This window comes from Pongo pygmaeus, chromosome 6 (assembly GCF_028885625.2).
Source record: "Pongo pygmaeus isolate AG05252 chromosome 6, NHGRI_mPonPyg2-v2.0_pri, whole genome shotgun sequence".
Lineage (NCBI taxonomy): Eukaryota > Metazoa > Chordata > Mammalia > Primates > Hominidae > Pongo > Pongo pygmaeus.
In genome coordinates, this window is record NC_072379.2 from 97,618,009 (window position 1) to 97,690,097 (window position 72,089).

Consider the following 72,089-nt stretch of genomic DNA (forward strand, 5'->3'; position numbering starts at 1 on the left):
CCAACTGGCCGTTCCCCTCTCTCTCCCTTTCCTTCGGCATTCCTAGTCCTTGACACAAAACAATATTAAAATTAGATCAATTAATAACCCTACAATGGCCTGTAGGTGTTCAAGTGAAAGGAAGAATCACATGCCTCTCACTTTAAATCAAAATCTGGAAATTATTAAGCTTAGCGAAGAAGGCAGGTCAAAAGATGAGATGATAAGCTGAAAGCTAGGCCTCTTGGAACAGTTAGCCAAGTTGTGAATATAAAGGAAAAGTTTTGAAATAAATTGAAAGTGCCACTCCAGTGAACACACAACTGATAAGAGAGTGAAACAGGCTTATTGCTGATATGGAGAAAGTTTGAGTGGCCATGGATAGAAGATCAAACCAAACACAACATTCCCTTAAGACAAAGCCTAATCCAGAGTAAGGCTCTAACTCTCTTCAATTCTATGAAGGCTGAAAAAGGTGAGGGAGCTGCAGAATAAAACTTGGAAGCTAGCAGAGGTTGGTTCATGAGATTTAAGTAATAAGCCGTTTCCAGAAGATAAAAGTGCAAAGCAAAACAGCAAGTGCTGATACAGAAACTGTGGCAAATTATCCAGAAGATCTAGCTAAGATCATTGATGAAGGTGGCTACACTAAATGCAGATTTTCAATGTCATTAAGTAGTCATATTACAAGAAGATGCTACCTAGGACTTTCAAAGCTAGAGAGGGAAGTTAATGGCTGCAGAGCTTCAAAGGACAGGCTGACACTCTTTTTAGGGGCTAATGCAGCTGGTGACTTTAAGTCGAAGCCAATGCTCATTTAACATTCCAAAAATCCTAGGGTCCTTAAAACTGATACTGCTCTGCCTGTGCTCTATAAATGGAAAAACAAAGCCTGGATGACAGCACATTTGTTTGTAGCCTGGTTTACTAGCTATTTTAAGCCCACTATTGAGACTTCTGCTCAAAATAAAAGATTCCTTTTGAAATATTGAAATTGACAAAGCACATGGTAACCCAGAGCTCTGATGAAGATGTACAAAAAGATTACTATTTATATACTACTATATAAACACTCCTAAGAAGTTATATAACAATGACAACAAAAAGTAGTAACTATTTTCTTGTTAGGCTTTATGTAAAAATCAAGTTTGTGTTGTTTTCCAAGTTATCGATATTCCTATACTTTAATTTTAAAAAGTATTGAAACCATGTTCAATGGCCGATGAAACTGCACCTCTTGATGTTTAATATATTGTGTTTATCTGTAAACATTTGTTAATATTTACAGTGATTTATAAAAGATTATAAATTGCTGAAGGCTCAGAGGATTGTTAGCATTTTTAGCAATTTTTTTGGTTAAGGTATGCACATTGCTTTTTTAGACATAGTGCTATTGCACAATTAATAGACTACAGTATAGTATAAACATAATTTTATATGCCCTGGGAAACTAAAACATTTGTGTGACTCACTTTACTGTGATATTCACTTTATTGCGGTGGTCTGGAACAGAATCTGCGGTATCCTTGATGTCTGCCTGTGATTGGGAAATATATTTGGACAGTTAGATAGTGCTAACTATATTATTGAGTACATGGTATACTCATGTACTCAGTAATAACATATGTTACAGGAGTAACACAGGAGGAAGTAGTAAATATAGAATCATTTGTTTTTTCCAGCCAGAAAGGAGTAATAATTAAACTTGCCTTTGAGGGAATTTAGCCTGGCACAATCAGACCAATTGGACTGGGATAGAGTGGAGCCTAGAGTAAGGAAACCTAAGTGAGAAGCTGTTGCAATAATCAGGGCTGAAATTGCTGAGAAATATGATTATGGGAGTTAGTAATAGAAATGTGTTAAAGAGCAATATTTTAAAAATCTTAAAAGAGACAGAATTTGAGACAGGAAAAGGCACCCTGGGAAACAGTTGTGACTCTTATCCAATAATCATATATAAAATTCTATCCTAATTCATAAAAAAATGTAGAAAGGTAGAAATCAACTCCAATGAATAAAAATACATATTTGTGTTACCTATTAGTACATAAGAGCTGTTTAATGTTGGCAATGTAAACTTGTTGCACCATCTGAATGTACTAACTTGAAAGAGTAAGGTTTGCTTTATTCCCTCAAGATCAAAAGATTGCTCTTAGGAAGCCCCAAAAGGCATGAACTCTCTGGAAGAAATACCAGGCTTGGAGCTCCCTGAAGTGTACATTTGAGTACCATTAGCAAAGGAGAGATGGTTTGCCTCAAGTTTCATGGGAATATACAAGGATAAAGGTCATTGCTAAGGCAGCCACAACTCAAACCACCTAGGGATAGGATGCCTGAAATCAACACCTCCTATAAGATTGGAAACAAAATAAAGAGTAACACCGATCACAGCCTGTTTTGGCAGTTTCCAGCATTAGTTGAGCCATTGAGACATCCCTAAGATGTAATAACCTCAAGTCATTGAAGTCAGCCACATGTAACATCCCCACAAGAAATTCAGCTTGATGACCATAGAAACGCAGGTGATGCTGGCAAAAGAGACATCTCCAAAAACATTTGAAATCTGGTTATTAAAAGCAGGTAGCAAATAATTGCATGTCACCTCAAACTATATGTTTAATCATCGATGTAAAATAGTGATTACTCAAACTTTTTAAAGGCTAATGTTGCTTTCTGAAGATTCCACAGAGATCCTAACCAAAAATAGCAAGAGAAAATTTATTTTCATTCTCCACGCTTGTGGTATTTCAGTGACTATTGGAGCTTAAGTGTGGTTCAATCTCTGTATTTGTCCTCAAATCAATTTTATTGTGATGCAATCAAGAAACAATATTCTTAAACGTCATTCTCAATGATTATTCTAAAAGACCACAGCACTCCAACACAATCTCTTGCTTTTTGTGTGTGTGCATGGGCTTGTGCATTCACGTTTTTGTGTGTGTCTGTGTGTGCAAGTGTGTGGACACAGGGCAACCATCTCTCCTAGCTGGAATAGGCATTAAGTTGGTGCAAAAGTAATTGCGGTTTTTGTAATTACTTTTAAAACGGCCAAAAGCACAATTACTTTTGCACTGACCTTACATACATGTGTGTATGTCTGTGTGTGTATATGTATGCATGTATAAAACTCTAACATGATGTTGGTGTTTTGGCTAGCTTCATGTTTCTTGTTTTCAAGAACAAACCAAATTTATGGTCACAGCATCTAATTTAGTTTTGTTTTTTTTTTTTCTGTTGTCATCTTCTATCAGTTTTCCCTTACTGTAGAACAAACACGGTTTAACAATTGAAAAGGAGGATGCTGCTATTACTTTTAAGACTGAGGAAACAAATGTGTGACTGTTGGACTAATAGCTACAATCGTATATACTGACACTACTTAAAACTAAAATTTGGCTTTTTGTTGATTTTTTTGAGTCACCTTAAAATTTTAGAAAAGAAATCCTAAGTATATTGTCACTAAGCACAAGAAAGAAAGGGCCTCCAGCCTCTATCAGTTTGTCAGCAAGAAATAATTTTGAACATTTACTATAACTAGTACCGTGCCATATACCTTGTAGACCATTCAAGCTAGTTAGATATTATCACCACGCTAGTGGAGTTTACTATTTTGATTTTCCTCATTTCTTTACATACAGAAAGCTATATGCCTAAGTGAAGCAATATGAACGAATAGCTGTATTAAGCCCAGCTCATTAATGATGCTGTGTCCCAGGCACCCAGGGGAGAAGGCTGAGAAATGAGTCTTGCTTTCCTCTCTAGCTCTCCTGCTCGCTCTCCCTCTCTGTAACACAGACATACCTAGAATTTTATGTCAAGAATATTTTAATCACTGATGAAAAAATAACATGATAATCTCATCAAGTTGATGAACATTACTGATTACAACAGAAAAGCGGAAGTTCATCGTTTTATACAGTGCAGAAAATGTATACTCCTACTCCTGAAAGAGTTGGTCAGTTTTAGTTAGTAATCCCATTAGGAAGCCTTAGTAAAACACGTATATTCTTAACAGCAGGGTACGCCTCTGCCAAAAAGCTATGAGGTATATTTATACTTGAATGCAAATTATATGATGTAGCCTGTCAGTTCGTTTCTGCCATAGAACATGCAAGAATTCTGTTTATTCAGGGTGCTATTATATTCAATTCTATATAAAAGCAATAGGCAAAAAGAGATTAAATGTGCTAAGTGTCGCTTTCAGAGTGGACTTTGTGTTCACAGGTGAGCATTAGGCCTTGCAAATCTCCTTCCTTTGGGACAGGCCCTTTGCATTGTAAAATCAATACCACATGATTTGCACAAATCCTTGCCTACCTACCACTGCGCATCTTTATACTATCATAATATGGCTTTGGAAGAATGGAACCCAGGAAGTTTTGACTATGTTTATGTATCTTCAGCCTAATATTTTTAATGTGGAAAAAGTAAACAAAGCAGGAATATGTATTTAATCTGGCAGCCTATTTTCTTGTTGCATGAATATGTAAAAACTCACCTGTTCAAACTTTGCACATGATCCCACAAGAAGAGCACCACTGACAGGTTGGTGGATTGACTGTATTCTAGCATTTTCTGGTTAAGCACATTCACAAATCCCAAAAAGCACACTGAAAGATGTGCCACAGGCAACCAACTCTGTTTATAAGGAAAATATTGATTGACTATCTACCAAGCACTTTATGCTTCATATAAATAAAAAATTGTGCAATATAATCTCTGCCCTCAATCCTGAAGATTTTCAAGAAGTACATGGTATCTGTTGGGGTAGTTGAAAGCTATGGAACATATTTAGGTGTAATTACTGTTTTTAGTTTGTAGGAAAAACCAAATTACCTGCTGTTTCAGAGGACATTGGTTTTTATTACCTTGGTGCCAAATCAATAAGAGTCCCTCCAGCACAGCAGCTGTTGCTTAATGGCCCTAAATAATTAATGCGCTGCCTAAATTGAACATAGTTCAGTGTCTACACCAAGTGGGCCCTCAATTAGTGTTGATGGATTGACTTTCTCACAGGTGGCAAAAACTCAATTTATAGAGATGGATCCTACCAGACTAAAATCAATAATTAAGGAAAACCGTGTTGAATTCTATATTTGTAGCAATACAATATGTACAAATATAAAAACTATATGTATTTGTATCCATTGTTAAAAAAAAAGATTTTTTTTTGTTCCCTAACAGATGCTAATAGATGCTCAATAGCTTTAAGTAATAATATAAGCATAGGCAGACCATATAACTTGGATAACTTACATGTATATATTCTGATTGTGATGTAGGAGTGATTATAAAGAAATTGAAGAGCCAAACATCTGAAGATAAGATGTAAGCATTGCTGATTAGTAATAATAACTTTTAATCACAGTAATAAAAATTGCCCAGTAGTGAGAAACGTTCTATTTGGATTGCTTATTGTAGATCATCTCTAGTATATAGATTTTGACAACTTTCTATATTATTTTATACTATTCTTTAAAGCAGATAAGCATGTTTTCGAAGATGTGCCCGAAGCAGTCATTTAATTTGAAAGCATAATGAACTTCCTCTCTAGCCTCCATCACGGTGGTATGGTTTTAACACCTGATCAGGTGACAGATGAGAAAGCATCTCCTTAGTCAAAGCAGAATCTTAGAGCATTAGGGAATGGACTGCTAGGTACTTCAGCAGAGCATTACTCTTGCATCCTATGTCCAGACCAGAGCTGTGCTCAACATTTGAAAAGTTTGAACATATAAACTGACAAGTATCCACCACCACAAGATGGGAAGTGGAATTAGTTCAGAGAGCAAGGAATCAGCCAAAAGGTCAAAAGAACTGGAGAAAAAGCTTCAGGAGGATGCTGAGCGAGATGCAAGAACTGTAAAGCTGCTACTATTAGGTAATTTCTTTTCCATTTTGCTTTCAAGAACCTGACTTTTTTTTCAATTGTGATACATTTACTTTTTTCCAACTTTAATTTCGAGTGTATTATCATATGGGAAATTTATTATAAAAATCTGTTTGGAAACTTAAGGAAAATTTATTTGTACTCTGTCAATATTTAATAATTTTTCTGTTTAGTATTTTATTACATGTTTTTGTTAAGCAAAGAGGCAAATATTTATCAGCTAATTTCTCTGTCAATAATATGATTTACTATTATTAAAATAAAAATCAGATACATTTATTATTTTATTGCACCCTAATCATTTTCTGAATGTCAGCTTTTTAATACTGAAAGCAATCCTTTAGTTACAAGTTATAAAGTTATATTATTTTGTTTAAACAGAAATGTTGAATTGTTTGATGTTGAAGTTAATGTTTGTTATTTACTTGTATAGTTAAAAATCAATTAGTCAAGTTAGAGAATAATGATAAGGTACTTTAAATTATATTAATAATATTACTTAGGCTCCTGAATACTGCCTGCAATATTGCCTGTGCACTTGAAAAACACTCTACTTAAATCCTTTTAGAGCACCTATATATTCATTCAAGTCAGGATTTATGTCTCTTTTATTTTTTTTTCCTTCTCTCAAAACTCAACAGTGTTTTACCTTGACTATAAATTCAATAAATATTCAATTAATTGAAAGAATAAAAATAATCTGTATGCATATTTTTTCTATAAAGCATAAAACATTTTACGTGAAGCATAAAACATTTTACATGCAGTTGTCACTGAAACAGAAATATGTTTTTGAAATAAAAATGATGACCTATATAAAGAATACAAAGCAAGCACTTACTTCTGATTCAATTATGAGTTGTACTTTCTCCTGATTTTGGTTATACACAAAAGGATTTCATTTTATTTCAGAATCGTGCATATTTCACATAACAAATTTCCTCATATTTTAAGTTTTTAAACACTTAAATACTTAATATTAAATGAATTAAATACTTAAACTTATTTAAGTATTCCTTCATTGTGTCTAATTTGCTCCCAGTGGCAAAAGTGTTTCAGAAGCCAACTGTGGGATTCCCAGCACTTGCTTCTTAAAGGAAAGGAAACATCCTTGCCCCTTACACACAGGTTCTGTGCCTGCACACAGGCCCACAGCACTTGTCAGTAACTACCCAGAGGCTGGTGACTTTGAAAGATGTGGGTTAAGTGCTAATGACACCAGGAAATATATGCTTCCTAACACACCATAGAATTCTGTTAGTTTCTGAGCAAGAGTGAAAGTAACATGGACACAAGAAAAGCAAATGAAAGGTAAAAGGGAAAGACAAGCATTCTTACAAATGCATTTTTATATTCCTTTTGTACTAAGATCAATGACATAAGAATGGAGATAAAACGTATTAAAAATCTCCATGTTTAAATAACATTTCAATAGATGTGTGTTTTCAATATACCAATTATCTATTTTTTTTACATATTCTCTTATTTTGTAAAAATACAAATGGAAAGCCAAAACAATGAAAGAGCTAATACCACAATTTAGACTAAGACAAAAACTATTAAACATGCCAAAAGCAATGACTCTTGAGATAAGCATACCAGAGCTGCCAGTCAACTAGAGATTCAGTTGTAATGGAAAAGAACAAGGTAGAAAGGTGGTTTCTAGGGGCTAGGGTGGTTGGGGGGAACAAGGGGAAAGGGAGTTGTTGGTCAAAGGACACAAAATTACAGTTAAATAAGAAGAATAAATTTCAAGAGATCTACTGTTCAGCAAGGTGACTATAGTTAATGATGATATATTGTATTCTTGAAAAATGTAAAGAGAGTAGGTGTTATGTGCACTTACCACAAAAATGATAACTGTGAAGTAATACATTTGTTAATTAGCTAGATTTAACCATTCTACAGTGTATTTTTACTTTAACATATTGTGTTGGACACAACACAAGCATGCAATGTTATTTGTCAATTTAATCAAATTAAAAATGTTCAAAAAGAATATGTATAGATGAATGAAAATACATCACTGAAAATTGAGTCAAAAAGGTTCAATGTAATGATGGACAAAATAAAGATTTTTTTTTTTAAATTTGGAACTGAAAATCAACAGACTACTGATATATACAGGGTTCCAGAATTAGTAAATTTTACAACTCCACAGAGCCATTGACTGGGACCCAACTTATTGTATGCAATGCTATCAAATGAAGAATAAGTCAGAACAATTATTTTTAGACTTAAGTGGTGGTTAGATCAAGAAGAAAGGGCAATATTTATACCAGAAGTACAAAAGAATCATTAGTGGGACTATTACATGTTTTACTCTCCCAAGGTCTTCACAATTTTATACATACAATTTCATCATTAGTAAGTAAAATACTTGGATTTATTTGGTTCCAACACTATGTGCACTAAACTCCTTTGTCACATTTTATTTATACAACATAAATGAAATTCTCTTAAGTTGTTCCTATTTCAATTATATTACAAACATCTGGCTGAGTTTCCCTTTTGGAGTCTATCTGAATTCTACATATGATGATATAATTATCAAATTCATAACAGTCTTATAACAGCTCTACTTCATTCTCATGTTTGGATTGAATTCAAATTCTCGAAACTATAATTTTTGTATTCAATTTGACCTCATTAAGACATTATAAAAGTGCTTAGTTGAACTAAAACAAAACTTTCCACTCTCCCACCTTCAAATCTCCTCACCAGTGAAATCTATTTAATTTTTCCCATCATTGAAACGATGTTCTCATTCATCAGTGTGGTCTGAACGACACTTTTAAGTTTATCAGTGAGTACATGTCACATGGAACTAATCAGTTTAACCTTAGTAGTGACCAGATCCTGAATCAATACCTACATTTACAAAAATAAGAAATCTAAAAAACACTTTTGACAGATTTTTTTTCAGTATGTTGATCTTCATCTAATGAATTTCTAGAAGCTTAAACTCATAACACCAACTTTCCACATTTACCATGTACTGCAAAGCAGATGTAACCATTTGGTATTATCGAACACAAGATTTCACTGAATCTGAAGAGCGGTCAAAGTGCGACTTTACAATTAAAGGATCATCTTGCAGACAGATGCCTTTTTTATTACACCTTTCAGACCTTCAGTAAAACTACAGAACAGATGCCAAATCTGTGTTTTATTTTAGCAAAAAGTAGGCTTTTAGGAAACACTGGAGATGACTCATACATTGCTGAGCACATATGATAACTGCAATCAAGAAAATAATGTCACATTCTTTAAAAAATTCACTTGCAAAGATATTCCAGAAAGAGCACATTTTAATAAGAAAAACAAATTCTAATGGATAAAATATTCTCATTTGTATCTAAGTATGTTTTAAAGTTTTATAAACATTTCATTCAATGGTATTTTTATTCAAACTAATACCTATTATTTAATTGTAAACAATATGGATCATGTTTCCATTTTTCCTTTCTCTTCTCTTTATGCTTATTATATCAAATTTCAGTTTTTTATTTTGCTGCATCAGTTTTGTTTGCTTTTTCTGCAAATTTCCATCACATGGGCTGGTTAGATTTGAAGCCCCATGAAAAGCACAGGAAAAAAAATAGCTTTCTTTTTTCTTCATATTCAAAACACCCTCTGCTACATTTATATATATAATTAACATTTATTCTACAATTTTCACTTTTAGCTAATGTTTTCCAGCATTACCATGGGAAGTTCATCATAGATGTTCTTTTCTTTTAGTTCTAAAACCCTTTATTTTTATTTTTTCTTTGTGCTATATTGTAAGAGTCACACTATTATTATTTTAATGATGTAATCTGAGTTTTACTGTTTTAAACCATTATTCCACTTATCTGGCTTTTAGAAACATGAATAGGGATGGAGTCTAGAGATCAAAAACTACTTCGAAGGTAATATATTTATTGTATTTAACATTTTCAAACTTTTCAAATGGTTTCACTTATTCAACAAATGGATATTCTGGAAGGTATGTAGTAGCAGAATTATGATTTTTGATGCTATCTAAAGGCTTGTCACAAAATAATTAGTAAAATAAAACTTACACAGCAGAATTAGCTAAATAGGTTTAACCATGGAGCAGAATGAGGAGAATACAATTTAATACTAGAACAGAATGTATTTTTAAATTACCTGAGGTAGAAATGGATTTATTAATACCTTCATCAAGTGTAATTCGTTTTGTACTTCCCAGAGTGACCTTAGGCTAGCCACATAAACTCAGAGAAATAATGGATGTCAAAGTATTTTGTAACTTGTAAAGATCTAGACAAACGTGGTTTATTCTTTGGCATAATAGATTCCCAAATATGAAATAAATCAAATGTCAATAAATGTGTATCATTATTCTTCCTTTGTCTTTCTTTTACATGGAACTAAGAGAAGTGAGGACTCAAGACTCAGGTTAAATTAAAGTGATTATTTTTATTCTATGTGTGCTTTTTAATCAGTCTTAATTTTTTTTTAAATTATCCCTAGATATGAATGGGAGAGATTCCAGGAAACCAGAGTTGTTTCTGACTTACTGGTTAGATTACAAGTTCATCAACTCTAAGAAACACTATTTTGAAATTTTATTACACCAACATAGTCCATGCCTATCCATGGATAAGATCAGATAAACACACTCTTTGGAATAATTATATATTAGGATTAACCAATAAGTCCCCTTCTGATCACTGGTAATAAAAGAAGAATCTTCTTAACAACACGTAAAACAAATTCCCAATAATGTTTCCAACTTTTTGTTTTGCTTTATTTATCCAAATTAAAACCATTCTTTCCTTCCTCCAACAATAGTACCTTTTCATTTTAAACATATTTATAAATATTACAAAGTATTTTTATATAGCATAATGGCTACAGTTAATGACATCATATTGCATTCTTGAAAAATGTTGAGAGTGGATAAGTGTTCTCACCACAAAAATAACTACGCAAGGTAATGCATATTAATTAGCTAGATTTAACAATTTCACAATGTATATATATTTCAAAATGCCATGTTGTACACAACAAATACACACCATTTTCTCTGTCAATTTAAATAAACAAATTATTTATTTTATGTTTCTAGAGGTATCCAATCTTTGGGATGCATGAATATTCTTAATGCGGATGTTTAAAACTGCTTCTCAGTGAAGTGGAAAGAAAACTTTAGGCAGAAAAGACCTACTTCGAGAGTTTAAATTTTTCTCCAAAATGCAAGGGACTACAACAACCTGAAAGTTCCAGATATTTACAGTTTACAAAAAAGTTGCCAAATATTTACAATGTTGCATTTATCTATCAGAATGGCCCATGGCAGCATCAAATGGTTTCCAACAAGCAAAAGCACATAGACAAATAATTTGTGTATATTTGACTGATTGTTTTAGATGCATTTATCTCAATTGATCAGCACATCTTAAAAGCAGACTTGTAAGGCACTCACGTAAAAGATGCAAACCATTTAGTAAAACATTCCACGCTTAGCCAAATGATAATATTTGCTAAGGAGGTTGAAAATTCTGGCTTGCTGACAATGATTCTTGCTAATTACAGTTTAACAAGCTCTCTAGTAATATTACAGAACATATTTACATTCGCATATTTTCATTCAAGCATGAATTATTGACTCAAGACAAATATTTTACCTTTAAAAATATTTATGTAAGCAGCACGAGCAGTTAACAAGTTATTTACCTCTCCATACTGTTAGAAAGGAAAGGTAGCAAAACATTTCATAGTGTAAGGATTCCATGATCTGTTTTATATAAAATAAAATATACTTCCATTTAAGGTATTAGACTCAAGTTCAGAATCCATCCCCTATTTATTAGGTTCGTGCAAAAGTAATTGCGGTTTTTGCCATTGCTTTCAATAATTTTCCTCCAAATGCTGGTGTGCAAATACATCAATGTAGAATTTGAACCTAAAGTAGGATTAAAGGTGAAACTGAGTTTAAGAATCCATAAGATATGAAAAAATATCCATTCTGTTTATTACAAGATGGAGTGCTAATAAAAATGGGGAAGTCATGGGTTTGATTCCTGTCTCAGTATTTTATATTTCAATAGAATAAATTAACTACTTAAAATTGTTTTTTAAAGATATCTAGAAATATCACTCTTTGCCGGGCGCAGTGGCTCACGCCTGTAATCCCAGCACTTTGGGAGGCCAAGGCGGGTGGATCACGAGGTCAGGAGATCGAGACCATCCTGGCTAACACGGTGAAACCCTGTCTCTAGTAAAAATATAAAAAGTTAGCCGGGCGCCTGTAGTCCCAGCTACTCGGGAGGCTGAGGCAGGAGAATGGCGTGAACCCCGGAGGCGGAGCTTGCAGTGAGCCGAGATCTCTCCACTGCACTCCAGTCTGGGCACAGAGCGAGACTCCGTCTCAAAAAAAAAACAAAAAACAAAAAACAAACAAACAAACAAAAAACAAAAAACAACACTCTCTAACCAGAATTTTATATTCTATTATCTCTCATAGTTTTCCATATTTAGTGAATTAGTTGTCTGATTTAATCTACTTCCTTTTAAACAGGGCCGGTCATTTCAGCTGTGTTCCTCCTAAAATTCAGGAGTATTTCACCTCCGTAATCCTCTACCTTAATTGACATTCAAACCCTCAACCCTGGAAAATCCCTCAGAGTTCTCCATTTACCATTTTCCTAATACACTTCTCCCAACTGATTTTCTTGAAAGTAATGCTGTTTAACAGCTTTTTCAGCTCTTAGTGCTGATCTAACCCTGATCCCTCTGTAAATTCTTAATTTCCTTCATTCCCAGATGTTGTAGAATAAAACAATGTATCATTTTCAGTCTCCTGGCTGACACATATCATGTTTTAAATTTAGCTGGGCCAATAATTATTTTACTTATTCTTCATTTTCTTCTAAAATGTTCTAAAGGCAGCTGGTCGCACATTTCCAACATCTTTTCATCTTGAATCTCCCCCCAACCACACCCTAGATGATCACTAATATACAAAAAAAAATTATAAATGATCATCTCCAAATCTCACTAAACATTCATGTATTCTCCTATATTTTCACTAGTTTTAAAGAAGCAGTATTCCATTTTCATTTCAGATTAGTTTCAGCCTTTGTGCTATAAATTCTATCACCTTTCATATCTTAAAAATTTTGTTCCATTAATTATTTTTCATTTTGTCATCTTCAAAATTATCTATTGGCTTTTTCTTCATGGCAAATGCAGATGTTTCTCTTCTTTAGCCTAAGAAAATTTGACCTCAACACACCCTTGAATTCACCTTATATAGATATCTTTTACAATGTTTTTATATTGAAATACTTCTCAAAGACTGCTATGCTCACTGCTTCTATTTTCTTATCCTCTTTAGTCTTTCATTAATTGCAATGTAAGTTGTATATATGCTCTCTACTAAAAAATTATCCCTCACAGAGTGCAGATAATGGCCAATTCACAAAATTCACATCTCAATAATTTTTTCTTTCTCTTTTTTTTTTAAAGACAGGGTCTTGTCACCCAGGCTGGAGTGCAGTGGTGCAATCATGTCTCACTGCAGCCCCAACTTCCTGGGCTCAAGTGATCCTCCCACCTCAGCATCCACAGTAGCTGGGACTACAGGCGTGCACCACCACACCTGGCTAATTTTCCTATTTTTTGTAGAGACAGAGTTTCAGCATGTTGCCCAGGCTGATCTCAAACTTCTGGGCTCAAGCGATCTGCCTGTCTCGGCCTCCCAAAGTGCTGGAATTACAGGCATGAGCCTCCACCCCCAGCCATAACTTTTAAACTAAGTCTGAACTAAACAGTCCTCAATTTTATATCCCTGATTCCTCTCTTCATTGAAGCTTGCTTCTTCTTTCCATCTATAAGTGGATTCATCTACCATGGTTTGTTCTTAAACCTTGGTGGGTTTAATCTGTACTCTCTTATACTCTCTTTTGAGGACCTCATAACAGGCCTTAACTGATATGACTCTAAAATTCTTTCTTTTGCTCAATTTGTTGACCCATATTCACAAATTCCTTGTATCTGTCAGTGACCTGGTCACACTTTGGGAGATCTCAAAATAATTTCCCAAGTTTATTTTGCTGCCCGTGTATCTTTATGTTTTCCATGAGGTGCCTTGTTATGTCCTTTCCCGTTATATCCACTTGATATTTCAATCCTCCTTAGCTTTCTTTATGACTATTCCCTCTCCATTGTCCAAAGATCAATGCTGTCACAAGATTTACTTTTAGCTCCATCTCTATTGGCATAAATCTCACATTTTTCTCTTTACTGCTTCTGTTATTGCTTTAATCTATGAGAAAATCTTATGAAATAGATACTACTTTCATGATATAGATAAAGAAAATGACAACTTAAGAATATAGTTTGGTTTCCAAATATCAAATGTTTATTTACAGCCAAGCAAAGCCTTTTATTTGTATGTGTCAGTTTTAAGTGAATGTCTGCATTCTAATTTCTATAAGAACAAAGAACATGTCTGCTTTTGTTCTTTATTGAATTGTGGCACAGGAAAGGATGCATGTATGGTGAATGGAAGAATGACAGAATCAGAATCTAAAATATTCTTGTGATTTGTTCACGGTGGCTAGGACACAGGTATACCTTTGCATGTAGAAATGAGCTAGAAGAAAGTCATTTATATGTTATTGCATAGGAATTTTATTTTGTATCTGTAGTCAATAAGAAGATATTGATAGGTTTTATAACTATGTAACTAAAATGATAATACTTGGCTTTTTTAAAAAAAAAAAACAAAGACTACCCTGGCTATACTATGGCTCAAAGATTTAATGAGGAGGATAAAGGTATGTAGGACAATTAGGAAACTTACTACTGTGCAAATTCTTGATGCAATTCTGAATTAATGCAGAAATTTTAAGTTTGAAAATAAGATTTGAGGAATGTTAGGAGACAAAGTGACAGAACTTGGTGGCAGACTGCATGTGGATGGTAAATGAGAGGAGTGACTGGGGTGGAATTGGTTATGGTTGATTATGTTATTCATTGGTATGTGAAATGCAGGATAAATATGAGGCTGGGGAAAGGGAAAGGGGTAATAATTTAGGATAGTCAAACCTATTTTTTTTTTTTTTAGCAGGACCAAATGGAGATATCTATTAGATCAACATATGGGTCTGAAAATTAGGAGGGATAACTCTAGTAAGAACTACATGCTTGATAAATTCAATCCTCCATTTTCCTTATTTTATATTTGCCTTTGTCCAGATATCATGTGAGTATAGGCAAACCACGTGATTAACCAAGGCCTTTTTAAAAATCGTTGTTGCAATATGTATTTATACTAAAAAATAGCATACATGACTATTCCCACAATTAATGAACACTTAGACAAATATCTATCTACAACAGACTTGTGTGGGAAAAATCATGTAATTCTGTATTCTAGTGTTGTCATTTTTTAGCCTAAAAGGCATGTTAATAAGAAAAGAAAAATGAAATATCTGTTAAAATGCTTCTCAAAATCCAAGAAAGCTCATTTAACATTTTTAAACCACTTTATTTAGGTATGCTTGATATGCAAAAGCTATACATATTTAATGTATGCAACTTGATGAGCTTGGAGATAAGTATACGCCTGTGAAATTGTCCCCACAATCCACACAGCAGACTTCTCCTTCACCTATAGAAGTTGTTTCCTGTCCTCTTATTTATTGTTACTATTATTATAAGAACACTTAACATAAGATCTACCCTCTTAGTGAATTTTTAAGTATCCAGTACATTATTGGTAACTATAGGCACTATATTATCAGATATTTTAAAAATAAGTATAAAATGGAAAGTTGGAATATCTAAATAAAAGATAATTAAAAAGGAAAGATAGTACACAGCTACAATATTCCTTCTCATGAATGAAACATACTTAGTTTGGCTGATGAGGAATTCTACAGATTCATGATGCTTATTTTTTCTGTATCACAGAAATAGGTACTTATAGTCATATAAGTATATCTGACACCATATGTTTACTGATATGACAAACTGAAAATCCACAATATTATTTATATAGTATTCATCTAAAATATTTACATTGAATCTAATCATCAGAGAATACAGATAATTGAATATATTTAAAAAATTGCCTTAGACTTTAGAAAAATGCCAATGTCAACAAAACAAAATAACAAAAATATTACACGGAAAATGTTATAAATTAAAAGAGCTTAAAAAGCATAATGATAAAGTGTGAAACTTGATTGGATCATGAATACAAGAAACAAAAAAGGTATGGGAAACTTTTTTTGAAACAATCAGATAAATTTGAATATGGAGAATATAGTATTAGATAACATTTAGAATTAATATAAATTTTCTTAAGCATGGAAATAGTATTTTGGTTTTGTAGAAAAATTGTCTTATTCTTAGAAGATGCATTCAAAATATTTATGGGTAAAATGTCTAATAAAGATTCAGCAAAACAAAACATAAAACTATGTTCATATATGTATATGTAAATGTATACATGTATATGAGAAAGAAAGCAAACAGGACAAATAATTCAGAAAGGTGAAGGGTATAAAATGCGGGCTTCTATAACACTATATTCTTGAACTTCTGTAAGTTTTTAAATTAATTATCAAAATAAAAAGTTTGGGAAAAATAAACAATGTGTTATTTTTGGCAAAAGAAAATGTACAAATTTATCTGCAAATTTATTCATATTGCTTTATAAGGGAATTCTATCAAACAGTCCATGGGCAGAGCATTTCAAAATTACATACACATTTTTAGAAAATTCTTTTCAATTTATTATTTGACAACTTTGACAACAAAATTTGACAAAGACAATGGCAGGTCAATCATCCTCACAGACATAAATATAAAAACCAAAGCCAAATATTAGCCAACCGATGCCAGCAATACATAAAGTGCAAAAAGAGAAAAGGTTGGGGGGACTTTTGGGGGAAGATGGATTATCCCAACAATGCATGTTTAAAGTACTATTAGAAAATCAATTAACATTATTCACTACATTGTCAAATTAAAAGAGAAAAATCAAAAGAATGTCAGGAGATGCCAAAAAAATAATTAAATAAAACTGCTTATCAATTCCTGATTTAAAAAACACCAATTAAAGTAGAAATAGAAGAGAATTTCCCTAGTCACATAAACTGTAGGTAAAAAAACCTTCAGTAACTATCATACCTAACGGCCAACATTTAGCATTGTTCACTAGAGATAGTGAATAAGGACTTATGATTAATGGGTTTCCTGTTAACAGAACAGACGCTAGAGTATGACACAGTTTCCTGTGCTTGACCTTCTCTTCAATACTCCTATCAGGGATTTGGGTGAAGGTGGATAAAGCAGGCATTTCAAACCTGAGATTCAGTTTGGAAGGATATAGTGACAAAACCAAGTCAGACTTCCAAATAACCTCTACTAGCAGAAATGCTTGCCGCAAATAAGCAAAATGGAATTTAATAAATATCTTTATTGAGGTTCAAAATCAATTAGATACACGTGGTTTGTGGGAGAATCTGTTTGGTAAGAGATGTGAAAAAAAGTAGAAAAACGTTAATTACCACAAGCTCAATGTAGGCAAAAAAAAAAAAAGGGAGGCAAACTAATCACGGTCTTTATTAAGAAAATTACTTATTTATAAACAAGCCCACCAGGAGTGAGGCAGTTCTAGGTGGCAGAATGTCAGTGCTGTTCATAAATCTGGTATCTACAGCATAATTTTCAGTACTGCATTTCAGAAAGACATTGGCTCTCACTGGGGCATGGTTCAGAGGACAAATAATCTAAAAATCATGTCCCACAAGAAAGGAGTAAAGGAGTGGATCATATTATACTTGAAATATTTCTTTAAAACGATATGAGCACATTCTTCAAATAATAGAAAATACTTAGAGCTCACTATATATTAGTGTATGTTCTAGGTAATTTATATTTGTGATCTAATCCTCCCAAGTCTTAGCCCAATTTTATAATAGAGGAAACTGACTTTCAGAGAGACTGAATTTGATCAAGACACTTAGTCACAGTCAGAGATGAGTGCAAGCTCATATCTATTTAGTTCCAAAACATGATGAATCCAGCTATGTGAGGGGCTGTCATGTGGAAAGGGCAGAGAATCTTGATGTCACTCCATAAAAAGGAGAAATAATACATGGAACAAAATTAAGTTGGCTCAAAAGAGACTACCCTAAATATCTTTTATACCAACAGTCTACCTGTGAATGACAAGCTGACACAGCAATGCCAATATGTTTCTGAAAGTACACTGCTTTCAAGGCCAGGTGTAGGGGCTCATACTTGTAATTCCAGCAGTTTGTGAGACAGGCAGGAGGACCGCTTGAGCCCAGGAGGCCAAGGCTGCAGTGAGCCATGGTCATGCTACTGCACTCCAGCCTGGCAACAGAGCCAGATTCTTTCTCAAAACAAACAAATCAACAAAAAAAGTACACTGATCTCATACTAATTTATAAAAAACGCATTTAAAATAATTTCTAAAGTGTTGAAACCATTTTGGTACTTATCAGTGCCTACTTAAACAAGAAAGCGATATGACATAGCTTTAGTAAGAGTCAGAATACATAGTTTCTTTGTTTGAAGACAGATCTGAAACTTTGGATGATTATCATAATCTCTATTGGATTCATTTTTCTCCTGCATAGACTGAAGAGATGTGCATAGCTGGTTGATTTCTAAGGTTTCTTTCTACTACACAATTGTGTAATTTTTAAGACCACCTACAAAAAAAAAATCTTATGTGTGATTACAAGTCACAATGTTGTAATCTCATTTTGCCTGTTTGAACAAGTCATCCGAAATGAGCAATCAAGCCTTGTGTGTGTTCAATTGAAGTTCAGTTACATGTATAAATATTGGCTAGATTTAAAATTGTTTTTAATATTTTCAGATTTAAAAGTGTAGAACAGGATTCCTTACTTATTCTTATTAAAAATAAAATAATTTGTAAGTATGAATTAAGTATAAATTTAAATATTTAATTATTTGTAACATTATCTATTTCAAAGAAACAGATGCATGTCTTGTTAAAATTCTCTTGGTACCCCTTGACCCAGAAACTAATATTAGCGATGACCACAATTTGGAAGGAAGAGATTATTTCAGGACACCATTAGCGTATGTGAACATGCTGTTATAATGTCTATATTTGGCTCTGTAACATGATCTAATCTCACAAGACTGAAATGACTATTGTGAACTATGACCTAGAATCATTGTGAGAATGGGGCTCAATAATTTATTTTTGAAATAACTTTGCAATAGAGTTCCAAATAATAAATGAGATTTTAAGTAGATAGGCTTTTCTTTAGGAATTTTCCTCTTAATGCTGTAATTGACTATACTGGACCTTTACATAGAAGACTGAAGTCACTACATAAAGCAAGGATGGTACAGACACCTTTTTAAAGAGTTTCAAGGGAAAATATTAACTTTTAATATGTAGTTTCATTTAAAAGTACATGCCATTTTTTAAAAAGTGATTGATTATTCCGCTTACCTTAAACACAACATGAATTACCAGCTAAGTTACAAATAATTGTTATACAATAACATACCCTGTTAGCCTTAGAAATACTTTTGGAAATGCCACAACTTAGTGTTATCTGTATGATTACCAAATGGCCATATTTATGAAGCAAAGAAGACCATTCTGAATGTACATTAACTGACATAGTCTAAAAGTCACTGTTTTCACAAATTTATAGATTTTAAACTAGTCAATAATATACAGTGAATAAAATAAAATTCGGTTGTAATTTTTTAATCTGTCCAAAAGTGGTTCTTAATCAATAAAATATTTCTCTATAATACATATGCTGATACAATTCTGGAAAATCATTGACACACTTTTTCTCATTAGGCTCAATATCTCAAGATAGACAATTCATTTAAAAGAAAGTGTTCTAAATTATTTTCCCTTCATTGTAGAAATTATATCATCCTTTAAATAAATTTAACTGACATTCAGAAATGAGACTTTTTTCTCATTTCTAGTTGAATACTTTGGTTGAACAAAATACAACATTAAATATACCTGCATGAGCAAGTACTGCAATTCCTACTAAGCCCATTGACTTTTCTTCCACATCCCCACTGCTCTGTAATTTAAGACAGTGTGTGTGTGTATATATATATGTGTGTATACGTATATACATATATGTGTGTATACATATATACATATGTGTGCATACTTATATACGTGTGTACATATATACATATGTGTGTACGTATATACATATGTGTGTATATGTATATATATGTGGGTGTATATGTATATACATATGTGTGTATATGTATATACATATGTGTGTATATGTATACACGTGTGTATATATGTATATACGTGTGTATATATGTATATATGTATGTGTGTATATATGTATATACGTATGTGTGTATATATGTATATACGTATGTGTGTATATGTATATACGTATGTGTGTATATGTATATACGTATGTGTGTATATGTATATGTATATACGTATGTGTGTATATGTATATACGTATGTGTGTATATGTATATACGTATGTGTGCATATGTATATGTATATACGTATGTGTGTATATAGAGAGAGAGAAATAAGATATTCTGATATTCTGTCATTTGTACAGGATGATGCTAGAATTTCTAATACTCAGTTCTATTGTTAGAGATTTTAAAACAAAACCTATCAAGAACAGTTTTAAAATATTATTGGATGACTTTTTTTTCCCCAAAGTGATGCACTTCCTACAGCAAAATAGTGAATTATTTAAAGACAGCAAACCAGACTATTGTGCAAAGCTCATTCATTTTTGAATGAGTTGTCACTCTCACAAACAAATAATTCTCAGCCATGCAAAATGACCGGGTCAGTTGTCTTCGGAAAATGGGCAAGGTGATTTTATTTTATTCTCAACTGTTTCATTCTTGGGCATTACAGCCTCTAGTAAATGAGATGGTTATGCCCAATCTGTCAGTTTGTGTTTGATTATGTAAAGAAATTTTAGCAAGTTACTTTGATTTTTGCATCTATCAACTTTGTTGTCACATTTCACTACCAGTGGTGGAGAGCCAACTAGCATAAAATCACAGAGAGGTATGTTCTCGAGGTTTTCCCAAGGGAAAGAATCTATATATCATCACCAGAAAATGAAACATTATTTCCCACAGCTTTACCACTCTTATTTCCTCAGTATCACATAAGGTGGACAGCTGTTTCAGACAACTGCAGAAACTAGATATATTTACATATGGCTATAACCAAAAAAAAAAAAAAGTTGTCCTGAATAGAATTAAATTTAGATGTAGCTATATCTATTCATCGAGGCTTAAGAAAACATTATAAATCACGCAGAAACATTTCAGTGAGGAAAAAATGATGCACAGTACAAAGGACAAAATCTAATTTCTGAAGTATGAGTCAAGGAATTCATTTGTTTTATTGAGATTCTACTGAGTTAGGCACTGTTTTAGGTGCTTTGGCTAAATCAGTGAACGAAGCAGATAAAGATTCTTTGCAATGTGAAATTTACTTTGCAGTGATGAAAGGAACATTTTAAAATAATATATGAATTATTCCTAAGCATGTAGAAGAAGACAAGTGTTAGGAGAAAAGTGTTAGGAAAGAAGTGAAGGTAGAATAGAGAAATGAAGACTGAGTGGGTCAGAGTCAAATTAGAAATTTAAATAGGGTGGGTTGGGTGCAGTGGCTCATGCCTATAATCCCAGCACTTCGGGAGGCCGAGGCAGGCAGATCACTTGATGCCAAGAGTTCGAGACTAGCCTGACCAAAATGGTGAAACTCTGTCTCTACTAAAAATACAAAAATTAACTGGGCATGATGGCGCATGCCTGTAATCCCAGCTACTCAGGAGGCTGAGGCAGGAGAATCGCTTGAACCCAGGAGGCAAAAGTTGCAGTGAGCCGAGATCTTGCCACTGCACTCCAGCCTGGGTGACAGAGCGAGATTCCATCTCAAAAAGAAAGACTCTTCGGGATGTTGGCCTAGGCAAAGAATTTGTGACTAAGACTTCAAAAGCAAATGTAACAAAAACAAAAATAGGCCAATGGGACAAACGAAAACCTCTGCACAGAAAAAGAAATAATCAACACAGTAAACAGACACCTAAAGAATGGGATAAAACATTTGCAAGCTATGCATCAAACAAAGGACTAATACCCAGAATCTGCAAGGAATTCAAACAACTCAATGAGATAAAAGCAAATAGCCCCATCAAAAAGTGGGCAAAGGACATGACCAGACATTTTTCAAAGAAGACATACAAATGGCTAACAATCATGTAAGAAAATGTTCACTACAACTAATTGTCAGAGAAATGTAAATTAAAACTACAGTGAAGGCCGGGTGCAGTGGTTCACACCTGTAATCCTGCACTTTGGGAAGCTGAGGCGGGCAGATCACGAGATCAGCAGATCGAGACCATCCTGGCCAACATGGTGAAACCTGTCTCTACTAAAATACAAAACATTAACCAGGCATGGTGGCACGCGCCTGTAATCCCAGGTACTCGGGAGGCTAAGGCATGAGAATCGCTTGAACCCAGGAGGCGGAGGTCGCAGTGAGCTGAGATCACGCCACTGCACTCCAGCCTGGTGACAGAGTGGGACTGGATCTCAAAAAAAAAAAACAAAAACAAACAAACAAAACTACAGTGAGAGACCACCTTACACCAGGTCAAAATGGCTATTATTAAAAAGTCAAAAAACAACAGATACTGGCAGGGATGTGGAGAAAAGGGAACACTTATACAATGTTGGTGGCATGTATGGAAATAGTATGGATATTTCTCCTCTATGGAAATAGTATGGATATTTCTCCGAGTTAAAAATAGGACTACCATTTGATCCACCAATCCCACTACTGCATATGTACCCAAAGAAAAACATATTATTTTTAAAAGGCACTTGCACTTGTATGTTTACTGCAGCACTATTTAAAATAGCAAAGTCATGGAATCAACCTAAGTGTCCATCAATGGAAAATTGGACAGAGAAAATCTGATATATATAATTGAATACTACTCAACCATTAAAAAAAAAAAAGCAAAATCATGTCTTTGATGTCTTTGGCAGTGAATGGATGGAACTGGAGACCACTATCTTAAACAATTCAGAAACAGAAAGTCAAATACCACATGTTCTCACTTATAAGTGGGAGCTAAACAGTGCACACACACGGACATACAGAATAGAATAATAGACACTGGAGACTCGCAAAAGTGGGACTTGCAAGAAAGGGTGGTGAGGAATGAAAAAAATTACCTGTTGGGTACAATGTACACTATTCAGATGATGGGTCAACTAAAAGACCAGACTTCACCACTATGCAGTTTATCCATGTAACAAAACTGCACTTGTACCCCCTAAACCTATGAAAGAAAAATTAAGGATTATCCATGAAAAGTGATAATTAGTTTTTAATATTTATTCAAATTTGGTGTATCAGTTAATAATATTCCTCTTTTTATGTTGCAGGAGCAGGAGAATCTGGGAAAAGTACTATTGTTAAACAAATGAAGTAGGTATACATCTGTCTCAAGTGTTTAATATTTGATGTCTGTCCATGTATTTGACTATTCTTAAAATACATGCTTTTGTAAACGCTGATTGACAATCTTTTCTAAATCATAGATCATAGCAGAGTGGTCATAGTTCCTGTGCAAATATACCTTGTATCCTTTAGCAGAAAGTGTAGCAGATGAATAATATTATAATTTCCATTTTTTAAAATGTGCTTCTCAATAAGACAAATGCTTAAAGCATTATATTTTAGTTATATTCATCTGGGGATATCAAGGGCTTTATAATCTGATCATTAACGGTAAATATTTTAAAATATGTCAATCAATCATATATTTGATTTTTTGAGGAAACAATATTTTTAATCTCGTTGGCATTTTGCCTACCTGGGAATAAAATGCTTAATTACTATCATGAATTTTGATGTATTTTTGCATTTGTTTTCTCCACTTTTTCCTTTTTATAATGAAATAACTAGACCTGAATTCCTTAATAAGGAAATAATGAAAAAAGAATGCAGTGTCTACCTGAATAAAATGGTAATTGATAAGTAAAGGTAAATGGGTGAAACCTCATGACTTTGTTACTGCTAGAGAATTTTAAAGGATAATTGTAGCTAAAAAGAAGTAAAAGAAGAAGCAGAAGAAACAGAAGCAGCAGCAACAGCAGCAGGAAGAGAAGGAGGAGGAGGAAAGAGGAGGAGGAGGAAAGAGGAGGATGAAGAGGAGGACCATTTTTGAGCGTATTTTTAAATTATATGTTAAAGGATCTTGTTCTTTGGGACATATTTTATGAGGGAGTGATGCCTGCCAGTCAATAACGAAATTGACTTCAATATAAGCCACTGTTTTCCTTTTATGTGATAATGTCATGTAAGTTTTATATCAACCAATATTTAAGCTTCACTTATCTGCAACCAAACATCTGATCTTTCCTACTGTCTCTGAAGAACAGAGCTCCTTTATTCTGTTCCCTGGGATTGTATCATTTTTGAGTTTTTAGGACCATCCTTGCAACTAAGTCATCTGGCATTCATTTACAACATTTCCACAGTATCTGCCTGCTCTTGTCTCCCAGGCTATGATCATGCTTGAACCTCTCTTTTTTCATTTCTCCATTCTCTGTGAGCTTAAATAAAGAAAAAAAAAAGACCAATTATTTGGCTATGTAAAAATTAAAACTTTTAAATATAGTAAACCATAAATAAAATTAAACCAAAATTAGAGAACTAGAAAAAATTTATAATAAATATGATAAATAATTGGTGACTAGTATATAAAGGCCCATAGATTGCTAAGTAAAACAATAAGCTTCCCAATATACATAAATGGGGATAGGCTATGAATAGAGTATAGAAATGACAAAATTCAATAGATAATGTATTTTAGTGTAACCTTATTATAAAAGTTAAAAATCAGATCACTAATGAGGTAATTTTTCATTGTAGTAAATTGACATACAATAATAAAAAAAATTACCCACTAATAATGAGATTTTGAGAAATGGATATTTTTAATTGCTATTTGTAAAATTATATATTACAGAGAATTTATAAAAATAATATCTTTAATATACATAGTAAGCTGGGAAAATTATAATTATTGATCTAAATATGTTTCTGAGAATTGTCAAAAATAATAAAATATGCATAAGCATGAAAATAAAATAATTCAAAAATATAAAATATAAAAGCCTGTATTAAAGGCTTATATCACTATTTAAGATAATGAAATATGGGATAGAATAAAGTGCCAGAAATTAAAATAAAACGTAAGCAATTAGGCTGCAAAGTTACAGGACTATTCATTCTTCAATTGCAATATTATATAACTATTACAAATCATGTATTAATCTCATGTATATGAGAAGATTTTAATATGAGGAAATGCTATGTTTACTAAAAAAAGCAGGTTACAAAATTGCATTAACATTTTATTTTTTATTTTATTTATTTATTTATTTATTTGAGAAAGGGTCTCGCTCTGTCACCTAGGCTGGAGTGCAGTGGCACAATCTTGGCTCACTGCAACCTCCACCTCTCAGGTTCAAGCAATTCTCCTGCCTCAGCCTTCTGAGTAGCTGCGATTTTACAGGCACCTGCCACCATGCCCAGCTAATTTTTTTTTTTTTTGGTATTTTTAGTAGAGTTGGGGTTTCACCACATTGGCCAGGCTGGTCTCAAACTCCTGACCTCAAGTGATCCGCCTGCTTCGGCCTTCCAAAGTGCTGGGATTACAGGCATGAGCCACTGTGCCCAGTGCATGAACATTTTAATCTTAAGTATGATCAAATAGATAATTTTTTTTAAATGAAAGAGCATATACCAGTATTCAAATAAATTTTCTCTCAATAGTGGAATTTAAAGTTCAAAGCAACTTTGCTTTTTAATATTGTTAGGCTTTTCACATTTTCTACAATGAGCACTTCTTTTATTATTTAAAAAGAGCAAGTTTCCTTGTTCTGCTTTATCTTTCCTTTTCTCAGTAGAATTTCTGTAAAAAATAATCAAAATTAGCTCTCTTTACTTTCCACTTTCAGCCATTTTCATCACACTTTTGCCTCTGGTAAGTTGCAGAAGTTGCCCTTATGAAGATTATTTATTATGTCATCTTCGAATAGCCATTTTATTTGAAGTCTCCTTAAGTCCTTATATTAATTCCAGATGACATCACTTTTCCCACTTAAAACTTTTCTTCAGCTTCTAGAACTGTTTCCCAGTTCGTCTATCTCCTTTATTCTTCTAACTCTATCTCTGACTACATTTAAAATGTTAGTGTCTCTATTGTACCAGGAGACGCTGGCACTTCTCTACTTACTCTGCACCTTCATCAAATGAAAACTGCTAGAGTTCTATGACTTCCACCAGAATCTTCAAGCTGACTGTTTCAGAATATTTCTTTCAAACTCACACACTTTGTCTAAACTAGACAGCCAGATACATCTACTGCTATATTCTCTGGCTAGGTCCAAATCAGAATAAACATTAAACTTATCTCCCATCTGGCCTCTATCGCCCTAAAATTAATTACAACAACGCCAGCCTACAACGCAATAAATCTCAGCGTCATTATGCTAAGCCTTCACCCTTTTACCAAGTCATGCCACATCTACACAATTTGTCTCCAAACATGTAATTGATCTCCATTGGTCATCATTTCTGACCTAGATTAATTCAGTATCTTCCTAAGGAGCTTCTACCTCCCTTCTCTTCCCTTCATTGCATTATCCACACTGCCATGAACTGATCCGTTTAAAGCTGACTGTATCTCCTGAATTCAACTCTTCACCCTTGCTGTCAAGATCAATCTCCTTGCCATGGCACACAAGACACTGGAGCCCAGTTCTTGCCGATATCTTTATCCTCCTGTCCTATAATTTCTCCCCTCCTACTTCCTGTTTCACTAATGCTGACCTTTTATAAGTCTGTAGACTAACACACTATAGAAGGCTGAGCATCATGGCTAAGATCATGGACTGTACATCAGATTGTGTTTGTGGCCCAGCTGTATCACAAACTAACTGAATAAGTTGGGGGTATTTGCTTAATTTATCTATGCTGACATTTCTTACTTATAAAATGTAGATCATAATTGTATCTACTTTAAAGGGCTTATTGTAAGAAATAAGAAGGTAAGACAGATGAAGCGCTTACAACAGTGCTTGGCACATATTGAACACTTGAAAATTGTGAGCATCTATTTGCTCATACTGATCTTTCTTCCTACAATGATTCTCTCTCCTTTTGACCATCTAGGAATAACTATCCTTGAACAATCAGCTGATTATCACTGCTTCCGGGATGTCTTCTTTGATACTTTACACCCACTCCGAGTAGAGTTTATCACTTTTTCTTTTCTATAGCATCTTACTATATGCAGAGTTTGTTCCTATGCATTATCATAATGTTCAAAAATCTCTTTATATGCTCTGCCTTCTTACAACTCAGTACTCTTCAACAGAACTTTGTGTGATGATAGGAAAGTTCTCTATCTTGCCTTGAAATATGGCAGCTGCTAGCCACATGTGGCTTTAGTAGCCACTTGAATTGTTGATAGTGTGATTGAGAAACTAAATTTTTAATTTTATTTAGTTTTAATTAATCATCTAGTGACTAATGTATTATACAGAGGAGCTCCAGTTTATGGTTTTGGGAAGGAGAGACTTGTATAATGTATTTCTTTAACACATAACACAGTATGTCACAGAAAATGCACAGTAAAAGCTTATTAATTTCAACAGACCTCAGAACCAACTTTGCAGTTGGAGTGCTCTATCTCAAAGAAATTTATATATGCAGCTCCTGGAAAAATGATGTTGTTTAAAGTCCCACTTCAATTGGACATTTTAACATCTGTTTTTATCATTTTTCTTTGTGATAAATGTTTATTCATCTTCTCATAGTAATCAGAACTTGTTTCATGAAGATAACCTAAGTGCCTCATGTTTATTCACAGTTGCCATTTTAGTAAGTAAAATAATTTTCCAAGTTTAATTTGACAGAAAACTGGGATTTCTTTAATAAACTTATTCTTGATCTATCCATAAAGACATTTTACTGCATTTTTTCTACAGCCTTTGTCTATTTTATTTACTTATTTAAGTTATTTAATGGTTTAATGCAGCAAGACAAACATGACCATGTTTAAAATAGAAGTTCAGCAATGATTTGTAATCAAATATAAAAAACAACAAATAACAAATATACGCCCTGCCTTTACTCCTTTCAGTTCAGATTTCTTGTATATGAAGGTTCTAGTATCTTCAAAGACATTAAAGAGGCGTTTATGCTCTTTCCCCCCATGCTAAAGCCTTTATACGTGTAGACACAATATAAATCTTTAGTAATGTGACATCCAAAAAGACGCCTAATGAATACAAAGCACTTCAAGACAATAAGAAAAAATAATAGAATGGAACAAAAAAAATATACAATAAAGATGCAAAAATATGTAACTGGCACATCTAACGATTTTAGCTTTTGATACGTAAATCTATTTTAAGCTATTATTCCAAAACTACTAGTAAAATCTTGAGTTTGGCTGAATGAGTGGAAGGTAGAGAAGAGTTCAGCCAAATAAAATGTCAGGCATTTCAACTTTTATAACTCAGTGGCACATACACAGATGGAGAACTGACAAGAAATTTAACAAGGCAATTACCTGTACTAAAAAAGATGCCTTTGTTAATGCTGTAAATAGAAAGCAGGCACTCCTATTTTTCAGCATGATAGGAAAAGTCATGAATGTTCTGAATGACTTCACTTCCTCTAGACATCAGGTTGTAAACACAAGGCCAAGTTTCAAAACTCTGTATATATCTTTGTCCTGGGAATCTAGAAATTTTTCTCTTAAAAAAAATAGACTTTCTAAGTATAATGCTTATGATTTACCCATTTTAAAAAAGTATTTTTAAATAACAAATCCTAAGTCTTTTCATATTTATCATGGGTAGCCCAGAAAGAAAATACTGTATAAATGACAATGATAATAAAAGTCCGAAGGCATAAAATTGTTTAGAGTTAGCATATACATATGGTCAAAATTCCTTTTTAATGAATATATACTGTAATTTTATTCAAGCAACTTAGTTTTATGTGCTCTAGTGTTACAATCAATTATTCAACTCACAGAAACTTTTCATGTTTAAATTATAGGATCATCCATAAGAATGGTTACAGTGAGCAAGAATGCATGGAGTTCAAAGCAGTAATTTACAGTAATACATTGCAATCCATCCTAGCTATTGTGAAAGCCATGACTACCCTTGGAATTGATTATGTAAATCCCAGAAGTGCAGTAAGTATGCAAATAATGACAGCTGTATGTCCTGCAATAGAGTTTGAGCCATAAAATAAGAGCACTTAATAAGTTCATAGTATTAATCTATACCCAAAATTTAAAAATATGAAACATGAATTTTGAAACATTAATTCTGTTTTGTGTAAGATTTCTTATTTTCCTTGAAGTGAAACTTTTTTACTGTATACTATAATACTATTCAACATTAGTTGTTTTTCTGAGGATTAAACTTAATATCAAATAATACACCATAACAAATAAAAATATTGCTTATGATCGCTAAATACAAAAGAATTTATGGCATAAATACAATTTGCAATATCTCTACATTAATTTTTTTAGTTATGTCATTTCAAAGAGACTAAAAATGTTCAATAACATAACAATTATAATTAATGTTTGATGATGATTACAAGGTCTGTGTGGCTACAGGGAAATGATTACTTTATAATGCTAAGTTTTTTTAAAAAAAGAATTCGAATTGTAGGAGTAAGCAAATGTCTGTATATTAAGTATATTCAAGTAGTCATAGTTCCGTTTGTAAGGTAGCAACCAAATTATTTTCTCCCTACTTTATATTTTGCTATCTAAGTATTTTACATTAAATTATATTTGAAATCCACTTACTTTAAAAGTTTATAGGCAAACATATAAAATTATTTGGCAAATGAAACTTACAGTATTATCCAAAGAACCATAGTTGACCCCATCCAAAAAAAAGAGTAACTGAGTAGAATCCACAAGAAGAACTCACCCATTTCCATATGTCCCCTCCAGGAGCAGCTGGGCATCTGGTTACCTCCAGAGGATGCCAGTTGAATGCCTACCAACGTAATTCTTGGAAACCTTGCTATAGAAACAATAAAAATAGAGAGCAAAAGCATAGTAAGGATAAAGAAAGAGGAGTCATTTGAACTGCCTCACCCAGCTTAGTGGACCTTTTAAATAACCACTGGATCTTGTAAATGACCGCTAGAAATCATTACAATTAAAACAACAACAAAAAAGCCTTTTCTGTGCTCTTAATGTAAAGAAAGGGGAAAGCCCCCTTTTTCCTGTCACTTTTCTTCAAAGAACAAGGAAATGCTAAGTATGGCCTTCAGGCAGATAGTTTATAAAGCAAGGAGTCAGGTATTTTACTGATTCCCATTTCTAGCTTTCTCCACAGTTTGCTCCAATCTATCTCTCTGGCTACAGTTTCCCTCTCATGTGTAAAAGGGGAACTTGGAGGAGTCGAACTCCATGATCCTTTTATTCTTTATCTCTCTATGACTTAGTGATCATGTTCTTATGTAAGTATAGTTCAGTTATGGATCTGACCTTGGCTTTTCCTAAGAACATAGGATTTTAAATTGGCTCTTAAGAAACAACATAGTATACCCACCTTAATTTAAAAAAACAAGGCTCAAAGATTAGTTGGTTTACATTAAGTAGCTCGAGTTTATGGCAAAATCCACTTCTCCTTCATTCCATTATAGTGCTTTTTGCTATTAAAGGATTTAATTATTAGAAATATTTATTTTTTTCTCTTAGGCAATAATAGTTACAAAAATAGATGTACCCTCTGAATTCCTTTGAGAATGATTTAATGATGTTTAAATTTGTAGATGCAATACGGTATTCCATGCATTTGTGTCAGAGAAGTTGGAAATCACAATCTTGCCTATTGCTACTTATTTAAATAGACTGTTTCTTTCATACAACCCAGAGTTTGTGAAACAGTGATGCTCTGATCACTAAATACCTGATATTTGACCAGATGTGGTGTCTCATGCCTATAATCTCAACACCTTGGGAGGCTGAGGCAAGAGGATCGCTTAAGCCTGGGAGTTCCAGACCAGTCTGAACAATATAACAAGACCCTGTCTCTATAAAACAAAAAAAAGGAAAAGAAAAAGAAAAAGAAAAAAAAAATTAGCCAGGCATGGTGGCATGTACCTGTAGTCCCAGCTACTTGGGAGGCTGAGGTAGGAGGTTCACTTGAGCTTGGGAGGTCGAGGTTGCAGCAGCTGTGATGGTGCCACTGCACTCCAGCCTGGGCAACAGAGCAAGACCCTGTCTTGAAAAAAAAAAAAAGTGAGATGTGAGATTTATTAATAAAAGTCTTAATGATTTGACATATAGGGGAAGTGAAAATAATAAACTCTACACATTGCTGCCATCATGCTAATTAAAAAATAAAAGTACAGTTTATTCAAACTGTACATTGAATGGCATAAACAGATCAACTTAAGCAGCACTTAGCCATTGTCATAACTTCTCAAGAGTACCTATATTCTCAACTATCAGAACATCACAGTTGTCAGGCACAACATAGTTCATATTTTGATTTCAACTTCTATAAACTCTAGCAGTTTCAGCTACATTCTAGTACTTGATTTTGAGATTAATATACTCTTGACCTGTTTAAAATTGTTTGTTTAACAGATTGATTGCTAAACACTACCTACATGTGACTTTCAGAGTTCTGGTTAGCTCTCAATTATTTATTTATACAAGTGCATATACTTTTATATAACCATTTGCACATCATCACACAGATTGCCAAAGAGAGAAAGTTCTGATAGAAAATTTATGTGAGCTTTATTAGTCACTGGGTCTATAAGTTTGGACAAGTTAACCTCTCTAAATTTCAGTGTCCGCTTCCACAGAATGTTATGGCTTTCCTCCTTGAGTTACAATGACTATTAAAGAAGGAAGCAAAAACATAAGAAATCCACTATATACAGAGTATTATAGAATGTACATTTTCAATAAGTATTAGGCATTATTTTTCAATATTTATTTTGAATATAGGATCATTAAAATTCAGGTACTGAAATCTACATATCCAACATCATTTGAAAAAAATATTTTTTATTAAACTATTATTTATGTGGTAGACATTTAGTTGGATACCGGGGATGTAGTGAGGGCTCAGCAGTAACTGAGATGGAAATAATATTTGTCATCAGGAGAAGAGAGCTTGATGTTTAACAAATAACTACAAATATGCTATTTCAAAAAGGCTGTGCAGCTAAATATGGAGCTCAATCCTTGCTTAAAGAAGGAATTACTAAGAAGGGGAACGCTAACATTAAATGAGGGTGGAAAAGAACTAATTAGTTTGGTTTTGGAAATGAGTTTGTAAGTTCTATTTGATATCTACATATGTAAGCAATTACAAATGTGCATTTGAAACCCAAAATGGACACTTTGTCTAGAGATCTAAATCTAGGTGTTATTGGCATGCCATTATACTATGGCATATAATTCATACTAAGAAAGTAGGATGGAATAGGTGAAGCACTTAGATTAAGAAGGGAAGGGTATTAGGGATAACAGAGTCTAGGTAAGAGTGTTAAAAAATAAACACAATATTTTCTGCTTATTTATTAGGAAAAGAACACTTCAAGGGAGAGGATAGAAGAGTAAAAGGAAATCAGAAGTACGTGAAATCACAGAATTCAAGAGAACTGTTCCAAAGGGAATTATCCACATTGAAAGGTCTTGAGAGGTCAAGAAAGGAGACTATTAAATAGTATCTATTGGATTTAGAAATATGGAGCCATTGGGAATATAGTGAGAGAGGTTTCAGAAGAATGGTGGACTCCTATTCCTGTGGAGTATGTGGAGAAATGAGAATAGGCTATTGGAACAGTTAAGGACAATATTTCAGGACCTATAGCCAAGGAGTAGGACAGAGATGGGATATGTAGTTAGAGGGGAAGCAGCTAAATCGGGCTTGTTCTTATTGGTTGTGGTTTAGTATTTGATAGGCTTATAATTTCCTAAGCATAGAACTTGAAAAGAGGGTTAACAAACCCTTTTTGTTACCTATGTAACAAACCTTCATATCCCAAAGAAATAGGAAAGGAGAAATAATGAAGATATTTAGTAAATATCCACTTATCATTTTGAATATTATTATATCCTATTTTGGAGCATATAGAATCCACTCAACTGACATAAAAGAATGCTGAAAATTGTAAAACTTTTACTACATAATTTGAGTGCTGTTGTAATCATCTTGGACATAGAACCCTACAAAGTAAACTCTACAATATGAACCAAAAAGCACTGATTCCTCAAGATGTTCTACAATTGAAGGTCTGTGATTAGATTTGTTTGGTATATATTCGTCCAATAACTTGGAAATTTTCATCCAATATTACTACTCAAAGATTCTGAAAACCGAGTAGCAACAAAACATGGCATTTTTAACTCAGCATTTCTCACAATTACTAGGTAAACTATATAGTCTTCCTTTCTTTTGATGTTTTTTTCATGATCTTTGGAAATATGGCTCTAGGGTTCAGAATAAGTTCCACAAAGTTCTAAGACCACCTGGGATCCCTAATATTAATGATGAAGTTCTGAGTAATCTGTAGGGAAAACACATATTTTATTTTCTATACAATGTAGTCCCAAGGTTACACAATCTTAAGAGAATGAAGATGAGTTGATAGGTGCAGCAAACCACCATAGCACATGTATACCTATGTAACAAACCTTCATGTTCTGCACATGTATCCCAGAACTTAAAGTAAAATAAAAATGAATGAATAAATAAAATGAATATTCTTTAAAGAGAGAGAGAGAGAGAGAATGAACCATTCCAGGCCCACTGTAATTCCCAAGCTTTTCCAAATACCTCATAGGGAAATAAAACTTCTTTGGGATGCCACTCAAATCCACAGGGTGTTATTTGAAAAATGTGGCAGAAAGGATGATTAGAGAAGGCTTCATTGAGGAGGTGGTATTGGGAAGAGACTTGGGTGAAAAAGGAAGTGAACCACAGAAGGACATGGAGGCAACAACCATTGAAATGCGCTGAAATGAGGGCTTGGTGAGTTCAAGGAGCAACAAATTATTCAGTGCTTCTTGAGTCTTGGGGGCAGGGAGAGAAAGGGAGAAAGGAGGGAACGAGGGGGTCAAAATATGTAGAACGTTGTGAGTCACAGTAAGGGATAAGGGATTTGGGTTTTATGTTGAGTTTTGAGTTTGGTGAGAAATTACTAGAGTTTTTAAAATATAACAATAAAATAGGAGTTAAGTGTTCAATCAGTTTGGCCATTATGAAGAAGCTAAGTTTTCATAATACCTATACATTTTGGTGTTATATATTTTAAAAATTCACATTTGATGGGTAGACTCAATCCTTTAAAAGCTTTAAAGAATCTTAAATTTAAAGAATTGTAATTCTTTAAATTATACCAGCTTTTCAATAAGCACAGAAGAACATCAAGAATGGAAGTACACTATGTTCAATAAAGCGTTATTTATGGTTAAAAAAATAACAACTGTATATTGCCAGAAATTCTTAATGCAGTCAGAACAGTTGCGTTACCTTGAAGCTTTTAAAAACTACCTTTGCAGGGCCTGACATGCAGAGATTCTGATTCATTTTGTTTGGGTTGCAGTTCCGCTATCAGTACCTTTAAGGGTACACCATATGCTTGTAATGTGCAGCCTGGATTGAAAATCGTTACCATAGGCTCCACCTATGCATGCAAAAATTTAAAAAGTAAAAGGTCTGGAGACACAAAAACCAACCTGATAGGATAACTTGCCTTTGTGGGAGGTAGTGGGATTGAGGTTGTCAAGGGAGACTTTGTAATATTTAAGTGTTTAAACTAGAACTATATTCATGATATCTCTACAAATAAAGTATATTGAAATTAAAAATAGAATATTTTTTTAAAAAAGGAAGGCCAGGTATGGTGGCTCACACCTGTAATCCTAGCACTTTGGGAGGCCGAGGTGGGCAGATCATGAGGTCAAGAGATTGAGACCATCCTGGCTAACATGGTGAAACCTTGACCCTACTAAAAAAAAAAAAAAAAAAAAAAAAAAATTAGCTGGGTGTGGTGGTGTGCACCTGTAGTCTCAGCTACTTGGGAGGCTGAGGCAAGAGAATCGCTTGTGGTGGTGTGCACCTGTAGTCTCAGCTACTTGGGAGGCTGAGGCAAGAGAATCGCTTGAAAGTGGGAGGTGGAGGTTGAAGTCAGCCTAGGTTGTGTGACTGCACTCCAGCCTGGGTGACACAGCAAGACTCCATCTCAAAAAAAAAAAAAAAAAAAAAGAAAGAAAAAAAGAAAGAAAAGTAAGAAAGAAAAAAAGAAAGAAATGAAACAGTTTATCTGTTTGGTTTGTAAAGATACACTGACAAGATGTATAATTTTTTCTCCTTAGGGATAAAACTGTGTAGTGGTTGTTTTATCGCATCATTCGTCCTAAATAGCACTTTAATAGTGGAAGGAGCCAATAGCACGATGCTAGTGAAAGTGACCAGAGCATATTTCACTGAACTTGCAGTTCTCTTTCATATCCATTTAACAGAGAAATGGGGTTTTAAAAATCTATCCTATGTTGATGCAGGAAAATCAGGTTGAGACTTGATTTGGCCATTTGTTGACAAAAAAGCCAAACTCCGTAAAATACTTGAAGAGATTTATTTTGAGCCAAATGTGAGGGTCATGACCCATGACACAGCCTCAGGAGGTCCTGAGAACATATGCCCGAGGTAGTTAAGTTATAGCCTGATTTTATACATTCTATGGGGATTAAAGTTACAGGCAGATATCAGTCAATACATGCAAGGCCCAGAAAGGCAGGACAACTTGAAGCAGGATCTTCCAGTCATAGGTGGATTCAAACATTTGCTGATTGGTTGAAAAGAATTAAGTTATTTTCTGATTGGTTGAAAGAATTAAGTTATTGTCTAAAGCCCTGGAATGAATAGAAAGGAGTCTCTAGGTTAAGAGGCTGTGGAGACCAAGGTTCTTATTATGTAGATGAAGCCTCATAGGTGACACCCTTAAAGGCAATAGACGGCAAATATTTCCTGTGTAGACCTTTAAAAAGTGCTAGACTCTCAGCTAATCTCACCAGGATCAGAAAAGGCCTTGAAAAGGGAAGGGGATTCTCTACACAATGTAAATTTCCCCGACAAAAGACAGCTTTTATTTTGTTGTTATTTTCTTTTATTCTTTTATATATGCCAAAAAAATATATTTGGGGGTAAAATAATTTATTTCAGGGCCTGCTCTATACTGGAGTCAGGTTGGAATTTGGAATCTTATTGCTATAAAGAGTCTGTTTTATCAGTCCTAAGATCTCTGTTTTAATGTTAATGCGGGTGAGTTATGCCTGAATTCCAAAGGGAGGAGGGCCTAATGAGGCATGTCTGACCCCACCCTTCCTATCACAGCCTGACCTAGTTTTTCAGGTTTATTTTGGAATTCTGTTGGCCAAGAGCGATTTCTGTTGGTTGCGGGGCTTAGAATTCTGTTGCTTGGAGGACTTAGAATTTTGGTTTTGGTTTACACATTGAATATGTGGACCAATGATCATCTAATGAGTTAACTTTTAACAATAATAGCTGATTGTGAAGAAAGAATAAGTTGTTTTCTGTTCTTACCCTTACCAGTGTCTCTTTAACAATAAGTGACATATCCTTATTTTTTATACAAAGAGCAGATTTTTGATAAAATGGTAGAAAAAAACTGTAGTCACTTCAAAATAATAATAAGCTGAATTGTATCAGAAAAGCAGCAAGTTCCTATTGAACATACTTCATTGGTAGTGTCAGAGGCATTTGAACCAGAGCAACTTCATCTTAAATAGGAGCTGAGGAAAATGAGACTGAGACCCACTAGGCTTCATTCCCAGACAGTTAAGGCATTCTAAGTTACAGGGTGAGATAAGGAGGTTGGCACAAGATGCAAGTCATAACGACCTTGCTGATAAACAGGCTGCAGTAAGAAGCTGGCCTGAACCCACCCAAACCAAGATGGCCATGAGAGTGACCTCTGCTTGTCCTCACCGCTATCTCCCACCAGCACCATGACAGTTTACGAATGCCATGGCAATGTCAGGAAGTTACCCTATATGCTCTAACAAGGGGAGGCATGAATAATCCACCCCTTGTTTAGCATATCATCAAGAAACTACAAAAATGAACAACCAGCAGCCCTCGGGGCTGCTCTGCATATGGAGTAGCCATTCTTTTATTCCTTTACTTTCTGAATAAACTTGCTTTCACTTTGCCCTATGGACCCGTCCTGAATTCTTTCTTGTGTGAGATCCAAGAACCCTCTCTTGGGATCTGGATTGGGACCCCTTTCCTGTAACAGTAACAGCCTGACATGGCACAAAATGTGCTTGTGTTTGACTCTTATTCTGATGCTTATTGTATTTACTGGTTTACTGGTTTCTAAAACTCTGAGTTTTAGATTCCTCACATGTAAAATGGAGAAAATATAGTGTCTATCTCATGGTTGTGAGGATTATGTGAGATATTGTACGTGCAGTTTTGTAAATTGTAATAATATGCACTAGGAGGATTATGAGCTAAAAAAGATATCAGTTTTGGAGGCTGACAACAAGGTTGCGTTCAGACTTCTCCATTTGCCTGGGCTATTACCACAGTCAATTTAGTTATTCTGAAACTCAACCTCTTAATCTTTAAAAAAATGATTTGTCATAAAGCTATGTTGATTATTTGTTTAAATAAATTGCAGACTATAGTATTTACTCAATAAACTTCTATTTCCTTCTTCGCTGGTAACCTCCAAATGTTATCCCGACAGGACTAAGACAATAATTCCTTGCTTTGCATAAAAAACTCTCACCTCTGTCCTACTGATTTGTTCCAAAGGCATATGCAATCAACAATATCTACAGAGATGTTCAAAAATATTATGTGGATCCAAATGTTTACCATTCTTTATATGATTACGAGGAGGTAACCCGATGACAAAAAATATTATATATTAATTTGTTGAAAAAATACAATTTTAGAATAATGAATTTATTTCCATTTTTACTCTAATTTTTTTTTTCTTTTTTGAGACAGGGTCTGGCTCTGTCACCTAGGCTGGAATGTAGTGGTGCAATCTCTGCCCACTGCAACCTCTGCCTCCCAAGCTCAAGCAATTCTCCCACCTCAGCCTCCCAAGTAGCTGGGACTACAGACGTGCACTATATCCCTGACTACTTTTTTTGTAGAGAAAAATTTTGCCATGTTGCCCAGGCTGGTCTCAAACTCCTGGACTCAAGTGATCTACCCACCTCGGCCTCCCAAAGTGCTGGGATTATAGGCGTTAGCCACCATGCCCGGTCTAGTCTAATTTTTACTTGGCTTTTTTTTTTCTAGAAAAATTCATGGCAATGATTAAAAAAAGAAGAAAATACCAGATTAAGTCAGGTTAATTTTTCTTTTACTTTGGTATAATATGTAGACCTTTTGCAAACTTAGTATGAATACAGCAAAGTATTATTATCCTTCTTGATATCACATTCAGAAGTCAGTGACATATTTCAAAATATGCTAATTTCTTCACATAATATTTTATAGTTTTTGCAAAGGAGAACTCTTCTGGACATCATACAGCCATGAAAAACTTGAGTTCTATTTACCTCAATACGGTTTAAAAAGATGTTTGGTGGAATTATTAGCTGAAGGAATAAGATTAAAATTATCCCAGTAAAATACTCTTTTAGAAAATAGAATATGTGATTCCAAATAATACATTCTTATTCTCACCAAAATATTGTTCTAGGAGGACCAACGACAACTTTATGCAATGGCAAATACCCTGGAAGATGGTGGCATGACGCCTCAACTGGCTGAGGTAATAAAACGGCTGTGGAGAGATCCGGGAATTCAGGCCTGCTTTGAAAGGGCATCTGAATATCAGCTCAATGACTCAGCAGCTTAGTAAGTGAATTCATTTTAAGGGGAATTTGAGGTAAAACATTTAAAATTAAGAATTATAATCCTGCATACTTTGCATTTGTAAATTCAAATGAGGAAAATAAATGGTGTTACATTTTGTTATAGTAAAATAAAAAGCAATTGAAGAGAAATGAAAATGAACAAGGTGACATAATGAGATTTAAGAAAATATAACCAGGGGAACATTTTAAATAACTAAGTTTGAAACTGCCTGAGAAGATTCTATGTTGCAAATATCTTCTCTTGATTAAAAAGAGTTAACCATTATGCATAGCCTTTCACACTAACACAAGACTGGTGACATGCACACTGAGGTTTTGGGCTATTCATTTCATCTCTATTCATATTAGTGAAATCATCTCCTAGATTAATTTCATTAATGATACATGCCTTGGCTCATTGGGTTGATGACCATGATACAAAATTCTAGAAGAAATTAATGAAATGATTTCCAAAATACTTGTATACTAGGAGATTCTTTTGGAGTCTCAAAAAATTCTATAAATTTCACTGCTTGTATCATCCATTTAGCATTAATTAACCATAAGGAAATTAGGGGCTTGTGATACTATTTATAATTTCATTATCAAAGTGATTTAAAATTTTCTTTTAGTGCTGGGCACAGTGGCTCACGCCTGTAATCCCAGCACTTTGGGAGGCCATGGCAGGCAGACAGCTTGAGGTAAGGAATTTGAGACCAGCGTGGGCTACATGGCAAAGCCAAGTTGCTACCAAAAAAAATACGAAATTAGCCAGGTGTGGTGGCATGTGACAGGAGGATTGCTTGAGCACAGGAGGTCAAGGCTGCAGTAAGCAGAGACTGTACCACTGCACTCCAGCTGGGGCAAAAGAACAAGACCCTGTCACCAAATTAACCCCCCAAAAAAATTCTTTTAGCAAGTGGTTCCTAACATAGCCCCCCACTATATGCCTGCAAGATGTGTGCATATGTAAATACAATCTAATTACTCATTTTCTATTTCCGTTCATTCATATGTGTGAAAAAGTGTAAATATAGTTCTTTTGATGAACTCCCCCCCGCCAACAGAAGCTGCTAGCATCATTTAATTAAACAAAAGCAAAACAGTAACGTAAAAGTGAAACAAATTAAAAAGATCAGTTAAGGACAGAACAGTGAAGCTTGCATGACACTTCAGATTTTTAATCACTGATGGACAGAATGATTACGGAGAGAAAATAAGCTATATAAACTCTAGAGAAAAAATTTTCTGTAATTATTCATTCATCTTTATTTTAGACCCCGATTTCAAAGGGCACATTGCTTTTGGAGGAAAGAGCTTTTCCTAGCTCTTTGATGGAGAGAATGAGTCTCATTTTGTGATTATATCAACTTAAATAACTTTTCATAAGTGTCTCAGCACCTATCACATTTTAATAGTACAAGGGATCTCTGCAGTGGAGTAAAACATTGCTTTTCTATACTATTCATTGGTAAGGGTAGTCACAATGAGTAAGATGCTGAATTGTGGAATATTTCCATAAAATCTTGCTTAGTAAAGCTCTGGGTAGAGAGCCAGAAAGAAAGATTAAAGTGGGCTCTTATTAATATATTTAGTCTTGTACAAACCACATAGTTAAAATGGGAAAATAAATGGCATTTTATTGTATTTTCTAGTATTTAATTTTAGCTTTTTCCTTTATTTAAATACTTAAAGTATGTTTTACGGTGAGACTATCTACTCCATTATAGATTCATAGTAAAATTTTAAATCTGTTCATCAAGTTAAAAACAATTAAACAATATCAATTTGCATATATTTTGTAAATGTTGTCCATATTGTAATAGCTTTCAACTACCCAGATTACTGCAGGTGCAATAGAACAACAACAGGAAAGCTCATTTTCCCTGTGTCTCAGAGAAATTTCATACATAAACAAAAAGTAATAATAATAATAAAGTGTTTTTTTTTTTTTCTGCTCTTAGGTGTCCTTAAAAGGAAAGCTTGCTGAGAAAGGTAGTTGAATGGTCATTGCTTTCTTCCAGAAATTAAGAGCAGATTTTTTTTTTTCAAACACTGAATTACATTGGAAAACTAGATATAAAATGAGATTGGTACTACAATGTGGGTCTATTTCATATACGTTATATAGAGCAAGGTCTCTAACACTTTTTTGGTAAAAGTAAGATACTTCTTGTTTTCTCAAATCTAGAGATCCTTCAAGTGAAGGCTAACAAAAAAGTGAATATAAGCAGAATAAGGGAAAGGAATGCCATAGTTGGCAACATAACCTCATCAGTTCTAGCAAATTGAAAGAAGAGGGGTATGGCAGGGATAATCAGAGGAAACATTTTAGTTGATGGCGTGGTTTGCTAATTGCAGCCATCTAGTGTGCCTTTAAAATTCCACGTGCTTTAAGAATTACCATAGACTTCACCAGGAAAAATACTAGTTTAAATAATTGGAAAAGAATTTAGTACTTTTAAATGATTAGATTCATATATGTTAAGGGCCTCTATTTGGTCTAAGCTTTAGATTATAGGCTTGAACTCCCACATTCCGTATTTGTTTATTTAAACAAGCATTTTAAATGCAAATTTGTCAGTCTGCTAATGCTTCTGCTTTGCTTGAAATCATTCATACATTCAAATAAATGTGTCCTTACCAAGGTTTTCATTTAGCTATCATGAAATGAATTTAATCTTTATTTTGGTAGGTATACTTTTGGGTTGTTTTGTTTTCTTTTTACTCCCGAATGAACTAACTGACCAACAATACACCTACCACACATGCAGGCTTAGTTAATAGAAAATTCACAGAGGGATTTGCTTGCCAAAATAGAAAATAAATACACTAGCAAATTCTGCCAGTACTTTCTCCAATACATTTACATCTTGATGTTTCACTCTTTTTTCAAAAGAAAACTTAAGCTTTTTTAGAATAAAGCAATGGTGATAAATTTTCATATTATATATGTTATGTGTTTCTGAGGTGTGATTTTTACTCTTGGCCGAAATCCCTTTGGGACACTTGTCCACCGTTAATTTGTTTCAGCTTAAAAGGAAAAAGATCCTCCAAGAATAAATTACCTATATTAATAATGAATTTTTTTAAATAATAAAATAATTTTGTTTTTTCAATCTTTGTGCTAGGTGCTAAGGCATAACAGCTTTTCAGCTTAATCACTGAACAAACAATTTTTAACACTGCCTAACATTCAGCTGGATTCTACCTCACAAATTCTGTCTCGATAGAAGCGCTTCAATCTTATCTTTCTATAAATGTGGTTCAGTGTAATGGTGAAATTTGTCATAAAAGCATTACCATGCTCTTACTATTTGTATCTGAAACTTTTACAGAAATAGTGATATTGCTAAGCCACTAAAAGCTTAGTATCAAAAGTTTAGACCAGTGATTTTCAAATTATTTTTGAAGCAATAAAACACTTTTTTTTTTTTTTTTTTTTTTTTTTAGTATAAAGACATTATCTCGTTTCAAGAGTTAGGAAGCTGAGAGCAGGAAGCTGAGAGCAGGTTTCTTTTCCTCTAATTTAGCAGACTGTTATAGCATACACAGTTTAATTAGACTTATTCCTGTTCATCACCACACCTAGATCCTGTGAGGGGAAAAAAACACCATATTCAGCCTGATAATACTAGGAATTTTTAATATAGCTTCCTGGAAGGGGTAAAGACACAGTGATGCATTGATGGAAGAGGAGGTGGGAGTGGGGACAGTGGGTACGTTTACCCTTCTGTCCCCAGGAGAGCCAGATCAGGGTGGGTTTGCAAATTCATGAGTCACTTCCAGCATACACCAGGAAGAGAGACAAATGGTACTTCTTTTATTGAGCTAACTAGATATTGCAATGGCATTTAATGGAAATGGCTGAGTCTTGATGAGGCAAATTCATGCAAAAATAACAACCAACCTTCAAATTAGTACATTTGAACCAATCACTCTCATAAAACCGAAAATGCCTAAATTCAAACTCCAGAATTTCGAGGATAATCTAGCCACTACCACTATAAGGCAGCTTTTAGTTTTGTAATGATCCAGGCACTATAAACGGAAATTTTCTTTCATACTCCTATCCATATACAAGCAAATTTATCACATAAACCACATAAAATACAGATTAAGGCAGTGTTGATTTAGGTGCCTTTAGAAGAGGACGCTAGGGGTCAGCTGTGTGCCACATTCAGCACTCTGAGTTCTGCAACATTCTAGCTACCAAACTTTTAATTCTGATGAGCAGAGTTTGGAAAGCAACTGTCTAGAATTTATCATTTTTAATAGATCCTACACTAAAAATTCATTTGTACTGAATCCTGGTTTCTTCAAACGCAAAGTTAAAAAAATATATATATACACACACACATATATATGTATGTATGTGTGTATATATACATATATGTATGTATTATATATACATATATATGTATTTATGTATTATATATACACATATATAATTTTGTCTTTGTTAGCTACCTTAATGATTTAGATAGAATAACAGCATCTGGGTATGTGCCAAATGAACAAGATGTTCTCCATTCTCGAGTGAAAACGACTGGAATCATTGAAACTCAATTCTCCTTTAAAGACTTGCACTTCAGGTATGATCAAATATCTTTTCTAACTGTGGACAGAAGTATGCATCAGGCTTAATATTTCCTCATGGAGAAAAGCTCTAGCCCATGTTCAGGTTCAATAATCCTTGGATGTACTCACTAGCTCTAGTTTACCTTCAGTACCACTGTCCTTTACTGTCCTCCTATAGCCTCTCACCCCAACCTCTCATCCTGAGCCTCATCCCTCCTTCCAGGCTAAAATGCTTCTGGTTTAGCAGGTGGGGACTAGATTTTACTTTCCTCATGCTTAAAACTGGCACTGTACTTTGGGGAAAAAAAAGAAAATGTATTTAAATAATATACAAGAAATGGGTGCCAGGAATCCTATTTCCTTTGTCTTTCTATTTTCCTATTTGCTTGAAATATTCCTATAACATCTGTTTCCTTAATTTTAAAAAATGCAAATTACCAAGATGAGAATTATTTGAATATGATACTATTTACTGCAATAACAGGGCATATTTTATAACTATGTTTTGAGTATGAAAATGAATCATTATTTTCATTGTTGTTATATTATTGAGAGCTTCCTAGAAATTCTACTGCAAAATCACTCATTTACTATACCAAGAAATGGAAACCCATACTAGAATGTTAGAAAATATCCCTTAATATTTAAATACCTTTTTGTATGGATTGTGGACAATATGGAATATTAAACATTAATAGCAGGTTCTAGCTGCATTGTTTAGTAATGACAAAAATCAATAAAAATATAACTAATAAGATTACTCATGTATCAAATAATGAGAATAATCTTAAAGAGTAAAAAACTGGAGATAGAGTGGCATGATTTATTCATATCCATTTGTGAGGAAAAAGTAAGAAAATGGTAATTAATCAACATCATAAATTTATTTTAGTAAGATAAAAGCTTCAAATATTTTAAAGTATGTGTTATATAAAATATCTAAGTAGAATACCTATTATGTAGATAGTATATTTTCAACTAATACGGAAAAAACTCTTCAAAATTCATATCTAAATTTTAGGCCCACAAATAGTTAATTTTCTGAAAGATAAGCCAAAGATTAAACCAGGGTAAAGGGACTGCACCGATTGGGATCAACATCCTCTCTTGGCAAATGTAGGAAAAGTTTGTCGTCAGTCTTGGCTTCACTATTGTATAGTTCTTTTTGGCAGCTACTCTCTTCAGACTCCTCACCTTTGATCCAGTTTCTGGGTTTTCCTTTGAGGCCCTGAGTCCAGTTGTTTCTCCCCCTCTGCGCCTCCCACACCAGTGAAAGCATTTTTGACACTATCCCTTTTCTGTCTTACTCTCCTTTCTTTTCTCCAGATGTCTCACTGAAACAGACTAGAACTGAGTGTGGGCCTTTGAGGCTGCCCAGCCCAAAGTTCCAATTCCGGGTTATCTAATAATTAGCAGTAGGAGTTAAGAAACACAGTTAACCTTTTCTTTACTTGCTTGCCTAATGAGTTTGTTGTAAAGATCAAATGAAGTAAAGTCCTAGTAGAGAGTTATAACTTGATGTAGCTTACCTTTCATAAGCCAGTAGAACTCTCTGTGTCCTAGATTGTCTGGACCATAAACGGGTTTGGACAAGTAACGTTACCTGTTGAATACCTAAAAGCTCACGACCCAAGTCACTCCCTACAATACCAACCAATTTGGTATTGTCTCAAAAATGATCACTCTCAGAAATTATCTTGTTTATATATCTGTTCTTTAACATTTCAAGCCTTTGCACTTGCTAGTCTCTTTGCCTAAAGTGCTCTGCCCCTGAATCTGCAAGAAACATCTCCTTCTTATCATTAAGTTCCAAAATCAAATGCATATCCTCATGGAGGCATAACCATCTTATCTATGTACCATCCATGCTTATCCCTGTCACTATATACCCTGCAGCATGCTGATAAATGTTTAACAGCAGGGTTTCTGGGGCAGTAAGGCAATGGAGGGCTGGCTGATTGTAGCTTTTGATTTTTCTGGTGCAAATAACCCCACCATGGACAATTTCAGTCAACCAAGGTGATGTCACTAAATGCAGAGTTGAGGAGAAATGCAAATAAACAGCTCTCACTAGCTAAGCCAGGGTGAGCCATAGCCACTGCAATATTGATACATCACACTGCTTTCCTTTTAAAAAAAAATATCAATATATGAGATTGCCTTGCTTCTTTATTAGTTTTCTCTTTTTGTTTCTGTTTCTATCTCATATGCCCCTGAGCTCCTGGAGGCTAGGGGCCATGTCTATTTATAGCTCTACTTCCAGTGCTTATCATAGTGGCTAGCACGGAGTAAGAATGCAGGTAGTTTTTGCTGAATGAGTAAATGCACTATGCCAAACACTCTACATACACAATCTTTATACTTGCACAGTAGCATCATGAGCTGAGTATTGCTATCCATACTCAGGATAAGCAATCTTGGTTATCCTGAGGCTAACTGGATAGCCTCAAAAACTGGAGGCTAAACTGAGATAAAAGATTTCCCCCAAGGTCTTTCACAGAAGTGCTAGAGATGGAATTAAAATGCATATCTTTCTGTCTTCAAAGACCACACTCCTTACATTGTATGGCACTAATGAGTTGTTAGATAAATTGGGGTGAAAACCATTTTTCTGTAGAGTGTTTTTTTTCAGTGTTGTTGGTCATTTATAATCTCTTTCAGAGAGAAGGCGGGAGGGAAGATAAAATGACAGCCTTTTGGGGAACCATCTTTAAGTTGGGGGGTCATGTGGTCCTTTATAAGTCAGTGCTTCTAAAACCAGGGTACAAGACAACTGCCAATAAACACATAAATCCTCAGAAAATCATGGTCATTTTCTGAGACATCTATTTCACTCTGAACCAAGTAATCTAAACAATCATAAAATTTTGAAACTTAATTATGAGTATGTGATGGTTAATACTGAGTGTCAACTTAATTGGATTGAAGGAAACAAAGTACTGATCCTGGATGTGTCTCTGAGGGTGTTACCAAAGGAGATTAACATTTGAGTCAGTGGGCTGGGAAAGGCAGACCCACCCTTAATCTGGGTGGGCACAATCTAATTGGCTGCCAGCACAGCTAGAATATAGGCAAGCAGAAAAATGCAAAAAGACAGACTGGCCTAACCTCCCAGCCTACATCTTTCTTCTGCGTCAGCGCCCCTCAGCTGGTACTGCCACCACATCAGCCGCCCTCCCAGAGATAGAAAGATGTAGGCTGGGAGGCTAGGCCAGCCTCCCTTTTCACATTTTTCTGCTTGCTTATATTCTAGCTGTGCTGGCAGCCGATTAGCTTGTGCCCACCCAGATTAAGGGTGGGTCTGCCTTTCCCAGCCCACTGACTCAAATGTTCATCTCCTTTGGCAACACCCTCACAGACACACCCAGGATCAATACTATGTATTCTTCAATCCAGTCAAGTTGACACTCAGTATTAACCATCATAGAGTAGAATATAACATTTGCATTAATGTTTAAAATAAAATATTAATTTTAAAATACATTTTATTCTTACACTAGGACTCTTCAGTTTAGACCTCCAGACGCCCTTTGGTACATAGTCATTTTCCTCTGTCTTTTTGTAGTTTTGTGATTTTGTGAAGCACTATCTTAAATCATATGGGAAGGTGAGCTATTTTGCTTTTGCATATTATTGATCCTTATGAAGCAATGAGGAGGGTTTTGCTAATTCTCTATTACAGTATCAATGCTAAAATGTAAGGTGTTTGTGAATTGGATTGTGAAGCCCAGCTAGAAATTATTTTGACACAATATTCTCTTGGCTGGGTGCGGTGGCTCACACCTGTAATCCCAGCACTTTGAGAGGCCGAGGCGGGTGGATTACTTGAGATCAGGAGTTCAGACCAGCCTGGCCAACATGGTGAAACCCCGTCTCTACTAAAAATACAAAAATTAGCCGGGCATGGTGGCACGCCCCAGTAATCCCAGCTATGCAGGAGGCTGAGGCTGGAGAATCGCTTGAACTCAAAAGGCGGAGGTTGCAGTAAGCCAAGATCACGCCACCACTGCACTCTAGCCTGGGTGACAGAGCAAGACTCTGTCTCAAAAAAAGAAAAAAAAAAGAAGATTCTCTTTACTGTGCAACTACCACCTCTTCACTATATACTAAAACAGGTTTCAAGCTTGTTTTCTTAAGGGTCTTTGCTTTTCCTCTGACTCAAGACAATGTTATTAAAGCCATTTTCAGTGAGGAAGAGGATGGAAGATACAGTACCTCCTTACTCCAATGCAAGGAATTTTTCTAAAAACAAATCTTTATTTAAACAATAAAATTTGGAAATATTTAAATTTTGCTACAAAATATTTTAAAATTTTTTTTCTTGAGGAGCTATTTAAAATTATTTAAGTACAGTTTTAAGTTGTTAGAGCAATTAAGATATATTAATCCTTTAATAAATTCTCACCATTAAATAGCTTTTCTTTCAAGTGCTAAATAGGATAGTCCAAAAGTGCACAGGGTTTTGGAGTGTACAATTCTGTAGTATTTCAAAATAGGAAGTATAAAAATAATGTACCTTCCAACTTTATTTCAGCAAGTGCCCAGGTGTTAAAATATATTACATTAGCATTGATTTGTATTCACATAGCATAAGACGTCTTATGACTATTTAAAACCAAAGACTCAATTTACATATTAAATTAGATAACTCTAAAATTTTACATAGGAACACCAAAATGAAAAATTATCTCTGCCAATGTACTGTATCATAATTGTGTATCATCTAATTCAATGGAAATTACTGCAGAGTTCTTATCAAACCAGAACTGCAACTGTCAAACTGATAAAATAAATTACCTTTATAGACATTAATGTACTATGTAAGTGGAAAATGCAGAGCAAATGTGAGCCCTCCTATTGTTACAGAATAATTCCTCAGAACAAATAACTTAGACATGTATTTACAGGGATTTAGCAAACAATTATAGAGAAGAAACTTTCTCCCTGATTTTTCCATGATGGAAAAACAGAATTGAAAGGACTTCAAACTATATGGGAGCTAAGGAAAAAAGGTTAACAATTATTACAACACAGAGCTTTAGATTTCATAAATTACCATAACTGTTTATAAGAATGTTTGAGCAGATCTATGATATAAAATAAACTACAGTTTTCCTGAGATATGACGTTGAATTGTGTATATCGTGGTCATTTGTGTGGCATATGCATCATCTCAGATAGGAGTGAATCTGGCTGTCCATCCAGCAGCTACCTTTCAATTTGGCTTTGCTGGTCTTTATAAGATCTCATAGAGCAATAACTCATATATACTATATATTTGTTTCAGGCATGTTTATGATTAGTATTATCAAAATAATAAGTTATAAAATATGACACTTAGTTGATTCTAGTGACAGAATTTATTGTAATGGCTTTATGAATTACATTATTAAATAATTGGAGAATTATCTAGTGGGCATTTGAAGTTTCAAATGCACACACACACATTTAGCAGAAAGTATATAACGGTATTAATGATTCTGATGATTTGGAGACCTTGGCTCCCTTACAGTTATACATCCTTTTGATTCTGTTTTTTAATTGTGAGGATTTAAGAGACTTAGTAAGACATCTGTGCACATCCTTCCTGTCTGCCAGTATCTACCCTTCTCTGTTTCCAAGACCAGAAACAAGGGAAAGATTGGTTAGATCATTTGCTATGGGTGTGTAGTGAAGACACAGATCCACCTGGTCTCATATGTAACCATGATGAGAAATTATAACAACTGTGATAGAGACTAACATCTTGAATAAATCCCATTCAATAGAATACCTTAAAATAAATTCCTACTCAGACTGGGTTTTATTTTAATGTAATCATATACATAGTAGAGAATGTCAGAAAGTGATTTTTCAAAGATAAGTACATGCTTATAGGATAAGCAAAGACATCTAACAAATAAATTAGCTGCAGTAGCATTGTTGATTTTTTTAGCTACCCTAGATTATATAATAATTTTACAAGAATTATAAGCGGTAGATTATATTATGATAATCTATTCTGATGTGAAATATGAATAATCTCATGTGATCCAATATTTAGCCAACTGTTTAACATAAACCATAAAGCTCAAAGCTTTGCCGACTGCTTACTAGAACTGTAAAACTAGAACAGTAAAACTGTAAAACTGCTTACTAGAACTGTAAAACAGTTGAGTCAACTGTTTAATATAAAGCCATAAAACTCTGATGGTTTGCCCTGTATTAATGCCTTGGGCAATTTAACAAATAATCAGTGTTCAACTGTCACTTAAAAGCCTGGCCTGTCAATTTTTAGCTACATCATACATATTAGTTATTTAAATTTTTTAACTTTAAAAATTCCATCAAATGTCAGACTTAATAACAAAATACATATTATCCCTCCTTAAAAAAAAATTTAAATAAATAAGACCAAAAAACCCCACACAAAATCCCAAATGAGTACTGTAAGTTCCATGTAACATCATGGAAGTTAAGATTTAGTATTTTATTCAGGGAGTTAAGAGTATTCAAGCATGTCCATTTCCCTCATTAATAATCTATTATATCTGACCAATCCAAAACTCCAGGCAGCAAATATACATGTTTTCTCTGATTTTAATTTTGTCTCTCACAGAATGGTCACAATAAAGCTTTTTGTTTTGTTTTGATTTTTATGCATAAGGGAGAATATTCCTTCAGCCAAAAATATAAGCAATTACTTCAGTTTGGGGATCTCCAAATTGTTTTCATAGGTAGTAATACTTTACAATTCCATAAAATAAGGACTAAATTAAAATTTGGGGAAACGCTAAAACTGAAAAGTATGAAAAATAAATGACTACAATATTAGCAAAACAAAATGTAACTAGTCTTAGAGCTAACATAGTGTCCAAGAGAATCAATACAAAAACAAAACTCTGGCTATTGGTCTGATTTGCTAATGAGCATTTCAGTTCAATAATAGCAGATGGCATTAGAGAAATGTTCAATGCTCCCTGGACCTATGTCTCCTACATCAATCTGCACACACAAAAATATTGTTTATCAAATGAGTCATAAAATGAGACGATTATAAGCATTCAACCTAAGATAGACTTTCAGAATCCATTTTATCTATATGAACAAAATGCTAAGACTGAGCAATCTTTGTCCTCTCTTCCTTGGGAGAAAGCTAAGCCACTTAAAACATGTTTATTAGAAGCTGCATGATATGCTGAAAGAGCACGGGGCTAAAGGTCACAGTACATGAGTTCTATCCTTTACTAATTGCGAGTTTAGGAACAAACCACCTTAGCCTCTCGAAGGCCAGTTTCTTTACTTTGGTAAATTAATGGGTAAATAGTATTTTCCCTTCAAAGAACTGTTATGAGGAACATAAGGCCATGGATTAGAATTTATTTTTCAGGGAGAGCACACAATTCCAATATGACTTTTATTCAACTGTAAGGTATTATTCCTGCAATTGTTACTTATCACAGTTGTACATATTTATCAGAAGAGGAGAATAGCTACCTCTTACACCTGTTAACACATCATTCGTAGGCTGCAAAGAAGATGACTCATCAGAGAAAATTAAGACATAGCCAATGAGTTTGCTGTTACTCTGATTTTCATCTCAGAGATGCTTCAAATGTTTCAGATTTGGGGAAAAGCCATTTGAGAACATTATGTTGTAGAAAATAAAATACGTAGGAAGTATATGAGGTTCCCTTTTTTTCCTCCTCCTGGGGAGTTTATGTCCCCTATAGGACCCACAAATTAGAGTTCCCATATCTTAATTCCTACTATTATTTTTATCATTAACCCCACACACACCAAAAAACGAAACTATTAGCGTGAGAGAAATAAGATGATTTTTCTCTGAGGTAAAATATTTGGTCATTATGCAGGAAATCTGAGCAATTACAAAGTCACCTTAAAGAGAGGAGTTTCTCAGACTTTTAAGATGTGAATAGAATCTAACAATATATAATCTAATTGAAAATGTGACTAAAAGAATACAAATATTAATCAGAATGAAAGAAAATGGCATAATAGGGCATAAAAGCAGGGAAAAGGAGACTACAAACAAAGGTTGGCAAGACTAATGCAAGTTCTGCTTAGTGGAGAAAACTTACCTGAGGCATCCTAAAATTCAATTCCTACAGCCCTGCCATCACTGCTGTGGAAATGGCACATTGGGCTCCCTTAGCACAAACATTCCATTACTCTTTGTCCTGGCTCCATGACTGGTTTGTCATTAAGCAATGGAAAGGGTTTTTTTTTTTTTTTTTTTTCCCCCTCTGAGGTGGGGATTAGAGTGAAAGAGATTAGGACTATGGAAATCCTTATGAGTTAAAAACCCCGTGGGTGGGGTTAAAAAGGGTGGTTTCAGTTTGAAAAGCCCACCAGGAGTTTAAACCTAGTAATGTATACTCTACCCTCAGGTCCCCCAAATCCATAAGTTAATCATCATTGTTCAGTCACAGTATCACATTTCTTTGCCAAAAAGTGATCCACAATATATTCATATATGACCAAATGGAGCATATATATACTACATCTGAAACGCATTAGGTGATTATCTTCGTTAAAAGAAAAGAATGAAAACTCCCAGAAGAAGGGAGTTTAAATTTTTTGCCCAGTGACCTGTTTTACAACATAGAACTACTGCCTGGCCTGGGAGAAGGATAGACTCCACAGGGAAGATAATTTCTGTCCACTAGTGAGGGTTTGAGAGCCAACTGCAGGTGCTAGTACTAGTTGTGCACCTCTGTTCTAAGTAAATAGACTTAGCAAGTTAACTTTCACAGCATAGCTATCATAGCCACAGAAACTACTGAACCTATCATGGTGCCAGGTACATAGCAGCCTCAACAAATATCAGTTGAAATAATAATTCTTAGGCAATTTGCTTAAGGGCCCCTCTGAAAAAATAGGAATGCTAAACGTACCTACCTTGTAAGTTCCTGAAGAGGTTTAAATGAGTTAATTGCTATAAGGTGCTTATATGCCCGACAAATAGTAAACTCTTATTAGGTGTGTTAAATTAAGATTAATCCATTACAACTGGTGATGTGGAACATGAAAGTCATGATCTCAACTATTTCTATTTCCAACACATTTTATAGTTTAAAGGTAATTTATACTTTAAAAGTAATTTCAACAAAGAAATAAATAAAACTCCAGTTTACGAAGTCTGAAAAACACTAAGGTTGTTTTTATGGACTAACAAAACAGTTGATGAACAATTTAAATGTCTGAATGCATATTTATCATCCTTGTTTCTGTAAGAATGTTAATTTTTTTAAATCAAATGTATTGGTTAATTTTCACATAATATAACTGTAAAGTCAAACTTTGGTCCCCTTCCTCCATTTATTTTGCAAGCCTGAAACTGCTATTTGGTAATTAGTAGCACATATAATATTCTTTATAAACACCAAATTTAAATTTCCACACTATTAACTATTGAACTCTTAACCATTATTTTCAATATTGTGAGCATCTTCTCTTTTAGTCTACTACTTAATGGAGTGATTTTGCATTAGTACATTATTTGGGGAATATGAGTTCTATATATCTTTACTTGGTTCATATGTGAAATATGAAGTATAATACTAAAACTCTAAACTCTTTTAAATTTCCCAGTTTCTCAAAGTCAGTGTGTAAATTATTTTACTCTAGTTTGCACAGAGACAATTTTAAAAGACTGTTTTTTCTCTGTAGTCCTTGAGCATCCATTTGACCAAATAAATTTTGTTTTATAATCAATAAAAGTCAGAAGAATACCTTTTGAAGATATGGGATCACCCATTTATACCTCTAAATGTTAACCTCAATGCACATTTTGGAGGATATTTGTAAGATTTATTATTCATTTGATGTTTTCTTAAAGGATGTTTGATGTAGGTGGACAGAGATCTGAGAGAAAGAAGTGGATTCACTGCTTTGAAGGAGTTACATGCATTATATTTTGTGCTGCACTTAGTGCCTATGACATGGTCCTCGTGGAAGACGAAGAAGTGGTAAGTCTAAAAGAAAAACAAAGCCAGGGTTCAAAGTAATCTTTGTGCTTTTCAGTAGTACTACCACATCGCCCAACTCATGAAGGTTTGCCAAAGATTTATGTTAGTTCCAGATCCTTGTTCATGATGCTCAACGTTCACATTTTGCAAATAATAATCCTACCCATTCTCATTTCTGATACCTAATAGAATAGAATGCATGAAAGCCTTCACCTGTTCAACAGTATCTGTAATCACAAGTATTTTTCAACGACCTCCATTGTCCTGTTCCTCAACAAAAAAGATATCTTTCAAGAAAAGGTAACCAAGGTGCATCTTAGTATCTGCTTTCCAGAATACACCGGTAAGATTCTTTTCTTTTAGTTCCATAGAAATACATTTTTCTATAAACATATATTTCCTATCTGGATCTTGGCATTTAATACTTATGAGGATGAGGCTTATGATCATTTTTGAGTCATCTTTATGATCCAAACTGGAAAAAAAATCTTACAAATAAAGAAGAACCCTCTCTACATTGTCTACATTAAAGCAAAACCCTAATAAAATGAATTGGAGGGGGTTAGATGGACCAGGGTTGCTACTCTATAGACTTTATCAAATGACATTGGAACCTGAATTGTCTTCAAAATTATAACAGGAATGCAAATCTTATTCAAAATTGGCATTTTTAATGTATTTCCTACTGAAACCTTGTAATGCTATAGTAGATCTCAGAGGCTTTTCAATGTCTGAGTTGTTTCTAGAGAAGTAGCATGAATGAATCTGAGAATGAATAATGACATCTTCATTTTCTGGTTTTCGTGGATCCTGGAATTTTAGTGCTAATCCTGTTAGTCAGCAATTGTAAATGTGAAATCCCACAGAAGGGCTGTTTCTCCTTCAGAAAGAATTTTTTTTTTTTTTTTTGTAAATAGTTTGATATTCCATTGGTAATAAAATTACATAAGAAAAAAATTTATTTTACTTTTTTGAGATGGAGTCTCGCTCTGTCACTCAGGCTGTAGCCTTTGCCTCGTGGTTCAAACGATTCTCCTGCTTCAGCCTCTGGAGTAGCTGGGACCACTGGTGCACAGCACCACGCCCAGTTAATTTTCGTATTTTCAATAGCGATGGGATTTCACCATGTTTGCCAAGGCTGGTCTTGAACTCTTGACCTCAAGTGATCTGTCCACCTTGGCCTCCCAAAGTGCTAGTATTACAGGTGTGAGCCATTGCGCCCAGCCATATTTATGATTTAAACAAAAATACAAATCCAGTTTTACCACTTAGGTGTGTAAGGTTGCCCAGATGTTGCTAGGAGCATGGCATTTTATCAAAACAAATACTTACACTGGTCAACCTACAATTAGGGCTTATATATTTTTTCTGTAATTATAAATATTTATAATATAGTCATACATTTATCATGTGATTAAATATAATAATATATTTTGCATATTACAAATAATATTCAAATATATTGAATATTACTAATTAAATATAAACTCATAATTAAAGGTTTTATATTATATACATAACAGGACTTATTTCTTAGAGCAGTCTCTAGTGTACTGAGAAATGAAATGTTTCAACAGAAAGTACAAAGAGTTCCCATGTACTTTCTTTCCCGTCCCCTCCTACACTTTTTCTATTATTAGAGAAGTGCTTTGGTGTGGTACATTTGTTACAATTGATGAATTGTATTGATGAATTTATATTAACACATTTTACATTATTAACTAAAGTCCATCTTTTTTTTTTTTTTCTTGAGATGGAGTCTCACTCTGTCGCCCAGGCTGGAGTGCAGTGGCGCGATCTCAGCTCCCTGCTGCATCTGCCTCCTGTGCTCAAGCTATTCTTCTGCCTCGGCCTCCTGAGTAGCTGGGATTACAGGTTCATGCCACCACGCCCGGCTAATTTCTGTATTTTTAGTAGAGACGGGATTTCACCATGTTGGCCAGGCTGGTCTTGAACTCCTGACCTCAGATGATCCACCCACCCTCCCAAAGTGTTAGGATTACAGGTGTGAGCCACCACGCCCTGCCAAGTCCATCATTTAATTAGGGTTCACTCTTTACATCGCACAGTTCTATGTGTTTTGCCACATGCAGGTCATGTATCCAGCATTACAGTATTATACAGAACAGCTTCACTGCCTTAAAAATCCCCTGTGTTCCCCCATTCATGCCTCCTCCCTCCTCACACTCCTGGCAACCACTGATCTTTTTATTGTTTCTATCCTTTTGCCTTTTCCAGAATGTAATATAACTGGAATCATATAACATGTAGCATTTTCTTACTGTCTTCTTTCATTTAGCAATATGCATTCAAGTTTTCTCCATGTCTTTTTATGGATTGATAGCTAATTTTTTTATTTCTAAATTAATATTCTGTTCCTTAAAAGAACCACAGTTTATCCTTTCAGCTACAGAAGGACATCTTGGTTCCTCTCAATTTTTGGCAATTATGGAAAAAGATGCTATAAACATCCATGTGCAGGCTTCTGTGTAGACATAAGTTTCTAGGTAAATGCCTAGAAGTGTGATTGCTGGATTGTATGGTAAGACTATCTTTAGCTTTGTAAGAAACTGCCAAATTGCCTTTCAAAGTGACTGCACTATTTTGCATTTCCACAAGCAATTAACTCCTATAACTCCATGCGCTTACCAGAATTTGGTATTGCCAGTGTTTTGGATTTTAAGCTTTAAAGCTTGTCCCTCATGGAATTTTGTTTCCAGTTACAATAAAGTAGGAAACAAAGACTTATTTCTTTAGAAAGTCTTTATGCTACTGCTGTATCCTGTGTCAAGTCCTCATAAAGCATATTGTGTTATAAAGCCCATCAACAGATCATTTTTAGTAGTCCTGTATTTTTTGGCCTACTTGTTTTATTTCTACCTTTTCTCAACTGATTCATTGTACGTCCTGCTATTGGACTGAAGGTTCTCAAGCAGATCCTTCATTGTATTACTGCTATATAACACATCAGTCAAGAGTACCTCTCTATAGCCTTTTATATCGCATCCTAACTTCTTTGTTTTGTTAGTAACATAGTCTATAATCTAGCCCATAACATCTATTCTACTTGATTTCCTACAATTCCTCTACAAAAAATCTTTCATTTCTATCGAAGTAGATTCTTCAAAGCTCAGTCTGTTTCCCGACCCTACCCTCAAGTCTAGTGGTAGAATTCTCACTTTCACTTTTTTGTTTTCACTTACTTTTCTCTGTTGTAGCTACCTCTCAAAGTCCAGCTCAAATACCATCTCCTTCTGCGCCCTAGTCATCTACCTTTTCCATATTTTTTTCTTTTAATTTGTATAAAAACACCCATACCCATACCCACAAACACACACACAGTGTTTGATATATATGTAAGTTTGTATCACTCACTTTGTTTTATAAATATTTTGGGATTTCTACTGTATTGTGAGCTTTTTGATGGAAAGTTTACCTTTTAGCCACCAGGAGCTCCCAAAGGGGTGAGCATAGTTCCCAGCACCCTGATAATTGACCCTTGCCTTTATGATTTTGCAATACTTACTATATCAGAGTAAAATCCTAAAACTTGCTGATATTATTTATAGCCTATTCTTTGTAACATACGATTAATCTTTACTTCTTCAAATATTTTGTTTAACAAGGGCCAAATACATTTGAAGATGCAGGAAACTACATCAAGAACCAGTTTCTAGACCTGAATTTAAAAAAAGAAGATAAGGAAATTTATTCCCACATGACTTGTGCTACTGATACCCAAAATGTCAAGTTTGTGTTTGATGCAGTTACAGATATAATAATCAAAGAGAATCTAAAAGACTGTGGGCTTTTCTAATCAACCATTTTCTCTTCCACTCTTGCTCATGCATGCTTTTCAAAATATAAAAGAAAAGGTGCTGTGTGATGTGTTTAGTTTGAATAGACATTAACTTATCTAGACATATAACTAGCATTGTAAAGCAAAAAGTTTTCCCACAAAAATATTTATGTATTATCATCTATATCTGGATAAGTTTAAATTTCTTTGGGACATGGGGAATGGGAGTGCCTTTGATGTCCTTATATCTAAAAACTGATATATTTTGGTAACTGTAACAGTACATATCAATGACATCGAATTTTCTTGGAAATAAACTTCTACATGTGGACTACTTTTAATCATAGAATAATGAAGAAATATGGAATAATATTATTTCCATTGGCCAGATTTTGAGAGGCATTCATTTTTGTTGATAATGTAACCATGCCAGTACTGTAGAGACTTTTTTGTGTTTTTTTTTTTTAAAGACAGGGTCTCATTGTGTTGCCCAGACTGGAGTACAGTGGCACAATCATAGCTCACTATGGCTTCTAACTCCTTAGCTCAAGCGATACTCTCACCACAACCTCCTGAGTAGCTAGGTCTACACGTGCATGCCACCATGCCCAGCTAAGTTTTTTGTTTTTTGTGAGTTTTTTTTAATAGTAACAGTGTCTCACTATGTTGCCCAGCCTGGCTTGAACTCCTGGCCTCAGGTGATCCTCTCTTCTCGGCCTCCCAAAGCCCTGGAATTACAGGCATGAGCCACGGCTCTTGGCCTGGAAAGTCTATTTTAAAAGGGCATGAGGCATTTATTAGTCAATTACCCCTCTGTTAGGCAGCTACAAATGAAATGTTCTCTATACATTTCTTTGTTAATATGAAATTACATTTGCAAAATAAATATATTCAATTTTATCTCTTACATTATTTTCTCTAAAAAAATCATTAATGCTGAATTCACTCTTGGAGTTGAAAATTTCAGTAATTAATTAATTTTTTTTTTTTTGCACTACCCTGGTTGAAGAGAGGGGGAAGTATACGGTCACATACACAATGTGAGGCTTTATAAGTGAATAATAGTTTTTAATGGAAGGCCCATTCCCCACATTTTATTCCAGATTTGCATGGAACATTATTACAACTGACGACCACATGGGCTTTGGGATGATAACTCTGGACTTCAAGAGAGAAAAATAATTTAATGTTTTAGCACTCATATGTTTTTTGTTTTGCGAATAAGAAGTGGGAAGGAAGAACAAGAAGATTTTTAGAAGATAAATGTTGAGCTCCTCCCTTGGTACCGTATGGTCCATTCTAACTATCATATTTTATTCTAATGGTCAAAGTCTTACTTTTTAAAAAACCAAGTTGGTGCTTTACAAACTAAATCATGTTATTTATGAAGATTACAGGTGATTTTTTTCTTTTTATAAATTGTCTACCATTTGCAATACTTTTTTTTTTTTTTTTTGAGACAGGTTCTCACTCTCGCTCAGACTCGAGACCAGTGGCCCAATCTCAGCTCACTGAAACCTCTGCCTCCCAGGCTCAAGGGATTCTCCCACCTCAGCCTCCCGAGTAGCCGGGATTATAGGTGCACGCCACTACTGCCCGGCTTATGTTTGTATTTGTAGTAGGGACAAGGTTTCACTATGTTGATTAGGCTGGTCTCAAACTCCTGACCTTAAATGAGCCACCCGCCTTGGTCTTCCAAAGTGCTGGGATTACAGGCGTAAGCCACCATGCCTGGCCCTGCAAAACATACTTTTAAAGCATGTCTGGGCCTGGAGCGGTGGCTCATGCCTATAATCCCAGCACTTTGGGAGGCCAAGGCCGGTGGATCATGAGGTCAAGAGATCAAGACCATCCTGACCAACATGGTGAAACCCCATCTCTACTAAAAATACAAAAATTAGCTGGGTGTGGTGGCATGCACCTGTAGTCCCAGCTACTCGGGAGGCTGAGGTAGGAGAATTGCTTGAACCCAGGAGGTAGAGGTTGCGGTTAACTGAGATCACGCCACTGCACTCCAGCCTGGGCAACAGAGTGAGACTCCATCTAAAAAAAAAGCATGTCTCACTATCATTTATCCTTCTATACTTCTGGAAAATGATGTATAGTCAGAATATTAGGTCAGCTTATTAGATTTATAATGACTCTTAAAAATATTTAATTAAATTCTTATAAGCTAGGTGAGTTGCAGGGAACATAAGTTAAACAATTTGCCAAACTGCGGTTTAGGTGGATTTAGATAATTCTGCCTCTCAGTGTTGCTACTTCATTTTTCTATGACGTATTTTCCTTCTAAACATGTAAAGATAATGATAACTCAATGAATAATCTTCACTTAAGTGCCTGTGGCTTTTTTTCCCAAAAACACAGAGCAATTATCAACAAATACAGTCAGATTTTTAAAATTATATTAAAAAATTAATTTGAAATTCCAAGATATCAAGCACACATGAAAAAAAGCATGAGCAATCATTTAGTTCAGGCATCCCATGAAGTTTTCTAGATAAGAATCACTATCTGTATGACAACCATCCAACGTTTTGCTAGAAGACATTCAATATTATGAGATTTTAAATAAATATTACAAATGCTATATTTCATTCATCACTTTGTCTTTCCTCCCTTCCCACTCTACTTCAACCTGTTTTCTTCCGTAAGTGTGAAGAGACTCTTCCATAAAGGAAAATATATCATTTGAAATGTTACTGACTTAAGTTTAGGATTCATTATTTAGACAATGTAGGTGGAGACGGTGGGGTCAGAAATGGTTCAATTCGCCTTTCAAAAGTATGTAACTCTCGACCTCATGATCTGCCCGCCTCAGCCTCCCAAAGTGCTGGGATTACAGGTGTGAACCACCACATATCTACTAAAAATACAAAAATTAGCTGGATGTGGTGGTGCATGCCTGTAGTCCCAGCTGCTTGGGAGGCTGAGGCAGGCGAATCACTTGAACTTGGAAGGTGGAGGTTGCAGTGAGCTGAGATCATGCCACTGCACTCCAGCCTGGTGACAGAGCGAGACTCCGTCTCAAACAAACGAAGTACATAACTCATTTTGCCCTGTGCACAAAAGTGACAGGCATAAATATTTACTTCTGAAATATTGTTCTCTGAGAACATTAAACAGTATGTTAAATGACCAAAATGAAAATGGAAGTTATCTTGAATTATTTTAAAACAGAAAACTGTTAAATTCCTCCCAATATTATGATTTCACTTAAAGAAGCTTTCTTCATCATCACAAATATTGCCATGCTAAATAATGAATTCTAATTAAGAAAAGAGAATTTTTAGTAAAGAAAAAAATTAAATAGATGTTTGTATTAATTCTTTAATGATTGCAACCTTTAAAATTTAATTATTTCAGATTTCACTTTTAAAAGTTTAATATAAAAAGTTAGAGTAGAAGCACAGCATTTGGGGCTAGTTTTTAAATATAACAAAATAAAATATGGAAAAGTTTGCTTCTACCCTGAAGAAACTTCCACTGAGAACAGTAATCGTTAAAATGAAAACATGCATTTCAAGCTGAGGCTCAGGCTTCTATCTATGCTGTTGGTGCCCTTGCTTTTTGCGGTTGCTGCCCAGTCACATGCTCAAACAAACAAACAAAAATGAATGCCACTCAAACTCGCTCAAACATGATTATAATGCCAACACACTGCACTACCTCAGAAACAAGATGTGGGCTTATATATAATGGGGTTATTAACAACCAACCCTCACAGCAATTTTCCAAAGCATCAACTGGCCAATAAGTTAGACTTTGCATCCTGGGATTAGTGACTAGTGAGTTAAATAAAGATATACTTTTGTGTCAAAATATGGAAGTGGCCGGGAGTGGTGGCTCACGCCTGCAATCCCAGCACTTTGGAAGGCCGAGGCGGGCAGTTAACCTGAGGTCAGGAGTTCCAGACCAGCCTGGCCAATATGGCAAAACCCTGTCTCTACTAAAAATACAAAAAAGTTAGTCGGGCATGGGGACGCAAACCTGTAATTCCAGCTACTTGGGAGGCTGAGGTAGGAAAATCGCTTGAACCCTGGAGGTGGGAGTTGCAGTGAGCCAAGATTGCGCCACTGCACTCCAGCCTGGGTGACAGAGTGAGACTCTGTCTCAAAAAAAAAAAAAATATATATATATATATATATAAAATACACACACACACACACACACACACACGTATATATATTATGGAAGCAATCAACTCCACAAAGATGCTGTACGGAAAAGGGGTTTCAAATTCTGTGGAATTGCCAACATTGACTATGAGTATCCAATATCCTATTGGTTAAAAAAATTTATGAACAAATATACTCTTAATAATAGACTTAATAATAGTCTTATTAAATATCACATAAATAGCAAACTATTTTCTGAGGCCATAGGCCTGTCCTAATACCAATTTCCTACCGGGTACGTCTTCCTATTTACTTATAAAATGTATTTTTAAACACTTGCAGAGAATGACTTAGGCTTGACTTAACCAAATACTTTAGACATGAGGAAAAATACATCTTTTGTGTTGATTTATGTGTCTTTACTATGTTATACACTTCAGAATTAGAAGTAGACCCATTGGTTAAAATGTATGACTACTAAAAATAATATGATTGTAAGAATTATGGAAGAAACTGAGAATCCTCTATCTTAGAAAAACTTTAAAAACAGGAGAAACAACTCTCTGCTTGGGATGGAGTAAATATTAACAAGATAATATTAATATCACCAATTGAAGCCCCCTTTCCATTAATACTTCTGACATTCTTACAAACCAGTCTATAGCCACATGGGGGCACACTTACATCACAGGTTTTTCCCTCCAACTATTAAAAACAATACATCTACATGACCAATAACTTTAGTGAAACAAATAATAAAATCTTGTTAAGAATCATAGTATATTTTTTGCCTTTAACTCAGTAGTACATGATAACGTTCTGAAAACATAATATGTAATATTTTAGTCAAGTTTATGATTAACAAAGCTACTGAAGCTGCTCTGAATTTGTAGAGTGTTACACAGATATATAGTTCTTTTCAGGATCTTCTTACTTTTTTGGTCATTTTCTAATTGCTGTTTTAGTCTAAGTAATTATTAATTTTGTAAGTGTGTCTTTCAGTTTATCTGTATTGTGTTTAAAATCTTGATTTGTTCACAGAGACTAGTAGGAGAAATATAATTTGATGCCTGACAACTGTGTTTTTTGAGTTGTAATCAATTGACTGCTTATTAATGTATATCTTTTCAGCAAATCAAAGTAAAATTCCATTCTGCTAAAACATTAACCTTTCCATTATTCTGTTTACTACAACTTTTTCCCAGCGACCACTCCACCAAATCAAGAGGAAAATGAGTGCTCTGTGACATTTTTCTTTATCACCACTGCTGCGACCAGCACATTTTTCATTAATAATAGCACCATTTTTATTTTAAGCCACATTTTTTACTAGTTAAGTAATAAATAGAGTCAAATGAAAGAAAAAGGAGATAAAAAGACCCTAATTTAATTCATGGGGTACAGTAATGGTCTTCTAATTATTACACCTTTCAGATAAGGAATAATATATGAGACACAAGCGAAGCCAGTATTTTACGTGAAAGACATTTATATTTTCTAAAGTGGTCAGATTGGAACAAAACCAAGCACACATATGTGATTGAAAATATTTTTTTTCAGAGTATACTGCTGTAAGTTTTCTCCTGTGAAAAAGAAAAATGATCAAGTATGAATTGCATTACAATATCAAAATTAATGGAGAATATTTATATTTTATACATTAAAAGCCTTACCTGGGAGAAAAGAACTAGATGATTGCGCTTAGAGTTAGCATAAGAAAGTTTATCATGTAAAGCACCCTATCCTGAAGGCCAAAGAAAAAGATAATCTGGGCTACAATCACCTTATTCATTAAAAGTCTGAATATTTAATTACACTTAAAATATTGGTACAAGTGTACATTTATATAAAACACAAGGTAGGTGAGATAATTTACCAGCAAAAGAAACAATTTCATTTCCCTAGGAGTTAGAGGTCCGTGAGTCTGTCAGTCCCCCTGAACCCACAAATGCTTAGCCTCTATTCAAGAAATAATCACTTCACATTTTTATTCCCACATATGGTGTGCACTACAATGATACATGTGGCAGAATAGCATAATCATCTACACTTTTGGAAACAAAAGGCAGAGAATTGTATAATAAAAACATACATAGGCCAGGTGCAATGGCACGCACCTGTAATCCCAGAACTTTGGGAGGCCGAGGCAGGAGGATTGCATGGGCCCAGGAGTTCGAGACCAGCCTGTGCAACATAGGAAGATACTCTCTCTATTAAAAATACAAAAACTTAGCAGAGCATGTTGGAATGTGCCTGTTGTCTTCAGCTACTTGGGAGGCTGAGGTAGGAGGGTAGTTTGAGCCCAGGAGTTTGAAGTAGTAGTAAGCTATGATGGTGCCACCGCACTCCAGCCTGGGAGACAGAGTGAGACCCTGTCTTAAAAAAAATAATAAAATAAAAATAAAAATAAAATAAATAAATAAATAAATAAATAAACAAACATGTATAAAAAACAGACACAAATGCTTATTTCATCTTCACAATTGTGTTCCTTTTCATATTTAAAAAAGAACAAATAATACTGTGACAGGGTTCAGGACATGTACCCCAAAATGTAGCACTTTGGCATTTGAGAAGACAGCTTAAATAGGAAGGTCTCTCTGACTTTCTCTCACCATTCTTCCCTGAAGCAGGCCATAAAAGAATTCTCTGACCTTCCTTTAAAGTAGATCAGAAAGCCCTCATTCTAGAGGGATACTTCCTATACCAAAAGGAAAGAAATAAAGATACAGAGACACCGAGAATAATTTGAACAGGCCTTGCTAACGTCCCCATAGCTTATTACCATTAGATCATATCCTCTTTCATTCAATCATACTTCCACATAACTGTTGTACTAGTCCATATTTCATACTGCTATGAAGAAATGCCCAAGACTGGGTAATTTATAAAGAAAAAGAGGTTTAATGGACTCACAATTCCACATAGCTGGGGAGCCCTCACAGTCATGACAGAAGGTTAAGGAGGAGCAAAGGCATGTCTTACATGGCAGCAGACAGGAGAGCATGTGCAGGGGAACGGCTCTTTATAAAACCATCTTGTGAGACTTATTTACTATCAGGAGAACAGCATGGGAAAAACCCACCCCCATGACTCAATTACCTCCCACCAGGTCCTTCCCATGACACCGTAGGGATTATGGGAGCTACAATTCAAGATGTGATTTGGGTGGGGACACAGCCAAACCATATCAACTGTCCAGCCTTCATTCAATGTAAGTGTTAAAACACATAGTTTTCCCTGCTTCTTTGGGTCTTAATTTCTGAAGACTCCTGTGTCACATAAATCTTGTACTAAATTTGCATGCCTTTCTCTTGCTACCCTGTCTTTTGTTATAGGGGTTTCAGCCTTGAACCTAGCTACGGATGAGGAAAAGATATTGCTTTTCTCCCCTACAACTGCTTGATGATCTAAAGCCACAGCCATGCTGTTTTGCTATGTTTTTCCTAGGATGTTCTTTACCTTAAAATAGTAGTGAAAGCACATATGCAGTTATACTTTGGACTCTGCACTCCTAGAGGGCTTCATTAAACTTAGTTTCCAACAACAAACCACTAATCTGGTATTTCATTGTAAATCTGTGGCAAAAAGTTCCCCTGAACTATATTTTCCCTCCTGGGACAGGTGACACAGTCACTGTAGGGAAGCGTGGGCCATGTTTGAGGACTTAATTTTAAATCCCAGTTTGAGCACCAACCTGCTGTGAGACATTGAACAGTTGTTTATTTTAGGTGGTAATTTTTCTTACCTATGAACAGAGTAGATTAAACAACCACCACAGACCGCAGACCAACATAAACTTAGCTTCTGACTCATCAATTTCTTTTGAAAACTGATACCAGAGTAAGCTTGTCTTAACTCTTATTAAAAGAAAACAAAAGAGGAAGAGGAATGGTATGCAAAAGATTTTTAATGAACATTTAAAATATGACTTTTATGCTTAAAAATTTTGATTTCCTTTTCATTTTAGGTTTAAATGAAGGCTTAAAAGTGTTATTTATTCCTGGGGAAAAGAACCAGATATCTAATGATGCCCCTAGGAAAGATTTCATGAGGGCAACATTTCATTGTTAAGCCTGGTAGATCATCTCCTGTCATCCAAGGGAGGGAAAATGAATTAATGTATAAACATTTTATTAAAGAATAATGTAAAAACTTGGTAAGTTACCAGACATCACTGAATTGAACACATAAAATGGGCCAATATATGTTAGCTCCCAAAAATTGTAACGAAAATAATAAAGGTGATTTTTAAAGGAATAATGTGGCATTCATTCATACCCATAGTGTCTCACCTATGTAAGAGAATTAAAAGGTATTTCATAAATTAATAAATAATGAGTCCATATTTTCCATGGTGACCTCTCAGCCTGAAATGGAAATGTTCCAAACTTCAATATCCCTGTCAATATCGGTCTACATTCCCTGCATAGCTGGTTGCCTAAAAGTAATAGTTAAATTTTATTTTTTAAAACTCCTAGAAGCTGAGATCATTTCTGTGTTAAAATAAAGTTTCAGGAGTGCAGGTACTCAGGGAAAGTGGCCCTGATTTCACATGTTCAGTCCTTTGCAGGATCAAAGTCCACTTGCAGGATTATCTGCCAGGACTGCCCTTTCCCCTAGAAGCCCTGTTGGCGCCTACTCATTCTTCAAATCTTGGGTTGGAGTTCACTTCTTAAGACAAGGTTCTCAAACTTCACGGAATAGAAGTTCATTCACCTGTATGTACTTCTATGGGTCTTCATAATTTTACTTTTTTTTTTTTTTTTTTTAAGAAGAGTCTTGCTCTGTCACCCAGGCTGGAGTGAAGTGTTCTGATCTTGGCTTTACTGCAACCTCTACTTCCTGGATTAAAGTGATTTTTGTGCCTCAGCCTCCTGAGTAGCTGGAACCACAGGCACACACCACCATGCCCAGCTAATTTTAGTGTTTTTAGTAGAGAGGGGGTTTTGCCATATTGGCCAGGCTGGTGTTAAACTCTTGGCCCTCTCGGCCTCCCAAAATGCTGGGATTACAGACATGAGCCACCACATCTAGCCCATAATTTTACTCTTTACAACTTATTAAAGTTTACAAAGAAATATTTATGTGTGTAATTTTTCAACTTACTTTTATTTCTTCATATTATTATGCACTCCCTGAGAGCAGAGACCAGATATGGGTTTTTCCCCACCTGCTCTTTACACAAAATAGAAACTTAATGAATGAATGTGAATTAATAAAAAAAATTAGCCAATGATTGTTTACCGAGGTCTCCTGGAGAGCTTCCTTATTACTCTTGACTTCCAGAATGCCATAATTCCCTGGTTTTTCTGCTGTATCTCATGTTTTGTCTCCTCAAGCTTCCCTGATCATCGTGTAAATGTTAGTATTACTAAAAATATTCACTAGACCATCTTCTCTTCTCATTCTATACATTCTGAGAAATCTTAAGTCTTTCATGGCTTCATTTTTTTTTAGACAAGGTTAGCCTCTTGATCCCTACATGCATATCTTACTGTCTCTTCAAACATATACAGACAAGTAAAACTCAACATTTCAAAAAAAAAAAAACACTATTTATTACCTCCAAGTCTATCCCTCCTCTTAGTTATTCAAGCTGGATTAGTTTTTATCCTTCTTCTTCTTCTTCTTCTTTTTTTTTTAACTGACACAGTTTCACTCCTGTTGCCCAGGCTGGAGTTCAGTTGCGCAATCACTGCTCACTTCAGTCTCGACTTCTCGGGTTCAGGTGATTCACCTTAGCCTCCCAAGGAGCTGGGACTACGGGTGTGCACCACCATGCCTGGCTAATTTTTTTTGTATTTTTAGTAGAGACTGTGTTTCAGGCTGGTCTTGAACTCCTGGGCTCAACGGATCTACCCACCTTTGCCTCCCAAAGTGCTGGGATTAGGGGCATGAGCCACTGCGCCTGGCCTATTCTTTTCTTTCACATTTCAAATTATTCAACATGTTTTGTTTATTCTACATTATCATTCTAAATTTTTTTTAATGATCTGCTTTTCTGCATCATCACTGCCCCTTGTCTTGTTCATCTCTCTTGCAGAGATTCCTGAAACACCTTCTTAAACTGTCCGGCGGCATCCACTCTTGCCACTTCCAGTGTTTTCACCCAACTGCCAGATGCTCTTTCTAAAATGCAGAGCAATTACATGACACAACTTCAAATGCTTCCATGGTTCTCTAATGCCTATAAGAACAATGTCCAGCTGCCATACTGTTTAAATGTTCTTAACCACCTGGCATCTTTTTACCTTGCTAGCCCAATCTTTTACCTCTATAAATACAATGGCAAACATCCTCTCTCCCAGAACATTCTTCTTCTCCCTGTTGATTGACTAACTAACTCAACTTTTAGGTTTTTACTTTTTTAAGAAGTGCTTCCTTTACCAGCCCGTTCTTGGCTGACTATCTGTCCTATGTGATCTCTGACCAACTTGTACTTCCTTCTTCATAGGCCTTATCACTATAACAAAGTCAAGTAAATCTCTGTGACCAGTACACAAAACAGACAATCCACATTTAAATAACATTACACATGTGTAACAGAGCATGTGTATGTATGTGTATGTATGTAGGTGTTAAGGTTCCCAGTTCTGTATTAATGTTTTTGGTGGGAAAGGGAGGAATAATAAAAATGTCTAAAGAAAATGATGTATTATGAGTAAAAGGCCATCATTTTTTTTCTACTGAATTCAAGATTTTAAAAAATCTTGAGTACATTTGGTAAAATTTCCAATTGGTAAGCTTTACACATTTATTTTATATTCCAAATAATGCTACATAAATGTCGGCAATCTCTGTTCTCCCAAAGCCATTTACCTAATTTCATTGGTGTCAACAAAAGTTATACATGCTTCTAGAGAAGAAACCAGACCCTTCACTATTCAAAGAAATAATGGTAGAATCCTAAAGCCATGTTAAACAAAGCAACACAACCCTTGTCTTTGCCACCTGATAGATGTTTCTGTAAACAGAGATCCACCTCAGTGTCTCAAAGCCTTGAGGTAAGATTGCTGAACTGAGGGCTGACATACAGATGTTTCTGTAAACAGAGATCCACCTCTGTGTCTCAAAGCCTTGAGGTAAGATTGCTGAACTGAGGGCTGACATACAAGTCAAGTGGATTTTTAGTCTTTTGATAACAAAAGCGCAGCACATCAAAAAGGTTGTAACTATTTATCTGTCCATTATATAAGAAACACAAGACCGGGCGCGGTGGCTCACGCCTGTAATCCCAACGCTTTGGGAAGCTGAGGCGGGCGGATCACGAGGTCAAGAGATGGAGAGCATCCTGGCCAATATGGTGAAACCTGTCTCTGCTAAAATACAAAAAAATTAGCCTGGTGCGGTGGCGTGTGCCTGTAATCCCAGCTACTTAGGAGGCTGAGGCAGGGCAATCGCTTGAACCTGGGAGGCGGAGATTGCAGTGAGCCGAGATCACGCCACTGCACAGCCCGGCGACAGAGCGAGACTCTGTCTCAAAAAAAAAAAGAAAAAGGAAAAAAGCACGAATCTTGAAATGTGTTTAGGAGCATTTTTTTCAGTCTAACTGCTTGCAAAAGCAGATTTATGACATATGAAGCACTGTCCTTGGAGCAACAAAATACAATAGTAAAGGAAACAACCTTTAAAATCCATAGACATTTTGTTTTACAACTTTTAAATTGTATTTTTACAATAAGTACAGTGTAACCTATTTAAATATACGACTCTATTTTTAATAGTCTTTTTCCCTTACTATCTTTGAGCCTTCCAAGGATAGCCTTTGTCTCTTTAATGTCAGGACAGATTGTGAGCTGTTTACTCAACCACTTTACAGACCTAAAGCATATTTTCACCAAAATATCAGTACTAAATTAAAGCTAGTAGCAACCTCTACTGTAAATGACCACTGTCTGTAACATTCCAAGAGATAAAAAGGCATATATACCTGATTAAAGTTTTATCACAGAGCTTTGGAAAATGCTTACACTTCAAACCTTGCAATATAACTTGGGTAACTAATAAACAGGTTAATGACTTTCTAATGTCTACAATTATAAGTCGATAATAGGGGAACTCTTATTTGTAGTTTTTTGTAATATGAATGTATTTTTCCTTTGAATTTCTCACATTTATATTACATATTTTATATATATGTGTGTATATATATATATATATATTTTTTTTTTTTTTTTTTTTAAGACAGAGCCTCACTCTGTCGCCCAGGCTGAAGTGCAGTAGTGCCATCTAGGCTCACTGCAACCTCTGCCTAGCATGTGTGTGTAACTTAGGGAAGTCATCATAAAATTTTCAAGTTTCTTCTATCATCGTTCCTCAAACTTATAAATTCATCAAGCCTAGCTACTTCAAGGGTTTTGTCTTCTAGCTGTAAAGCATCAAGTTGCTGAATATAGACAACTACGTCAGCTCATGCGTCATGAAAATCTAAAACGTTTTTGCCAAATATATAAGTGTTTTCTAAAAAGTTAACTAGTGAAGCCTAGCATTTACTTAGTCCTTTTCAAGCTCACAAATTTAAGTCCAATTGATTGAGGGTTGTACCTTTTTTCATACACAATTCATGGAGTTTCATTACTGAAAAATTGAATTAAAAACTTCTCACAGATTCAATAAATTTCTACTGTTCCTATACTCAGTCTATGCTATCTCTTAGTTGTATTTAAATTCCAAAAATGTGGTTAGTGTCACTTTCTATTTTAAAAGAGGTTTGAAGAGGCAAATTTTTCCCCATGCGTAATAACCAGACCAAATTGCAACCAGCTTGGAATTTATTGAACTCAGAACATGAATGGTGAATGTACACAATTTGACTTTCTGATGATCATGTAATAGTCTACAAAATGCATTATGATATTTACCTGCTGAAACAATGTTTCCACTTTGAAAGTCTTTTTTCTTTTTTTTTTAGCCTAAATAAAATCTTACTCCATGAGAGGACTATCTTCAAACTGTCTCGGCAGAGGCCCAGCAGATGTCTGTTTATATTACCTTTGTGATCTATGATAACAAAATGCCCAGCTGAGCTCATAGCATTTTACGAGTGTTCCAAACCCAGGAGGTTGGCATATTAAATACCCACATACTAATTGTGACATTAATCTCTAACCATCAACTGACGAAGGATGTTAGGGTTACATGGGAAACATGTTTTAGTTTAAATCACTTCATCGAGTAGCTCATGTAGGGCCATATTTTATTAAGATTCCAACAAGAGATGTCATGAAGCGAGGAAGTATAACTGAGTATAAATTTCGACAGTAAAAACTCTGTGTAGATATGCAAGTTGTGTAAGTAGAATATAATAAAACTGGGATCCAGAACTCAAAGGACATTATTTATTTTTAACACCTGACTACACAGGGGATTTTTTTTTTACTAAAGAGGGTGTTTTTAGACTATAAGGGGATTTGTTTCTTTTAAACCCTAGTATCTTAAAGCATAATGAATAGTTTAACTGTGTTATAGACTATTCTGTCTTCTGAGGCAGAATATTTTCAACATAGTTTATCCCTTTCTTAGTGTCTTGTAATCATTATGATGAACAATAGTTATTATGTAATGCAATAATAGTCAGAGTTTCAATGTAGGCACGTGGGTTTCATTTTATTCATTGTTATAGGAACTTGTGTATATGAGAAGCTAATGTTAGTCAACAGGAGCAAAAAAGCCCTTGCTTTTAAAGACAAAAAGAATAAGAGGAACATCCTCTCTAGTGTGGAGAGATTATAAATAGAGAAGAGTAGTGCCAAGTAAGGGTTCTTCAGTTAGACATCTGGGCTGATATCTCAGCTTTCTCACTTATTAGCTGCACAGCTTAGAGTGAGGCCCTTAACTCTTCAGTATCTGCATCTATAAAATGAGGAAAATAATAACAGCTACTGCTCAGAATACAGAAATGAATGAGATAATATGTGTGGAATGCTCAGAAGAGTGCCTGGTGCCTGGTACATGGTAGAGATTAATAATGATTAATGCAGGGGGGAGTTAACATGTAATTATTATGTTGTGTGATAAAAATATAAAGAGGTTTGTGGGGGAGTTTTGTTCATTTTTTTGTTTGTTTGTTTTGAGATGGAGTCTTGCTCTGTTGCCCAGGCTGGAGTGCAGTAGTGTGATCTTGGTTCACTGCAACCTCTGCCTCCCGGGTTCAAGCAATTCTTGTGCCTCAGCCTCCTGAGTGGCTGGGATTACAGGTGCACACCACCACACCCAGCTAATTTTTTGTATTTTTAATAAAGATGGGGTTTTGCCATGTTGGCCAGGCTGGTCTCAAACTCCTGACCCCAGGTATCTGCCGATCTCAGTCTCCCAAAGTGCTGGGATTAAGGGCATGGGCCACCACTCCCGGCCAAAATATAAAGAGGTTTTGTAATATAGCAGATGACATGGTTGGGGAAGGGGAAGGGATTTGAAGAAAATAGAGGTAAAATGGAAAGAGATTCAGAAGAAGCATCCTCTAAGAGGTTAACATATTGATTAAAAGAATGATCTGACAGAATTTTTTTATCTATTGCAAATATTAGTTAATCTTACCAGTAACAACTGACTTTAGCAATTCTTATTCCATCTTTCCCATAATTATATTTGATAATTATATTCATTGTGTTAAGCCTATGGATTATTTTTACTCATTAATTTATTTGTTCATCTATCCTCTATCCATCCACTAATCCATTCATTTATTCATTCAATTTTTAATAAATAACTATA

General features: G+C 34.7%; 1 protein-coding gene across 1 annotated transcript; it reads left to right on the plus strand.

Moving 5' to 3' along the window:
• Nucleotides 1-5,604: 5,604 nt before the first annotated feature.
• Nucleotides 5,605-57,337, plus strand: GNAT3 (G protein subunit alpha transducin 3). The gene is made up of 8 exons (XM_054494806.1): nucleotides 5,605-5,860; nucleotides 23,360-23,402; nucleotides 29,058-29,199; nucleotides 38,748-38,905; nucleotides 43,371-43,499; nucleotides 53,327-53,456; nucleotides 53,646-53,799; nucleotides 57,083-57,337. The coding sequence occupies exons 1-8, from the start codon at nucleotides 5,743-5,745 to the stop codon at nucleotides 57,271-57,273; spliced, it is 1,065 nt and encodes a 354-aa protein (XP_054350781.1). The 5' UTR covers nucleotides 5,605-5,742; the 3' UTR covers nucleotides 57,274-57,337.
• The last annotated feature ends 14,752 nt before the right edge of the window (nucleotides 57,338-72,089 follow it).

What these genes read in the sequence shown, in the direction of transcription:
- GNAT3 (XM_054494806.1), top strand. Translation starts at nt 5,743, where the DNA reads ATGGGAAGTGGAATTAGTTCAGAGAGCAAGGAATCAGCCAAAAGGTCA. An exon ending in CTCAATGACTCAGCAGCTTA is followed by an intron (nt 38,906 to 43,370) that starts GTAAGTGAATTC and finishes TGTCTTTGTTAG; the next exon opens with CTACCTTAATGATTTAGATA. An exon ending in TCGTGGAAGACGAAGAAGTG is followed by an intron (nt 53,457 to 53,645) that starts GTAAGTCTAAAA and finishes GATACCTAATAG; the next exon opens with AATAGAATGCATGAAAGCCT.